This window comes from Gymnodraco acuticeps, unplaced genomic scaffold, assembly GCF_902827175.1.
Source record: "Gymnodraco acuticeps unplaced genomic scaffold, fGymAcu1.1, whole genome shotgun sequence".
Taxonomy (NCBI): domain Eukaryota; kingdom Metazoa; phylum Chordata; class Actinopteri; order Perciformes; family Bathydraconidae; genus Gymnodraco; species Gymnodraco acuticeps.
Window position 1 is genome coordinate 3,116,686 of NW_022990271.1, and position 69,398 is coordinate 3,186,083.

The 69,398-nt window shown below is 40.0% G+C and overlaps 1 protein-coding gene across 1 annotated transcript; it reads right to left on the reverse strand.

The window, feature by feature from the left end:
* Positions 1-32,170: 32,170 nt before the first annotated feature.
* On the reverse strand, positions 32,171-58,426 carry hsd17b12b (hydroxysteroid (17-beta) dehydrogenase 12b). Its single transcript, XM_034220995.1, has 11 exons — positions 58,085-58,426; positions 49,326-49,372; positions 41,446-41,521; positions 40,665-40,772; positions 40,317-40,381; positions 39,580-39,624; positions 38,786-38,820; positions 37,485-37,566; positions 36,188-36,253; positions 35,607-35,756; positions 32,171-33,381 (listed from the first exon to the last, which is right to left on the reverse strand). Exons 1-11 carry the CDS (start codon positions 58,260-58,262, stop codon positions 33,274-33,276), a joined length of 960 nt encoding a protein of 319 aa, XP_034076886.1. The 5' UTR covers positions 58,263-58,426; the 3' UTR covers positions 32,171-33,273.
* Between the last annotated feature and the right edge of the window lie 10,972 nt (positions 58,427-69,398).

Below are 69,398 nucleotides of genomic sequence, written 5' to 3' on the forward strand. Positions count from 1 at the left end.
ACATGAAACACAGCAGCAGGAACATGAACGAAGCAATAGTAAGTGAACACAGCAGTCCAGCAGCAGCATAGCGAGGCAGAGGCAGGAAGACCTGGCAGCTTAAATAGAGCGGCGTGTTTAGGAGAATGTGTTTGGTTGGTTGTAAGAGGGACGAGGTGCGCCACGTGTTAATGTATCATTGGTGCTCGAGTTGACTGCCTGAACTAGCTTGCAGGCTTCACCCCATTTGACGGAGCATTTTTACACAACACTGTTCAACACTTCATTCTGCTTCACTCTTTCGCTAAACATTTTGAAGACATCCGCGTTCTTGTGACTCGTAAACACTACGCTTCCTGTGTTTTGGTGCGGACTGCGTTCACACCAGCGATGAACCGCTGCAGAGTTCACTTGCAAGCGGTCCGAGACCACCTCTTTTAAGCGGACCAGAGTCCGGTTGTTTAGTTCACTTCAGAGGTCTCGGACTGCGTTCACACCGACCAAAACAAACCGCACCAAGCGGGTAAACGCACCAGAGTTCGATTCAACCGGACTATACAAGGCAGGGGTGAATGCGACCTAAAAGCAAACTCAAAACCCATCTCTTCGCATCTGTCTTCCTTGTAAACTAATTTCCATCACCTAGTTTCCGTTCAACATTACCATCCCTTCAGTCACATGCTTTTATCACATGGCAATACTTATGTTGATGTATAATGTATAATGTTTTTATATTTTTTATGCTAGGACGTTTGTATTTTGTTTTTGCTTTTGTTTGCTTTGTACAGCCCTTTGAGCCATTTCTTGTGATTTGGGGCTATAATACATTTGGATTTGATTTGATATTTAGTGTCTTGATTCGAGCAAATATAATGTAATCCCTCTGAGGAAAAGGCTGAACACCAGCCGTAGAGGCACTACTGCGTCCAAAACTTCATCTGTGATAATCCGCCCCGCACATGTTAGAGTGGATTTAAACTCAAACACCATTCACTGTCATTCTCTCCATCCCTGGTCTCTGTGCATCACCATTAGAGTAATGGTCTACAGCTCATATGCAAAAAAAAGAAAATAGATTTAGGATCCATTAGCTTATTAGATGCAAAATTACATTATCTCCCCTCAATGTGAACTGGGTATCAGCCATTCGGAGATAAATTATGCCGTGGCAACACCCCCTGATCTATCAATCAACCCTCTTATATGTTAGTCTCCTGCTGGGATTGCAATCGCCCATTCACTGCATGCTATAAATGAATGGAAGTGCACTGAGCCATGCTGCATGTTTGTAGAAGGACTACTCTAACTGAGAAAGATATTCTGAAGTATTGGAAATGCTTGAATAGAGATAACAGAGAGGCTGCCTGGACTAGACCATATTTTTGTCAGGTCCTTATAGTGCTCATTCCAATCTCCCATTCACCAGACATTGGACTCTTGACTCTAAACAGAAATTCAATGTGTTGCTTTTTTCAAGAGATAGTTTTGTGTTGTATGGTCTTGCGTTCACAAAAATGTTTCCACAGACACAATTACACACAGATTCACTAGGTAAACACTGCACTGGTGCGACAGGTAATCCAACACACTCTCACTCCCTAAGCGTCCAGGAGCGACGTTTGGTCAGTGTCCGTGGCGTCCAGTTGTGACGCTCCTAGGCTCCTTCAGCGTCATAAAGGGACGCAAATAGCTTTCAACTGATTGCAATGTATTCCCATCTGCGGCGGGATTTGACGCTCATGGAAGCACGGCATTCGTTTGTGTCGGCTGCCCTTAAAGGCAATGTGAGCGTCCATTCCCATTGGATAACGGAGAATTGTACACCCGGAAGTAAGTATTCCTCTTACTGTCGATTGATTTTACAGTGATATCTGCACTACTCATCGACTAAAAAACACCAGATTATCCTTGTTAATTACACAACATTGATTGGTTTAAATTGTGTGCAATGCTTTTGTATTTTTCCCCTTCGATTCGGAGAAACAATGTTTTTTCTGAGTAAAGGATGGCAGAAGACACTACACTACCCAGAATCCCCAGCTATCGTTTGGACTACACCATGTGCTCTGTTTGACAAACCCCGTTTTTTTCACTATTCATTCCAATGGCTGGCGTCTATGTCACGTTGATCTTCAAATTTCTCCCTGCAGAAAAAGAAAACATGGCCGAACTTCGTTTTATTCTCGGTGGAAAATGCCAATTTTAAAGTTAGTTTGGCCATTAAAATGCGTTTTGATGTCATTTGATGCGAGAAATATGAGTTGTTATTTCAGATTATGTGTGCAGTGGATGTCCATGATCTTTAGTTTGCTAGTTAATACGAAGATTACTTCAGGAAATCGCGACGTTTTCATTGTTACCAAGGTGGTTGCTAGGGACGCTGCTATCGATATTATTTCTGTTATGTTGTGTAACTGTTTAATGGTGTTATCTTTCAATTCAATTCAATTCAAAACCTTTATTTATACAGATAAAACCCATTGAGATCATAGACCTCTTTTACAATGGTGACCTGCTTCAATTAGTTCCAAACATTAATACAAACATGACAGAAAACAAAGGACATTATATGATACTACAGTTTGTATACTAGTAGCATTTACAGACACCAATATTTTCTAATTGTATAGCGTCTATCCTAGCTTTAAAAACATGAAATGGAATCAAACTGCTTAGCTTCCATTCCTTTTGTAGACTGTTCCATGCTAGCGGCGCTGCGCATCTAAAAGCTGCATTTCCTAATACAGTCCTAGCAGTTGGCACATGTAATACAACCACAGCTTTAGATCTCAGGCAGTAGCCATTTACAATACGCTGTGAGATCAGGGAACAGATGTAAGACGGAAGTTTCCCTAACATTGCTTTATAAATAAAAAGATACCAGTGATTTAGCCGCCGTACAGTAAGTGAAAGCAACCCTGCCCTTGTATACAGGGTACAATGATGAGTCAAAGTCTTACAGTCTGTCACAAACCTTAGTGCACTATGATAGGCGGCATCTATCTTGGTGAGGTAATTGGCCGGCGCATTCATATAAAATAGATCACCATAGTCCAGCACAGGTAAAAAGGTCACAGTGACTAGCCTTTTCCTGGCCTCAAGAGAGAAACAGGACTTGTTTCTATAAAAAAAACCTAGCCTAACCCTCAGTTTTTTAAGCAGGTTATTTACATGCAGTTTAAAAGAAAGACAGTCATCAAGCCAGATACCAAGGTATTTGTAAGAGGTTACCACTTCAAGTTTTTTTCCTTGCATGGTTACAATATCTAAAACAGGCTCTGGTGACTTTTTAGCTTTTGAAAAGAGCATTAACTTGGTTTTATCCACATTTAAAAGAAGCTTAAGCGCTGAGAGCTGAGTCTGAACAGTGTTAAAAACAGTCTGTAATTTAACAACAGCCTCCTTAACTGAGGTACCTGCACAATACATCACAGTATCATCCGCATAAAAATGTAAGGTAGCTTCCTCCACATTATCACCCAAGCTATTAATATAAATGGAGAATAAAAGTGGACCTAGAACAGAACCCTGAGGTACACCATTAGAAATGCTCAACCACTCAGAAGTGAGCCCATCAAAGTGTACACATTGGGACCTTTCAGAGAGGTAGTTCACAAACCACCCCACTGCAAGGCTGGACAAGCCAATGCTGAGTAGCCTCTGTTTTAAAATGCGATGATCAACGGTGTCAAACGCTTTAGAGAGATCAATAAACAGAGCTGCACAACTCTGCTTATTATCTAAAAAACTAGTGATGTCATTTACAACTTTCATTGTGGCAGTGATGGTGCTATGTTTTTTCCTGAAGCCCGACTGATGTTTCGACAGGATATCATTTATACATAAAAAGTCCTTTACTTGCTCACTCACTAGTCGTTCAAGCACTTTAGCCAGAACTGACAATTTTGAGATTGGCCTATAGTTATTTAAAATAGTTGCCTCCCCTCCTTTCAGTAAAGGCAAGACATAAGCAGACATCCATACTTTAGGAATTGTATTTGTGCTAAGGGAGAGGTTAAAAAGAGAAGTAAGCGGTAGAGCAATCAAATCTACAGCTATCTTTAAAAAGAAAGGTTCTAGGTTGTCCGGGCCAGCCGGTTTCCTAGGATCTAACTTGGATAAAACATCATGGACAACACCAACAATAAAAGGGGTAAAACTGAAAGGGTTTTCCAGACCACATTGTTCAAGGATTGGAGCGTTCACAGAAGCAGAAGCACAGTCAGTGACAGAATCAAACAGCGAGCCACAAGACACAAAATGCTTATTAAAACAATTGAGCATAGTAGCCCTGTCTGATATAATGCCAGATTCTGTGGTAAGGCATGGAGGTAGCTCATTTGGAATATCACCAGTGGAAATTGATTTTATGGCTTTCCAAAATTTCCTAGGATTATTCAGATTTTCTGTGGTAACTGACAAATAGAACTTTGATTTAGCACTTTTTATTTGTGATGTGAAGCTATTTCTTAGCTGCCTAAAGCGTAGCCATTCTACCTCTGAGCCTGATTTCCTAGCCTTAGCCCAGGCATTGTTTCTCTCATGAAGGAGACTGGACAGTTCAGCGGAAAACCAGGGATTGTCTCGACCCTTCACTCTGAATTTACGCAGAGGTGCATGTTTATCTATAATTTTCATAAAACCAAGATAAAAATAAGACCATGCAGTTTCTACATCCGCACACAGATTGATCTTACCCCAATCAAAATCAAACAGATCGTGTAAAAAACCCTGCTCCACAAAGTGTTTTTTATCTCTCCTTGTGATAATGCGTGGTTTCACTTTATGGATCTTAGTGTCCCTAATTGTGGCTACAACACAGTGGTCACTCACATCATTAGCAAATACTCCCACAGATGAGTATTTATGTGGCACATTTGTTAAAATGAGATTAATTAAGGAGGATTTATTTGGGGACTTAATGTTTGGGCGAGTAGGACTATCTACAATCTGAGTAATGTTCAAAGAGGTACACAGGTTCTTAAAGTCCTCTGACACAGAAGTTAACCAGTCCCAATTAAAATCACCAAGCAGCACTATTTCCTTGTAGGAAAGTTGAGATAACAGTTTTGCCAGTGAAGATAAGGAGTCCTTGACAGCTGAGGGGGGTCTGTAGCAACCCACCACCATGACCTGTTGACCCTTTGTGACTTCGACATTCACAGCTAAAAATTCCAGTTGTTTACTAACCGATTTGGAAACCATATTTGTTACACAAAACTTATTTTTCACATAAATGGCAACGCCACCACTTTTTTTAGGACGGTCAGTGCGATATACATTGTAACCATTTATGTAAATGTCAGAGGCCAGGATGGATTTATCAAGCCACGTTTCTGATAAGACAATGACATCAGCATCAGTTGAACTCGCCCAAATACGGACAAAATCTAATTTAGGTAACAGACTACGCACATTTAAATGAATTAAACCTAACCCCGATCTAGAAATAAAATCAGCAGGAGTAGCTATTTGACTAAAAGTACTAGGTGGACCCGGATTTGGCTGTACATTCCCCGATAGCAACAACAATACAAATACCAAGCACCTTTTCCTCTTAATCAACACACAAACATTGTCAACTGTTTTAGAGTCACCAGAAAACTTCGCGAAAGTGAGATTAGAGTTCAAAAAACAATTCTGAAGGACCATCGTGGCAGGGAAGTGAGAAAGACAGACATTTGACGAGATGAATGTCCGCGACAGTGCAACCAGCAAATGTTTGTGCAACCCATCCGAACCTGTACAGGGGATGTCCACTGCCGGCGACAGAACAGACCCGAATCCAGCAGATTTTTCAGGATGACTACCGATCTTCTCATTGTCCAGCACAGTCAAAAAAAGGCACAGCAGAAACACGACATTTGCCATTTTCCCAGTTCAGCACAACAGCATCCACGAAGTTCCCGAAACAAAACCACGGACAGCAGCAAGGAATAGGCAACCAGCAGTGTGGCAACACTCCGGTTTCTCCGCGATATCCCCCGATCAGGCCTCCGCACCGGCAGAAGCAGAAAACAGCTGTGCAGGTCTCCCCAGCTGATGGAGGCCTTCAGCCGCGGGACTCCTCCGTTGCGAAATCTCCTCCACACAGCAGCGACAGGTGTGTATGTCTGGCGCGCGTGTTCAGCCTGTGGCCTCAACGTGTTCAGCAACTTTATTGCTACCCCCTTCCCCGTCAATGTATAGTGTTGGTCCACAGCGCAAACATATTAGTTTAACAAAATCCGCATCTAAAGATAGCCTACGTTATTTTCCCCTGTGCAATTTCAGTCTCACATCTCACAGCACATCGTCATTAACAAATACCGGAAACAGACCGAAAACTTTTTTTAAAATAAAATAATACTTTATTCCGAGTGTGCTTGCTTTTCTCTTTGAAAGTCATCACATAACGGCATTGTAATACACGGTTCGGCTGCATTAAATATTACATATCTGCCGTAGTTCTGTATCTATAGAGCCCTGATGAGAAGACTTCTAGACAAACATGAGGAACTGAAAACGTGACGTGGATCATAAATATATCAGCCATTAAACAACATCTTACATTTCTTTTCACACAATACGTCTCCTTGCAGTATCAACACTAATTCGGCTGACTTTTATATTTGATCCAATTGGTAGATAGGCTGTATTTACACCATAAAGGTGCACAGCTGATATAAAGGGACACCTAGTGGTTAAAGCATGTTATTGAATTTCATTATTTTTATTATTAGATATTAATAGGATCCCTATAAAGTATATTCATTACTCGTTATTCTCTACTAATAGTTAATTAAAGACTGTATATAATGACTATTTTGCACATCCCTTTCAAGATTTTCTAAGGTTTATTGACATATCATATAGGCCTACACAACTATTCTGCATTGAATGAAAAACTTGGGTCGCAGGTTCCTCAATAGTGCATTACAAGACATCTATCAATATTTGTGCATACCTCCAGCAATGTTAACTATGTTGAAGCACTTATTCTAACTGATATTATACATAATGTATTATACTCTTATAAGATGTATGTAGATATTTCATCTCCGGCCTTGTCAGGTATTGAACAATCAATAAATAAAGAACACAGAATTGTTAAATATAAAACACAGAATTTGTGTGATTATACTAAATGATTTACAAATAAACACCACTGCATATTTAACTGTTACACATGCTGATGTAACGCAAATGTTCCAACTTGGGATCAATAAAGTATATCTTATTTTAAGCTGATCGATGGCTACTGCCATATTTGCAAAATTTGCCTCTGAACCTTGACAAGTGCATGTTTCAGGCTTATCAATTAATGTAATGTAATGTAATGTCATCAATTAACAACAGGGGTCACAAACATAAGACCAGCTGTTAAATAAAGCTCTTCTGACCTTAGCTGGCATGTGTGTATATATATTAATGCTGCCCATTATGGGCACAAGCAATTTTCACCCATTTATTAATTATATGTTTTAAATTTGAGTGTTTCCTATCCCCTAAACCTCCAGGGATGTACACAGTTTAATACTGGCAACTTCTTATTATGGGAAATACGAAAATGTCTTTTAAAACTACAACTCCCAGTAGAGACGTGCCATAGATAGAGAACATGTTGCGAAACCGAATAGTCAGCATGTGTAGTTCTGGGGATGGGGTGGGGGAGGGGGGGACGCGGTGGACCCGTTCAAATCCAGTTTTGGACAGTCTGCCGTGCATGGTTCCATCCCATTTCAAGTGCTGTTCGAGAATCGGCGTAACCCTCGGAGCACACTCTCCAATCACAGAGCTTGAGGACTATCACGGGGTTTGTCAAACAGAGCACATGGTGTAGTCCAAACGATAGCTGGGGATTCTGGGTAGTGTAGTCTTCTGCCATCCTTTACTCAGAAAAAACATTTGTTTCTCCGAATCGAAGGGGAAAAATACAAAAGCATTGCACACAATTTAAACCAATCAATGTTGTGTAATTATCAAGGATAATCTGGTGTTTTTTAGTCGATGAGTAGTGCAGATATCACTGTAAAATCAATCGACAGTAAGAGGAATACTTACTTCCGGGTGTACAATTCTCCGTTATCCAATGGGAATGGACGCTCACATTGCCTTTAAGGGCAGCCGACACAAACGAATGCCGTGCTTCCATGAGCGTCAAATCCCGCCGCAGATGGGAATACATTGCAATCAGTTGAAATCTATTTGCGTCCCTTTATGACGCTGAAGGAGCCTAGGAGCGTCACAACTGGACGCCACGGACACTGACCAAACGTCGCTCCTGGACGCTTAGGGAGTGAGAGTGTGTTGGGTAATCAACCAAGACAATCAAATCTTTAAATATAAAAAGCTGGAACCAGAATATCTGGATTTTTGTTCTTCTTGATTAAACACATTTTAAAAAACAATTATTTCAGCAGTATATGGAAATACAGTAAATATATTCTATTCTCTCTTGCTTCCAGAATTTGTTCCCATTAAAAACCTTGAGAAAGATGGTCTCCTATGGCTGTAGATTTTCTATTTAAATCTTTACAGTACATTTGGAGGTGGTTAAACTGAAACTTCCAGTGTGGCCTTGGGAGGATGAATTAGGAATGAAATAGTGTGTCTCTGAAGGGTTAGCTCTACTCCAAATTGGAATCTCTCTTCTCCTAGCTTCATTATCACAACTTTCTCTTTGTGTCTGCTCTGAGGCTAATTAAGGGGGGACGGAGAGAGCCAGAGAACAAGACCCCACTGATGGTAATCAAATGAGAAGGACAGGAATGTGAGAATAGAGGAATAATCGGTCGTCTGATGAACGCTCGCAGTGCCCTTGATGAATAGTGCCAATGCCTTCCTAAAATGGATGAGAGGCGAGCGAGACAAGTACCAGGGACAAACTATACTTTGTTCTTGAAAAAGGAGGAGAAACCCGAGTGTAGGAAAAACCAAGAGTAAGTAGAATCAGCTTAATTTACTGGCTTGGGTCTTAATATTTTATTTTCCTGCGATGATGGTTCTTCAGGACTGCTTCTTAAGCTCTAATCACACTCTCGCAGACTTTTCCGGTGTTTCTAAATTAGATGACAATGTATTTGTGTCGTTTAAGAAGAAAAGATGCTTGGTTTTTTTTTTGTTATTACTATCAGGTAATGTACAACCTAACCCTGGTCCGCCCAGTAGTAGTAGTCAGATCGCTACTCCTGCTGATTTTAAAGCTAGGTCTGGGTTGGGTTTCATCCACTTGAATGTGCGCAGTCTGTTAGGTAAACTAGATTTTGTCCGTATCTGGGCTAAATCGACTGACGCTGACGTCATTGTCTTATCAGAAACATGGCTAAACAAATCTATTTTGGCCTCTGACATTGCCTTAAATGGTTTTAATGTGTATCGTACCGACCGGCCTAATAAAGGTGGTGGCGTTGCCATTTTTGTTAAGAATAAGTTCAGTGTAACCACATTAGTTTCCAAATCGATCAGTAAGCAATTTGAATTTTTAACCATAAATATAGAAGTGGCAAAGGGTCAACAGGTCATGGTAGTGAGTTGTTACAGACCCCCCTCAGCTGTCAAAGACTCCTTGTCTTCACTAGCAAATCTTTTATCACAACTAGACTACAAGGAAATAGTGCTACTTGGATATTTTAACTGGGACTGGTTAACTGCAGTGTCAGAGGATTTTAAAAATCTTTGTATCTCTTTGAATGTTACTCAGATTGTTGACAGTCCTACTCGCCCAAATATTAAGTCCCCTAATAAATCCTCCCTAATTGATCTCATTTTAACTAATGTTCCCCATAAATATTCATCTGTGGGAGTATTTGCAAATGATCTGAGCGATCACTGTGTTGTGGCCACAATTAGGGACACTAAGGTCCAAAAGGTTAAACCTCGCATTATCATTAAGAGAGACAAAAAACATTTTGTTGAGCAGGGTTTTGTGCATGATCTGTTTGATTTTGATTGGGGTAAAATCGATCTGTGTGCTGATGTGGAAACCGCATGGTCTTATTTTTATCTTGGTTTTATGGAGATCATTGATAGACATGCACCCCTGCGTACATTTAGAGTAAAGGGACGAGACAATCCTTGGTTTTCTGCTGAGCTGTCTAGTCTCCTTCATGAGAGAAACACGGCCTGGGCAAAGGCTAGGCAATCAGGCTCAGAGGTAGAGTGGCTGCGTTTTAGGCAGCTAAGGAATAGCTTCACTTCAAATGTCAAAAGTGCAAAGTCGAAGTACTATTTGTCAGTTACCACAGAAAACCTAAATAATCCTAGGAAATTTTGGAAAGCAATAAAATCGATATCCACCGGTGAGATCGGTAATGAGCTACCTCCGTACCTTACCACAGCATCTGGCACTATATCGGACAGGGCCACTATGTTACATTGCTTTAATGAGCATTTTGTGTCCTGCGGTTCTATATTTGATTCTGTGACTAACTCTGCTTCTGTGAACACCCCAATCCGTGACTCTGAACAATGTGGTCTGGAAAACCCTTTCAGTTTTACTCCTTTTACTGTCAATGTTGTTCATGAAGCCTTATCTAAGCTAGATCCTAAGAAACCGGCTGGCCCGGACAACGTAGAACCTTTCTTTTTAAAGATAGCTGCAGATTTTATTGCTCTTCTTCTTACTACTCTTTTTAACCTCTCCCTCAGCACAAATGCAATTCCAAAAGTATGGAAGTCAGCTTATGTCTTGCCTTTACTAAAAGGAGGGGAGGCAACTATTTTAAATAACTATAGGCCAATCTCTAAATTGTCAGTTCTGGCGAAGGTGCTCGAACGCCTAGTGAGTGAACAGGTAAAGGAGTCTTTATGTAAAAATGATATCCTGTCTAAACATCAGTCAGGCTTCAGAAAGCAACATAGCACCATCACTGCCACAATGAAAGTGGTGAATGACATTATGAGTATTTTAGACAATAAGCAGAGTTGTGCAGCTCTATTTATTGACCTTTCCAAAGCGTTTGATACCGTCGATCATCGCATCTTAAAGCAGAGGCTACTCAGTATTGGCATATCCAGCCATGCAGTGGGTTGGTTTGTGAACTACCTCTCTGAAAGGTCCCAATGTGTTCATTTTGATGGGCTGTCTTCTGAGTGGTTAAACATTGCTAATGGTGTTCCTCAAGGTTCTGTTTTAGGTCCACTTTTATTCTCCATATATATCAACAGTTTAGGTGAAAATGTGGATGAAGCTACTTTACATTTTTATGCTGATGATACCGTGATGTATTGTGCAGGTCCCTCCATTAAGGAGGCTGGTGTTAAATTACAGGCTGTTTTTAACATTATTCAGACTCAGCTTGCTGAACTTAAGCTTATTTTAAATGTTGATAAAACCAAGGTAATGCTATTTACAAAAGCTAAAAAGACACCAGAGCCTGTTTTGGATATTGTTACTATGCAAGGACAAGTACTCGTGGTTACCAGTTATAAATACCTAGGTATCTGGCTTGATGATTGTCTTACTTTTAAACTTCATGTCAATAACCTGCTTAAAAAGCTGAGGGTTAGACTAGGTTTCTTTTTCAGAAACAAGTCCTGTTTCTCTTTTGAAGCCAGGAAAAGGCTAGTCACTGTGACCTTTTTACCTGTGCTGGACTATGGTGATTTGATCTATATGAATGCACCTGCCCATTGCCTGGAAAAGTTAGATGCCGCCTATCACAGTGCCCTGAGATTTGTTACTAACTGTAAAGCACTTACTCATCACTGTACCCTGTATGCCAAGGCAGGTCTGCCTTCACTAACTGTACGGAGGCTCAGTCATTGGTACATGTTCATTTACAAAGCCATGTTGGGTAAACTACCTTTTTATATCTGCTCTCTGATCTCTCGACGAATTGAAAATACATATTGCCTGAGATCTCATGATGTTGTTTTATTAAATGTGCCAAGTGCTAGGACTGTCTTAGGGAAGAAAGCTTTTAGTTGTGCAGCTCCACTAAATTGGAACAGTCTGCAAACATGTTTAAAACTGAGCACTTTGGTTCCCCTGCATCATTTTAAAACTCGGCTGGGTGACATGCTGTTTGATACTCATGGTACCTGTCTCTGTAAATAGAGTTTGTAAACTGTACCCTGTACATTATGTTGTATGTCATCCTTATTGTTGTTCTGTTGTTTTTATGTTACATGTGCAACCAATTTCACCTGGTTAAATAAAGGTTAAAAAAAATATATATATATATTCGTCCTCCTGCCGCCTCGGAGGCAGACCACATAGCAATAATTGGCTTGCCACAAACCATTCTTTCTCCCTTCGTTCAATTCATCCCGCTACATTGAGTAGGCCTACACTGCTGTTCTTTTACAGAGAAGGATAAACAAGCAATTAACCTTAAGTAATGAAAGGAAAGCTGCTTCTAACAATATTCCTTGTATTGCTGATTAATATTAATGAATGAATTGCGTTATCTTCTCATAGCCCAGGGTAATGTGTTACAATGTATGGTCTTGTCTTACAGTCAAAAGACAGATGAAATTGAATTCACAGCTATTGAAATTTCATCAATCATCTTCTGAATACAAAAAATTGCAACTTCTGTCAATGGGATGGCAAATAATTAAACTACAAATTGGATAAATGACAAAAAATGTGTGTCATCACAATTTCTAAAGCCCAAACTGATTACCCCTTTGCTTTCTATAATCCAACCAGCATCAAATTAGCAATATCAGCACATTTTTACAATTGAGAAGCACTAGGTAATATTCGACAGATTTGGTTGGAAAATAAATAGATAATTAAAGTATCTAATGTTTTGTTTCTGTAAATGAACAAATACCAGATCTGCGTGTTCACACTTCACCAGAAGCCGAGATCAATGTGCGCCTCTCGTTGCTTTTTTATTGACTCTGGGAGGTCAATTACTCACTTTTTCTTTTAAATCCTGTGCGACAACTGACCTTGCAAAATGGCTTTTGTCAACATCTCTGCATCATAATTTATTCTCTACAACACAGCCATGGCTGCGCCAGTGAAGCATCATTCAAATTGGTCATCTAGGCTAATCTGATACAAAAGTCAATGTATTAAATAAATCACTTCTCATGCCTCGTCTGAATGAAATAAAGTATTTTAAGAAAACAAACTGTTTTTGATCAAGGTCATGACTTTAAATGCACAGCTATCCTGTCTCCAGTCAGGCATACAGGGTGAGATTACGGAGCAAATACTTTCCCAGGAGGCTACACATTTCAGAGAATTCTGCCGTTTGATCAACATGAATGTGCCTGTCTCTATTCTTCTAAATAAGACAAAAAAACAGCCTGCTTCAATCCCAAAAGTAAATCTCAAAATCTCAATTCATAGACTACGTATTGATTATCAAAGGGAATCACTTTAGAGGGCAGAGGTTGACTTCCAGGTCTTTAGACTATGACAAGACAGAAAGGAGTGGTACAGGAATGAGTCCTGATTCCCTAAAATGCAGTATGTTAGCATGTTTGTACTTCCAGGGTTTTTGAATGGGTTATTGAGTGTGTTTTTGGTAAGATGCCTTAAATGTGGTCAGTAGTTAACACAAGGTTAAGAGTTTTTCTTGTTTTGTTCCATGGCATAGTTGCGTCATTAATTCGCCCCACATGCTTCAATGTCTAATAAATGGCAATTGCTAACAAGTGACTTAATAGGACAACTACACGTCATCGTACTAGTCTACCGTTAGCTTATCGGTTTGAAGTCATGGGACCGTGATGTAGGCTGTTTATAGGCCAAAGCTGGTTTTTCACTTCTTGCAATTGCATAAACGCTTCAAAAACGATATAGTCGTGTTAAAATTCTGAATTTATCCTGCTGAATTTTTTTTCCAAATATTAGAAACGTTTTTCTGCCACAAAGCTTATTTTATGCTATCCAAAATCCAATGGAGAAATCCCATAATTTTTCTTCGGGGGAGCCCTTATGCTGACCGTTAACATCAGGGTCAGCATAAACAAATATGTCATCCCTGCGTCACATTTACATTTCCTAGTTGAATTGATGACAGTATATTTGATAGGCATTACAGTTTTTTTAATGCGTACAATCACACTTTCGATAGACGCTCTTTGTAAAAATAAATGTACATCTGACACTATGACTTTTGTATTACTGTCCTTTTGCTGAGCTTTGACAGTTACAATTAAATAGATTGTTATTGTATATCATTCTTTAAAATGAATTGCAACATACTAAACTGTGACTTTTTATGACTATTTATGTGGCTTAACATACTGTAATTTATTTCAAATGTATTCATGACATACTCAACTATGACAAAGGCAATGTTTGTTTTTTTAAAGAGAGAAAACATACACACAGTATGTACACAGTAGTATGTGGGTACTGTGTTCGGCTGTAAAAAGAGTGAAAGAAAGCTTAATGGATAGCATAATGGAGGTCTTGTTCATGAAATTAGTCTAAGCTTAATGTGAGCAGAAACTCTTCATCTGACTGTCACAATATATTTGTTCGTATATACCCAATATGAGGAGGACAAATAAAAACAGCTGTTGTGTAATTTTATGCCAAGTATATAGCCTGTGCATGTTGTGTGATTCTTGTCAGTTTGGCAGGCAGACAACCATCTACTCTGCACCATATCTTTATGTAATTGCTACAATCACGGAGGGGATTTGACACGTCTGACAGCATCATGCACATAATAGTGCTCTTCTTCAGTGTATAAAAGAACTCTCTAAGAAGACTGATGGGACTAAACAAAAGCAAAATCTTCTACTGATAAACCACATTAGCCATTGATGCATGCTAAACAAAGGCACATTACATAAAATGGTTAGACAAAGAATACAATATCTGGTGCCACAAATATTGCGGGTGCGGAGGCAGACAAGTTATTTTTCCTACACTTTATTGAGATTCTTGTTAATGGGAAATGCTTTTGAACACTTTTTATTTTACCATATTGCTTTTACCTAATTACAGTCCTGTTTCCCCTGAAATAAAACTGATGATGTGGGGTCCAAAATGTACATTTGGCTTACCGGCCAATGTGACTCTCTCTCCTCTGCTAAGGCTTAGTTCATAAGAAATATAAAATGATGTGGCAAACTAACATTAACAATATAAGATTGCATACATATGTTTTTATTTTTCGCTTTGCTACGGCCAATTGGCTTGCTATTTCCTTACTGCGAGTTGGATCTAGGTACCCCTTAACAAAAACACACTGGTTTGCTATCTTGGCTCTTTAACGGTGGAACAAACTCGCCATTGTAGCAAGACTGCTGAAATACCTAACATCTTCAGTCACATCTTCGACTGCACTACGGCCATTAAAACCAAATGCAAACCTAAAATAGTTTGGCACATTTGAAGCGAATGTACTTCCACGTTTATTGCTTCTCTTGAGTTTGTATCTTAATGGTCTGTCGCAAATATTTGTAAGTAGATTTAGATTTTTTTTAAACGTCCGCTAAATGAAATGTTCCAGTAATGTTTTAGCTTGGTATTACAATTCACTATTGGTTCTGCCAGTACCCTTTGCCAATAGTGTACAACTAGTGATGTAATGTAACCAAGTACATTTACTCAAGTACTGTACTTAAGTACAATTTTGAGATACTTTACTTGAGTATTTCCATTTATTGCTACTTTGTATTTCTACCCCTCTACAGTTCAGAGGAAAAAGCGTGTACTTTTAATACTACATTTATTTAATATCTTTAGTTACTTTGCAGATTTGGATTAATAATGAATAATACAATGAAATATAAACCCTTAAATAAGACTTTAGTAACACCTGGAGTAAATTCAGAAGCTACCCTGCAGCATACAAAGTAAGGAAAACTGGCTGCACCCTTCCCAGCTTTGATACAGCCTGTCCTCCTACAAAAAACGACCATATAGGCCGATTGTTCATGCCCTCATTACGACCCAGAGACACGTTTTAAAGTGTATGTTGTTTCTTACACGACCACTAGAGGTGCTCTAGTGGTCGTGTAAGAAACAACATGCTCCCGGCCCGTTCATTGCAAACGCTCCGGAGGGACGTTTATTCACAAATAACCCTCTCTGGAAAATCCTAAATTGTGGAATAGTTTGGCCATTAAAATGCTTTTTGATTCGATTTCTGGCGAGAAGTGTATATTGTACTCTTAGATTCCACGTCCAGTCGATGTGTAGGATCTATAGTTTGATAGATATTACGAAGATGATTTGAGGTCTCGCCAGGATAACGTGTATGTAGCTTCCATGTAAAGTTAGCGTGGGTGAAAACAGTTTTTCCGGTCTCAAAGTTTTCATAATAAAACCGGATATATTCCCCTCACTGTCAAATGATTACACACTACAGTGATATCTGCATTACTCATCCACTAAAAAACATCAGTTTATCCTTGTTTATTACACAATATTGATTGGTTTAAATTGTGTACAATGCTTTTGTGTTTTTAACCTTCGATTCAGAGAATCTTTAGACACTACACTACCCAGAATCCCCAGCTATCGTTTGGGACTACAACATCCGCCTTGCTTTACAAACCCTGTGATTAGTCATCAAGCCCTGTGATTGGATGTTGGAGTGGCAGTGCGACAAGGTTACGCTGAGCGTCTGATATGGAATGGAACCACGGCAGAGTTTCCAAAACTGGAATTGGAACTATACATGCTGGCTATTGTGTGTTTCGCAACATGTTCTATGACACGTCTCTTTATAAGACGTTTTCGTATTTCCCACAATTAGAAGTATGTATTGCCAGTATTAAACTGTGTACACCCTGGAGGTTTAGGGGATACGAAACACAGTGGTGTTATCAAATTTAAAACATATAATTAATAAATGGGTGAATTAATATACCCACATGACACCTAAGGTCAGAAGAGCATTATTTAACAGCTGGTCTTATGTCTATGATCCCGCCTGTTGTTCATTGATAAGCCTGAAACATGCACTTGTCAAGGTTCAGAGACAAATTTTGCAAATATGGCAGAAGCCATCGATCATCTTAAGATAAGATGATAAGATATACTTTATTGATCCCAAGTTGGGAAATGTTTTTGTTACAGCAGCATACTACTTTGTTCTACTCCACTAAAATTCAGAGGTTAACCTGGTATTTTTACTCCACTACATTTATTTTAGTTACTTTGCAGATTCTGATTAATGATGTGAAATATAAACAACCCTTAAATCAGACTTTAGTTACACCTGAGTCAAATTCAGGGAAGGTGATTGTCAAGTGCCAAGATAAACTATGCAATATATTGGACGTTAAGTACTTTGTCAGACTTCATATTTATCTGTGGATAACCCCAACGTTTATTTCTTATTCAAAAGAAGACCTTAACTTAAAATATTCTTTAATGTTTAAATAAAGCCTTATTAGTTTGTCTGTTTTGCACAACCTCCTGTTAATATCTTTGGACGTCCTCCACTAGCTGTTTTATTGTAGAGATCACTACAGTATCTTCTTGATATTTTCTATTCTATATTTCTATCATGCCTTCTACTTTACCCCAATTTTGTATGTAGGCTACTCTTAATATTTAAATGTTTTCATCAAATAAAACGTATTCAACAACAACATTCAATAACGTGCTTTAACCACTAGGCGGTGCGGGTTAAAAAAAAACAGTGGTGTAGTTAATAAAACATAATAATATCAAACATAATATGAATATTAACTTTATTTTGAAATTAAAACAGAACGGTAAAGGAAAATACAGTTTCAGTCTCTCAATGTGAAGCTTATGCATTGTACCATGAACCTGTATAGACCTGTAACAGTCAACTGCATGAGGAGTTGGAAAGGTAGTAAATAATATCTTTAAAAACTACAAAAAAATCATTTTCTATCAGCTGTGCACCGTTATGGTGTAAATACAGCCTATCTACCGATTGGATCAAATATAAAAGTCAGCCGCATTAGTGTTGATACTGCAAGGAGACGTATTGTGTGAAAATAAATGGAAAATGTTGTTTAATTGCTAATATATTTATGATCCATGTCACGTATTCAGTTTTGGCTGCATTTCTTACAGTTTGTCAAAAGGTCTTCTGATCAGGGCTCTATAAATAAATATGTAATATTTAATGCAGCCGAACCGTGTATTACAATGCCGTTATGTGATGACTTCCAAAGAGAAAAGCAAGAACATTCGGAATAAAGTATTATTTTATTTAAAAAAAATGTTTTTCCCATTTCATATCCCATAAACACCATCTCCGAGCATGCATTGCGGCTAAAACAATCGATGTTTTAGCCTATCAAAACCTCTGAAAAAAGAAAGGTGTCTCTCAGAATCGAAAGAGAAAAACCTATGGGAAAAACACAAAAGCATTGTACACAATTTAAACCAATACATGTCGTATAATTAACAAGGATAAACTGATGTTTTTTAGTTGATGAGTACTGCAGATATCACTGTTAAATCATTTGATCATTGGTTTTATTATGAAAACCTCGAGACCGGAAATACTGTTTTCAACCCGTAACTTTACATGGAGGCTGCCACATACCTCAAATCATCTTCGTAATATCTATCAAACTATAGATCCTACATATCGACTGGACGTGGATTCTAAAAGTACAATATACACTTCTCACTAGAAATCTAATCAAAAAGCATTTTAATGGCCAAACTATCCTACAATTTAGGATTTTACAGAGAGGGTTATTTGTGAATAAACGACGTAACGTTTGCATTCAACGGGAGCACTAGAGGGCGAAAACTTTAAAACGTAATTATAGGACGTATTAAGCGCTTGAACAAACAACATATTTGGTCGTAATAAGGGCCTGAACAATCGGCCCATTTGTTCGTATGAGTTGGAGGACTTGTTGCAGCGATAACACTTTAATGATTCTATAATTATTATCAAAACATATAATATATATTATTCTGAAATGGACCAACCTTCATTATGAGTACTTTTACCTCTGGTACTTTAAATATAATATTAACAAACATATGGTGGAAAAGTTAATTAATTTCAGGAATTCAATTTAGAAAGGTGAAAGCCATTGATTTTATAGATTCATTAAACACAAAATGAATTATTTCTAGCGTTTATTTGTTTTAATGTTGATGATTACCCAACATTCAGTATCTCAGAAAATTTGAATATTACAGTACATAAGACCAATAAACAAAACAGATTTTTATTACAGAAAGATCGGCCTTCTGAAAAGTATGTTCATGTGTATGCACTCAGTGCAGTGCTTGGTTGGGTCTCCTTTTGCATGAATAACTGCATCACTACCGCGTGGCATGGAGGCGATCAGCCTGTGGCACTGCTGAGGTGTTATGGAAGCCCGGGTTGCTTCGATAGCGGCCTTCTGCTCTTCTGCTCTTCTGCTCTTCTGCGTTGTTGGGTCTGGTGTCTCTCCTCTTCCTCTTGACAATACTCCATAGATTCTCTACGGGGATCAGGTTCAGGCAAGTTTGCTGGCCAATCAAGCACAGGTATTGGTACTGTGGGCAGTGGGGCAGGGCAGGGGCCAAGGCCCGCTGGAAAATGAAATCATCATTTACATAAAGCTTGTCAGGAGAAGGAAGCATTAATTGCATCATCGTATCCAGGATGTGCTACAACTGATGTGCTACATTCTTCTTGTCAAGCCACTCCAGAACCACCCCAAAACTCCAGAGACAACGTCAAAAGACTTGTGCTAAGGATACAATTAGCTGGTCTATTGCTCAGTGTTTCAAAGTCCTCATTTTAGAAGAAAAGTTAATTTGGAAAATCAAGGTCGAAGGGTCCCGAGAAAGGCTGGAGAGGCTCAGAATCTAAGTTGCTTGAAGTCCAGTGTGAAGTTTGCATGTTCAGTGATGATTTTGGGAGCCTTTAAGTCTTATGTAATATTTACATTTTCTGAGATAATGATTTTTGGTTCCAAGCCGTAATCATCAGGATTAAAACAAATAAACGCTTGAAATAATTAACTATGTGTTTAATAAATCTATATGAGTTTCAACTTTTAAATTGAAATTCAGAAATTAATTAACTTTTCCACAATATTCAAATGTATTGAAATGCACCTGTATGAGCTCTGAATACTTCTCCCACCTCTTTGTCGATACCAATGAAGAGACTGCAGACATAACAGGCTGAAATATCTCTTTTGAATTATATTTTTTGTTACCCAATCATATTCTCCAGAATTCGTTAAAATGTTGATACATTTAAATGTCGACCTAGCCAAGCAAATGACAGACATATATATGTTGCCAGACTATTTGATTTGAACCAAAAGCTACTTTGAATATGAATGCATAATAACAAATATAAGGGGAGCGTCCGAAGATGTGAAGTAGCTTCACTGGGGGGGGGGGGGGGTCTTGTTGATAAATTACATCAAATGTCATCAAAAAATGCAGACAGCTAAAAAACAGACCAAGTGGTGGATACACAGTGATATATAGGCTACATTTAAATTGATAAATTGTAACAATTAGCATTTTAATATCTCCTATATCACATAATGACCATGATTTATCTGGGAGAGAAAGACAGGGTTGAACAATATCAAAGACTCAACGGTTACTTTGCTAAACGCTGTGATTTCTGGCTTTTAAAGCTATACTGAATGTAGTTAAGATACAACTACTGATCTCTGAGGGGGGGATGTAGGTTGTTAAAGTAGAAAAAACAGGAATTAGTGTAGATAAGGGAATAGAGCCATGAAGCAACTAATGGGAAGTAAAACAAAAGATAATAACGAGGGCGATAAACAAATGCAGCCCACCATTACAACATGTTTGGAAAATAAAATGGGAAAACAGTCATTAACATTTATGTTGCTCTCTTAAGGCAAACACAGTATACAAACACAGAAATAGAATTAAGCTACGGACACAAGGAATACAAAGCAACCACGTTTAAGCCACAGTATTAATAAATAGTTTGTTCTAAGGCTGTGCCATATATTTATATGATATCTTAGTCTTAGAGTTTGGTATCGTGATGTGGCAAGTGTTCTTCTTTTTGGTTTTAAAGGCTGCATTACACTGAATTCATGTCATGTTCTGAACCAACAAGAATGTTCTAGCTCTTCTGTTATTTGTCTTTGAACCACTTCACAGTCATTAGAGTCTCATCGCAAATTATTATTTATCCAACATGCAATAGTCCCTTAATTCACCATTGGCACTATAGTCAACTAATGAAAGTCATCTGCTGTCCTCTTTATGGTCAAAATAAGGAATACAGCATTAAAGAATAGAAAGTAACTCTCATGACCATGACTGTCAATGTTTCCACTTACCTGTTTCATTGGAACAAAATGTTTTTCTTGATATCAAGGCAGTTATTTTGCACTAAAGGCTATGTATAGAAAAAGCTTCAGGTAATTCTCTGGAGACAGTGATGACATTGTTGATGATGATGCAGGTACTAATTGTAGCCTGACCAGCAGCTCAGTCTGGAAAGGATTGAGCCTGATTCCTTTACTTTCATCACTAAAGCTCTGAAGTTTTTATTTATTTAATGAATGTCACCCGCTCAGCTGTATCAGACAGACTATGACTCATCTCTTCTCCTGAATTTAAGGCCCGAACACACCAATCTGACACCAAAGAACTGACACAGACGGACCCCCGACTGTTGTGTCGCCTCGCGTCTCTGCGTCTTTGCCATGTGTCGCACTGGAACACACCGCAAAGACTTCAGCCGACGGCCAAGAAGCACGTACGAACTGCGCATGCGTGAGTGGCAATAACTCTCTTTACCAGCAGGCGGCGGTAGTGTGTATTCGTCATTCAAAAAGAGGCAACAACCGGAAGACAGACTGCGATAACCGAGAGAAGAAGAACAGACTGCGTGATATAAACAAACAACAAATAGCGTGTGCGTTCCATTTTCGCTCTACAACGAGAAGCTCATGGGGCTTTCCCGAACCTGTGTCGAGAGCTGGAGTTAAATAAAATCTCAGATTTGCCTTCTTAATAGTTTGTTTGGGTCCCTCACTTCCGTTTCGCTTCTCATGCACTGATTTGCTAGCTGAACAGCCAATCAGAGTGATCTCTTTTGCCGACTGCCCACCGATTCGACATGTTGAATCGGTGGGTTTTCGGCCGAAAAGGTGTCGGCACGGTTGAAAAGACACAACGGTGCAGGACACACCAATCTGAGTAGGGCGTGTCGACGCTCATCGTCGGCCTGACGCCCATCGACGGCCAAAATCGGCTTGGTGTGTCCGGGCCTTTAGTCGACGCTCTTAATAGTCCATTTATTTACTGCTTAAATATGTTGCTTTAGGGAATGGAGATCAAGTATTTTAAAATTGCCATACACGTACACAACATTTAGATTTAGACTCTGCATTTAGCACATCCTAATTTTAGGAGCTATTATTTACACATCGCTTGGGGAGCAGTGTGGGTCCAATGCTTTGCTCAAGGACATCTCGCCAGTGCCCAGGAAGCAAAGTGTCACCTCTCTAGGTGCCAGTTCACACTCTGTACTTGGCGACCCAAGCCCAATCTCTGCCACCCCCTTGACCTAGCATCTGTGCCTAGAGCTAAATGAATATATTTTCTTATCTTAAGATCATTGGAGGTGTTTTTCATTTTAGGAGAGGTGGAACATTTATACTATAAGAAGAAAGGTTGTTTTAAATAAAGCATATCGGTGCAATAGAACAAACAACTGAAAAACATCACAAATGCTTCAAAATAATGTAACCACTGCCCTTTAAAATCCAATTAACTTTATAATCTTGACAAATGAGAAACATCTTTAGCCCAGAATTATTAGAACTTTTCGGAGCTGAATATTTTGTTTGGTTATAGGTGACTGGATTTCCGTAGTGTTTCTGGAATACAGCAATGTTCTTTGTCATATACAATGGCATATTCAAGCAACTTTGGTCCTGTAAGTATGCAAAACTCACAGCTACAAAAAACAAATACAACCAAAAACCACATGGGACAATTTGAATACAATATTTGTTAAAAGTATATTAAAAAAGGGTCCTGAAACACGGATCAAACTTCTGTTCCTTTAAAAGTCAATTCCTTTTCAGTTTTTGTTTTTCGTTCCACTTACAAGCATAGCCAGTCCTATTCGATTGCTTTCCTCTCTTCTCTCATCCAACAAAAAAGAATGGCTGATTGCTTTGGGGCGGACAAAGTCCCACAGAGTAGCTCAATTATTGACTTTGCTAAGTCAACCTTTAACGTTCAAATCCTGCTCACACTCTTGTCCTTGTGGTGGCCCAGGGCCCAATGAAGGCACGTATTCAGCTCACAGTCCAGCAGACATTAATTCTTCTCAATCTTCACACTCAATTTAGTCTTGAATGTTCCTGCCAATATGGCTGAGCCTTGGAATTAGAAGTGGTAAATTATACAAATAACCCCTTAATAGCATGCCTGGCCCGAATGAAGTGAACCCTACAATGTGGAGGCGATTTTCAGCGTGACAAGTGAAATGGAAGGGCAAGTCCAATCATGTACGAACATGTATTCAGTGAGCAAGATATGGTGGCATAATGAGCATTGGTGTCCACAATGCAAATGATCTACAATGTCTGTTTGTTTGTCATTATTTTAGGCTTTCCATCCTCACAAAGGAGTGTCTTTGGCAACAATAAAAATCAATTCAGCACTACTGTTTGTCAAGACAGAATTGATGTGGAAATATTATGGAATGAAAAGAAATATTTTCAAAAAGTCAAATAAAATGTGAGTCAGGGTTTGCCTTCAAGTTTCTGTGGATAAGTATTTTTAACACAATGGCCTCCATGAATCAGGAATTTGGCCTTCAGACTTGCTCAAAAGAGTGTAGAAGGGTTATATTTATTAATTTGTATAGATGCAAATACTTTTAAAAGGAAAGACACTCTTGGAACTGATTTTACAAGTGAATAAAGAGTACGTTCGGAGTGAGTCCAACACCGGAGTGGTGTTGGACTCTGAAATGGTTATTATCTGCAAGAAGACACCAACCTCAGCACAGCAACAACTGTGTAGTGACAATAATAAACTGCCCTCAGGGGAACTTGGAGTCACAGCCTAAATATGTTGGTGTGAAGGTGGGGTTTGTGAAATGTTACAAGAAAGCAGCAATGGCAGCAGCAAGTTTTTGTAGCAATGTAACAACAGAGTTAGTAAACTGGCCAATGGCGCCAACCATCATTTTGCCCATGCCTGGCCAGGCACCTGGGACCACGATATAAATACTTTGGAGTGAAATTAGACAGATATATCTAAACCCAGCAATCCTCCAGATACAGTATGCAGCCACAGGCCTAAAGATATCAGCTGTGCAGCATATAATTATTATTAGTTAATACATTCTAGTGCAGTATCTATTAAAACGTGCCTTTTCAGAACGGTTTTCCTTGGCTTCTGTCAGTATTGCTCCTCACATTTTTCTTGAGAACTGCTTATCCAAAAAAAGGTTTGCTCAACACTGCATTTCTCATAATAATTTGCAACACAACCACTATTCCACTCTATTCAGATTAAAGACCTCAGGTTTCGAGATGAAATTCCTCATTTCAAATCCAGCGATGGACAGCAGATGCCTGTAGGTTGACAATGCAGGAAGCAGTTTTGTAAAATGATAAGCAAGAACTCAGCAGCTTCGATATGCAAATATGGTAAAATCAAATATCATGGAAATATGTAAAGTTCTAATTGTTATATAGCCTACTTCTTACTGCATATCCAGTTAAACCAACCCAGTCTCACAAAAAAACGTGTAATAACTACGTTGGTCCACAACTTGGGACGTAGTATTTCTACAAAAACGCCTCTGAAATTGTAAGATCCCTACGTTTCTTTTCACCATTCATTCCAATGGCTGGCGTCTATGTCACGTGTTCTTCAAATTTCTCCAGGCAGAAAAAAAAAACATGGCCGACCTTCGTTTTATTCTCGGTGGAAAATGCCTATTTTAAGGTTAGTTTGGCCATTAAAATGCGTTTTGATGTCATTTGATGCAAGAAATATGAGTTGTTATTTCAGATTATGTGTGCAGTGGATGTACATGATCTTTAGTTTGCTAGCTATTATGAAGATTACTACAGGAAATTGTGTCCATACAACTTCAGCCGGAGGGAGGGGGGGGCGGTGCTGTGGAAGTGCAGGGTGGCGAGTGAGAGCTGTCATCTTCCCTTTACAAGCTTCAAAAATGTATTTATCGTGTGATTTTGGAAATAAAAGTTTCATATTCTGAAAGCCAAGACTTTGTTTATTTAAAAAAAAATGATAGGCCCCCGATCTCCGTAGGCCCCTGGGCTTCAGCCCAGGTCAGCCCGTGCATTAAGGCGGCCCTGGTTGGCAACCCTGAATAAGTGCATTCGACCAAGAAGATACAACCTTGAAGAAAACAGAATCATATAAGTACATCAGGTTTCATAGAGCTAAAACATTTAAAGTGCTACTCAACTGGCTTTAGATAAGCCAGTCCTTTATTAGTATATAAGTGCTTTGTTAGTAATTGTATTGCTCGAAGTGGAGTCGAAAGAGATGAGTTTTTAGTCTGCGCCGGAAGATGTGTATGCTTTCTGCTGTCCTGATTTCAATGGGGAGCTCATTCCACCATTTTGGAGCCAGGATAGCAAACCCACGTGTTTTTGCTGATGGGAACTTGGGTCCCCCTCGCAGTGCGGGTGCAGCGAGCCGTTTGGCTGATGCAGAGATGAGTGCACGTGCTGGGGTGTATGGTTTAACCATGTCCTGGATATAGGAAGGGCCAGATCCATTCGCAGCATGGTACGCAAGTACCAGTGTCTTGAAGTGGATTCTAGCAGTTACCGAAAGCCAGTGAAGGGAGTGGAGGAGCGGAATGGTGTGGGAACATTTTGGAAGGTTGAAGACTAGACGAGCCGCTGCATTCTGGATGAGCTGCAGAGGTCGGATGGCACATGCAAGTAAACCAGCCAGGAGGGAGTTGCAGTAGTCTAGGCGTGAGATGACGAGAGCCTGAACCAGAAGTTGAGTCGCTTTCTGGGTCAGGAGGGGACGTATCCTCCTGATGTTGTACAGCGTGGCTGCAGTAAAAAGCTCAAAACGAGATTTTCTAACTTAAACATAAAGACAGATAACAGGCTCATCACAGACAAACTGGATGTGGCCAAGTACTTGAACATTTTTTTCACAAACATAGCCACAACTCTTGTAAATAAATTACCCTCCCACTCAGGGATTTTTGGAGTAGATCACATCATGACCTACTACAAAAACCGAGGGGTACGCAAAGATGATTTCAGTCTAGCAAGGGTAACAACAGCAGAGGTACTCATTAAACTGAGCGCCCTCCAACCTAACAAGGCCACTGGCCACGACAATATCCCCTCCAAATTCCTCAGAGACACAGCAACCGCCATCTCACCAGTCATAGCTCACATAATTAACCTCTCCATAAAACAGGGAAAAGTACCCAAAGACTTCAAAATTGCAAGAGTAACCCCCCTGCACAAAAAGGGCAGCAAATTGGACCCAGGCAACTACCGCCCTGTTTCTATACTTACCTCCATCTCGAAAGTCATGGAAAAAATAGTATATGAACAGGTCGAAAAGTACCTTGCGGAAAAGAAACTAATCTATGAATTTCAATCTGGCTTTAGAACATCCCACTCCACTGACACATGCCTTCTCTATTTGAGCGACCACATCAAACAAGAGGTGGACGAGGGCAAGTACTGCGGCATGGTGATGCTGGACCTACAAAAGGCTTTCGACACTGTCAATCACCCCATTCTGATTGACAAGCTAAAAGCAATTGGTTTTGATAAACTATCGGTGAGCTGGATACAATCCTACCTGGAGGGGAGAGAACAGATGGTGGAGGTAAACGGTACTCTGTCCCCCCCCTCCCAGTGAGCTGTGGTGTTCCACAAGGAAGCATATTAGGTCCGTTACTGTTCCTAATTTATGTAAATGACATGTCATCAGCATGTGACTGCAACTTGTTCCTGTTCGCGGACGACTCAGCCCTGCTGGTCTCTGACAGGAACAGGTTGCAGGTTGAAAAAACCCTCAGCTCCGAGCTCGGCAGAATCTGCACCTGGCTCGCCGATAATAAATTATCATTACACCTGGGTAAAACAGAGTCCATTCTCTTCGGTTCGAAACATAATCTCAGCAAATCCGACGACTTCTCAGTTGCAGTGGGCGACATTATTGTCACAAGTAAGAAGGAAATTACATACCTAGGATCTATTCTTGAGGCAAACCTCTCCTGTGACAAAATGGCATCCAATGTAATAAAAAAAGTCAATCAAAGAACTATTCCTATACCGGATCTCCTCTCTGGTAAACAAAAACACCCTGAAAACTCTGGCAGGAGCACTCATTCAAGGGTACTATGACTATGCTTGCACGTCATGGTACCATAGCACCTCCAAGGCGCTAAAAATAAAACTTCAAACATCGCAAAATAAACTGGTCAGACTACTGCTTGACCTTTCATCTAGAACCCACCTCACCTCTGCCCACTTTGACAACCTAGGATGGCTTAGAGTAGACGACAGAGTACAGCTACTTGCAATGGGCCTGGTCTACAAGATCCACTACACCTCTATGGTACCCATGTACATGTCAAAATTCTTCCCAAAGGTCAAGGAATACCATGATCATAACACCAGAGGGAGCTCCACAAATCATGTGAAACCCAGATTTGGCACAAAAAAGGGGGAATACACGTTTCGCAATTATGCCACATCAAGGTGGAACGCTCTTCCCACAACTGTAAAGGAAAGTAAAACTATACTTACCTTCAAAACCTCTCTTAAAGAGCACCTTCGGGGGAGAGCATTGCAAAACTGGCCCCGGTAATGGTACAAATCTCAACCTGTCGTTCAATGGACAGCTTCCCCCCCCCCCATCTATGTATATACTCGCATTTTAGACTCTGTTACTAACTGTATATCTGTAGACTTGGTATGTCTTAAATGTCCGGTTAGGATGTATTAGAACAAAATCTAAAATGAAAATTGTAAATAAGCAATCTGTATGTAAAAAACCACCTGTATGTAAATTGTAAATAAGCAATCTGTATGTAAAAAAACCATCTGTATGTAAATTGTAAATAAGCCATCTGTATGTCAAATATGTCTTATATGTCTTAAATGACATGATGAATTGGAAATGGGGGACCCTGATGTAAACAAGACGAAAGTCTTTCTCTGGTCTGCATCCCCTTAACAATTGTATGTTTTGAGCTGTACTGTACTGTACCCAATATACAAGCTGTTAATAAACTTTTCAATCAATCAATCAATCAATCAATCAGCAGCGGGTTGTAGCAGCTATGTTTGCAGTGAAGGACAGGTTGTTATCTAGGATCACACCCAGATTCCTTGCAGTCTGAGTCGGGGAAACAATAGAGGTGCCGATGTTGATTGCTAGGTCAAGAGTGGGACAATCTTTTCCCGGAAGGAAAAGCAGTTCAGTCTTGTCGAGGTTGAGCTTGAGGTGGTGAGCAGACATCCACTGAGAGATGTCAGCTAGACAAGCAGAGATGCGTGCGACGACCTGGGTTTCAGAACGGGGAAAAGACTAAATTAATTGAGTGTCGTCAGCGTAGCAGTGGTAAGAAAAACCATGCGGGCTAATGACTGATCCGAGCGAGTTTGTGTACAGAGAGAAGAGGAGGGGACCAAGAACAGAGCCCTGAGGGACCCCCGTAGTTAATTGTCAAGGGTCGGACTCGGACCCTCTCCAAGTTACCCTGTAGGTGCGGTCACTGTTCAATGAAAGAAATACATAATTTATAGTTAAACATGATTTTATTCATAATGTAAACCTACACATTAGCTTAACACAAACATATATTCTTTATGTTTCATTCTTCACACGTAAATGCTCCTATTTAAATGTAAAAGACGTTTAAAAACAAATTTTGATACATTTGTTATGCTTTCTTCGCAATGTTGTATACAATACAACATGTAGTCCAGTCATCTCAGAAAATTATCAGTAATTATTGCAGCCGATTTGTCTAAAGAATTTCCTGTTTTGTTTGAAACAACAAAGTCATTCCAAGCTTCACTGTAAGAGGAGTGATCAACAATTAGTGTGTGTGTGTGTGTGTGTGTGTGTGTGTGTGTGTGTGTGTGTGTGTGTGTGTGTGTGTGTGTGGTGTGTGTGTGTGTGTGTGTGTGTGTGTGTGGTGTGTGTGTGTGTGTGTGTGTGTGTGTGTGTGTGTGTGTGTGTGTGTGTGTGTGTGTGTGTGTGTGTGTGTGTGTGTGTGTGTGTGTGTGTGCCTTAAGTCTCACAAGTGGAGATTTAGGGTAGCAGAATATTTCAGGACACTGTACAAAATCCTTTGGAGATCTGCTGCAATAAAAAAATCAATATTAGTTCTGTCACCTCCCAGTAAGAGTGTCCTGAATTTTGAAACCAATTTCCACTCTTTGTAGAGTTTGCTTGTCCTTCCCCGTATTTGCATGGTTTTTTCCCCTTACACAGTCCAAATGCATGCAGTTCAGCAACTTTAAATTGTCTATAGATGTGTGGCTGTCTCTCTGTGTTAGGTCCTGTAATAAACGGGCGACGAATAAACTCCAGCAACCCCTTGCTCCTGGACAGATACGAGTAGAAACAGACTTAGATGTTAAGAATTGTTGAACTCTGCTCTTTCAGGAGTACATTGGCAATCTGAGGGTAACTTGAGGAGATTGCTTCAAATAACTTCACTTCATTTTCAATAAGTACACCTTAAGTCAGCAATTTGGGCGGAAGATATCCAGGCTTAGGGTCTCACATTACCATATACCAAACTCCTTAGAAGATAGTTAGGTTTTTTTAACCCAGTGATTTTTTGTCGAGAACATGTGATTCCTCAAAAAGTAGGTTTTTATTTATTTAATTTGATTTAGATAATCATTCAACTAAACAATGGTAGACTCAAGTATTTTGGAGCCTCTAATTGCCACCCCACAATGAATTAACAGAAGTGAAAGAGTTGTTCTAATTAATGCACATAAAACTATTTAAAAAATAAATCTCCATCACAAAAAAAGCAATTCTGTATATAACAAATATTTGCATGACAACCAAACATGTAAATGGTTGCAGCTTGCATACAGTATTTGCATTCAAATACATTTTTCTATCAAACACGTGCAGAGCATATTTTCAAAGATGTGTTGCTTTTCTTCTGAAAATCATCAAGCATTGCAGTTGCAGTCTAATGTATCTATGACTCAAACTGCTCATTCATCCTGTAATATGTGCTTCATAATTGTTTGTTTGCCTTTTAACTACACTGATTTACTATGCAGAGCTTGACTGTGCAAAAACCGCCGTGTTGATAGCAAACGATGAGGAAATGAATTGGTCACAGGAGGACTAAATTCGTTTTTTTAAAAGGAGGCGGAAGAAAATATACACAGTTAAAAGGGTGAAATTGTGTGTTTATTGCAAAGTCCAAGGAGTGTACTGCATGATAGCTGAGGGATTGTGTGTTGGCCTCATGATTCATCACTGTGTCCTTTGTTTGCTCTAAAAACAATCAAAGGTAATTCAATTCATGGTTCAGTTATATCAGGAAAGCAGGGGCAATGCGCAGATTCCTGTGTATATGCAGTTAGGCTGGACTGAGAGGAGGGATTGTTGTGCAGTGCAGTTTGTGATATTTGGCTGGGAAAAAAAGTGTATCAATAGTGCCACCACATGGAAAGGCCTGAACAGTTCTAATGGCTTTCTGTAAGCAAATATTTTTTACAAAAAACACTATTGCTACATTCCAAGCAGCATTAATAGGAACAGTGTGTCATCATAATATGTAACCCTTCTTTTCGCTTTATAATACAGTGGACAAACCCTGAAATAAATTAAAACATCTGCTTTATTTTATATATTAAATTCAAAATCTTAGCAGCAGGCAATATGAAAATGAAGATAAAGAATAACAAGAATAACAGCTTGGCATTGTGCAAGTAATCATCATACAATAAAGCATATTTACTTAAAAAAATATAGATCAAATATGTAAAGCAGTGCTTTTGGGCCAGCACGTTGAACTAGCTCTTGGAAAGGCTCCATTACAATTCTTTCGGATCTTCATTGTTTCATCCACTATCACAGAGTGTCCACCACTTTCACTAACATATCACCCCCGATGGAGGTTTAATGTCAGCAAATCCGTAACACTCTAGACATCTGTTGGTCTCCAGACGGGGTGCAGGGAAGCCAAATGGGTCAAACTTGTCAGTATCAAACGTTTTTTTCTTTGGAAGAGCTCATCTGGTGCTCCTCCTCAGGCTCTCCACGGTCTGCAGGAATGACCGCAGGGCTTGGTCCTCCTCCAGGGTGGAGCAGTCCTCCTCCTCCTCCTCCTGAATGATGCCACACTGCATGCAGCGGAGGCGGGGCTCACGTTGTCCGGCCCTGCAGACACAAGCTGTGGACAGAGAGTGGGGGAACTCCTCCATCACCAGAGACAGCAGATGGGCAGGGAGCGTGTCCATGCTGGTCGCCATGGTGAACGAATGTGAGGATGATGAGCTGGAGACGATGATGCTCGAATTTAAATCCTTTCGTGTGAAGATCTCTAGTGTATTGGATGGGATGTCTCCACAAGTTTTGGTAAAGAAGATGCAACAAAAATCTTGAGAAAAGAAAACCACAATCAGGCCGAGCTGTTTAATATTCAGTCCTGAGGGCTCTGCTTCATGAGATGATTTCAGAGATCCTGTTTTGCTCTTCGCTCTGAAATCTCAGAGAGTGATTGTGACTGAGCACCACCAAGCTCCTCTTTATATACTTCTCTGCAACCCACTCCTTTCTTCCTTTTGGGCATCCCTCCACGCAGAGACTCTCTCCCTCCTACACGCTCAGCGATGACACATTTCCGCAGCTTCCATACCAGTGCACCGGAAAAATCTCCTTGAAACTGTTGGCATGGGAACCGGACGGTGATGTTTGGGAGGAGGGAAGAGAGGCAGGACGTGAAAAAGCAACTCATTTGTATGGACTGTGAAGATGACGAATATTGGCACAAGTTACACAAACTGATCGACGCTGCCATGTTTTATTAAACAGAAGTGTGTGGGCTTTTGACAGATAATGTTGGAGATGCCACTCGGTTTACAGACATGGAACTCATGTGATATCGGACTCCAAACCGCTCCAAACTCATTCATATTGTATCTAATACAAAGTTTCACACAACATATAAACTAGAACTGACCCATCAGATGTTCCCATTTTATATAAAATAAGCTAAGAGCTGTCCCATGGATATTCTAAAAATAGAGAATGTGATACAAAAAGCAATTGACCTAAAGGTGAAAGCAAGAATAACACACGGACTGTCGTTATTTGAATGAATATTTATTGATGGCTGGAAAAATGTAATTTGATTACAGTTTGTTAGAGAAAACACTTGACTGGGAGTTGGTCCCCTGCTGCTGCACCTAGAGTCGGTGTCAGTAAAAAGTGTCTTTAGGGTCAAAATTGTAGCTTTCAAAAGAGAAAATCAAATAAATGTATCAGCTCTCAATTGGTTTGCCTAATTTCTACATTTGGTTTGGTTCAACATTTTAGGAAATCAATCAATACAAGTGAAAAGATTGAGATGAATGTATGTTGTTGTACCTGGATCTAATGGATTGTGAGAGCATTTTTGTTTTACGTTAGAAAGTCCTGCAAAACAGTAACACCAGTGGTACAAATTCATTTGAAAATCAATTTAGTTAGAAAATAAAACACCCATTTTAACATTCCACCAAGACATCTCCCTCTCTGCTGGTTACCCATTTACAGCGGTTCCTCTTCATTAAATGAAACACGCACTGACTTCACCACTACATTAACACCTTTGAGAACATTTTAAGTTAGAAAAACCAAACAAGAGATAACGAAGGGTTTCAAATTGGTGCTGACGAAGAATCGTCTAAATCTGAGTGCAATACAAATCCCATAGTAGGAGTTAATGAAGCTATTAATGTCAATAGATCTCAATAAAACATGTTTAAGTGCTCTAGAAAATAAGTAAGTATCACTTGCAGTGTAAAACTAAAAAGGCTTAACGCTAGTAAACACATACTCAGATACACACAAATATACGGAGGCCTCAAACCTCACATGCATCCAAATTGTTCCCTCATCTAGGCTTTATACACCCTCATGTTTAACAGACAGACGGATGGATGGATTTGGGAATAGTTTTTAGTTTCCACGTTAGTGTTCCATTCATTAAAGCTGATGAAGAGCACCACTTTGTTCAGTATTTTTATGTTTGAATTGAATACATGTGCCGCTGCCTCACATCCTCAATGACGGGGAGTATCGGAGGGAGGGAAACTGGGATGTGGCCCAGAAACTGTCACATTCTGTCTTCCTGGTCCATGATGGTGGTCCTGGGACGAGTGTTTAACACAGCTGGTCCCCTCTTCCTGCCGCCATGCGTCTATCTAACCCTGCTTTTGCTTCTTCAGGTAACGAGCGCGCTGGGACAAACCCATCCCCATCACATGGCTGTTGAGGATCTTGGCAGGAAGCAGAGCTGTAGTCACCCAACCCTACAGAGGGAAATTACATGGTCAGCTGGTGGCCTTTACAAATAACAGATTAGCATTCATTATGTAGTTCCAACCCACAGGAGCTACAACTGCGGCGAGAAAAAGGAAAACTGGGTAGATAGCGCTGTTTTACCGTCTAGTATGTGACAAAGACATGGCTTCACATCTTGCATATAGATATTTTGATATTTTATCAAAAGTCAATCCCTCAGTTGTTGTAGTGTCTTATAGTAAGCTGTAAAATACGGTCAACTCATCTTGCTGGATCAATTCACTGTTGTAGTATAACTTTTCTTGAAGAAATGCTCATTATTAGAACATAATGGGGAATGATGAGTGTTCACAGTATAGTGCTATGATGCTTGGTATAATATAGTGTAATGTTAGGGTGTGTTCACCGTCAGAACAGTGTTTCCATCTGAATGAGTGTGTAACTTCATGTGGAGAAGAATAGCGGACTCTGCTGTTAAGGCTAGAGCGCATGTCTGTATAAGGGGCCCACTCTCGCTCTGAGCATGTATGTGTAGGTCTATGTGTGTGTCAGGTTGAACGAAGGGGCCACTTTTAGGTTAAGGTTAATTGTTATTCACAGTGCCTGAGGCTAATGAGATGCGAGGTTACAACTGGGAAAGAGACCAGTGGTAAGACTCCCCTCACTTGATAGTGAACTTTGGTGAAGGTCAAGAAGCGGTCAATGTGACGGAACGCCTCCAGGGCACGTGTATACGGAAGTGTAGGTAAATGCAAACGTCTGCAGACAAAGAAACGTCACCAGGGTCAACCAATAAGGGACAAGAAGGCTCGCTATAAAGGTGCGAGTACAACGTTTGTTCAACAGTGTGATCCCGGGGTCTGCTCGCTCTTTGATTGATGTCTTTTGACGTAATAAAAGTTCTATTGCATCGAACTCTGTCTGCCTCCAACCACTTCTTTTGAACTTGCTAGAATGTGATGGTATAGTGTTGAGAAGATCCGGATTCAACTGGCCAAGACCGAGATGTTCCTCCATCATCACCAAGCAGTTCAAATTAATGCAAAAAATGTGTTTCTGCTTTTGCTCAAATGTTAATTAAGCTTAATCTTGACAGTATGGCAGTTATAAGTCATAAGAAAGTAGCAGTTCTATAAAGCATCGTTAATGGTTATTTCATTGACTCACCAGATTTAATTAGTGAAAATGTCTATTTATTTAATTAAAAGTGTTTCTCATGCTGCTAATTTATCTTCAGCTTTGTTATTGTCTTAATTGAAATATATATTACAAAAGCCCAGTGGATATAAGAGAAAATTAATGATGTTTGAACATGGTAATACACTTATTTATACTAAGGGCACTTCACTTACACATCCATTACGTTTTATAATTTGCATTGGTATAATTAAATATTTCAAAGACTTTTTGCAACCCTAAAAAGATATAGAATCTGGTGAACTTGTAGAAGGTTCCGTCTCACAGTGGTGTGAATTACATTTTGGGTATGTGTGGATTATTACTGTGAGACGGGCAGAGCTGTGCTGCACAATTGAAGGCAGAGGGATTATCAGATAATCAGAGCAGACGCTGCTTGTCTGCAGCTTTTGGTTTAGTGTAATATCAGAGCTAGTGACAGGGAAGATCTGTGCTGAGTTCACAGTATCTGGACCATATCCAGTGAGTGTGCAGTATCCACAAAGGCTTTTATAAGCTGATAAAGAACATTAGTGTTGATATTAGGGAGACGTTGTTCAGCAGCGTCTAACACAAAGTGGAGGAACTGGAGAAATGTCACACTGAACTTTCTGCTGCTCGTGTCCCTACAGAATAATTTCAGTGTTAGAATTCAGACTAAACTGCCAGGTATTTAGATTTTAGAGGACGCTTTTGCTACATCATGCTGATTATATAAATGTACAACAATATGCGGAGGAAGATCTGGCCTGCAGTAGGATTTAAAGTTCCAACTGGCTCTTTCTTCTGATCTTGAGTCATTCTGAGTGGTGAGTGAGTTGTGAACACGCATCTAACAACACAGTGCAGTTCTTCAGTTAGAGTTAACACCAGTTTCCAAAAGATGGGAAACATCTACGGGAAGTTTGTGCCAAACATTAAATAAAGCAGAGCAGAACAGATAGAGGACCAACGAAGATTGAATTTCACTGAATCACCGCACCTTTTTCCCCCAAGAAATGGTCACAAAATGGTAGCCCTCTGTGCTTTAATCCTAACGTTACATACCAAGACTTACCATAATGGCATGTGGCAGGTAGCCATTGGTCTGGGTCTGCAGACCCACTGTGTTGAGCTCGGCTGACACGTAGCGCTCTGGACTGGGCTTGTCCAGTGTAGCACGCCGGATTTTACTCAGCTTGGTTGCAACAAAAAATGGCAGAACACTCTGGGGGGAACAAAAAAGGACAAACACACGTGAACAAACAGCATGTCGTGTTTGGTAGCATGTTAAGAGTATTGATACATTGTTGAAACCACATTTCATTTTCTATAAGCCTTGAATGGGATACAGTGCTCATTTTTAGATTCCTACTTATCTTGCACTGTCTGACTGATTACCTGTATTTACCCACTGCCTGAAAGATCTGTTTAGGCACCCGTCTCTTTAAGCTACGCTCCCAAAAAAAGCCCAGTCTGCTCCGATTGGCTTGGAAAAAAAATAGGATTTATTTTGCAAAGGCAGTTTTCTAACTGTGGCTGGAAGAAGGGGGTTCATAAAAGGTCTCCTTAAAATTGCCTTTTGCATGTACGAACTATCGTTATGAACCTTCATCATCCAAAGCATGTCTGAAGGAAAACTGAGGTTGGCTCATCTACCTGGATGATGATGCCTTTGCTCTTGTATTCAGCTTGCAGTCCTCGTGAAAAGAAGTCCACAAATGCCTGTTTAAGACAAAAGCAGGTCATTAAGTCTACAATTCCAGTCAAATAAAGATGGCAACAAACATAAAAACACATTCACGTACACATTGCTGTCACAATGTTAAAGTGTAATGAACTGAGACGATCGTTAAAGTGCACATTAAACTAAAGATTGAACCTGGATGGATTTTTGATGAACTTTTAAACCTGTGTTGCAGATTGAAGGATTATGTAGATAAACATGGCCCAGAATTAAGACACAAATTAATCAGCTGAAAGTGTGAGCAGCAGGCGGTTTTTAAGCTAACAAAGACACATGAGACCGTTATAAAATATTATGACGCCATATGCTCCTATAAACATTTTTTAATTGGTACACTACCTCGGGACCCGGAGTTAGTCAGAGACTTATTTATGTTCAACAATTAAAACGGCAAATATGAAAAAGGACACTTTATCCCTGCGTCCAAATAAAGGCTGAACAAACGTTAATCTTCATCGGTAGTGCCTCAGTGTGTGTTAGTTAGAGGACTATGAGCAGGTGTGTCAAACTCAAGGCCCGTGGGCCAAATCCGGCCCGCGACCTCATTTTATGTGGCCCGCAAGAGCTTGCAAAGAATATAATACAATTGGTGTAATTGTTGAATATTTGCTTTCAATTATTTGCCCTAGACTTCTGCTTTCAGACGTAGTTAATTATGAAGTTATTACCAGAACTGATAATAATCCAATGCAGAGCCAATAATGTAATATAATATTTTATTTTATATATATATATTTATTTAGTCTTCAGAATCACAATCAGAAACAGGTTTATTACCAGGTAGGTTGACACGTACGAGGAATTTGACTTGGTGTTGTGGTGCATATATAAAAGTAAAACAAAAATTAAAAACACAGATAGAGAACTATTTTAAGAAAACTATAATAACATGAAAAAATATAATAAAAAATATAACAAATGTATTAAAATATAGCAGTATTTACATAGAAATAGAATGGAATCAAATATGTGCAGTGAGCTTAAAGTTACAACCGGCCCTTTGAGTGCAACCATAATGCTAATGTGGCCCTTGATGAAAGTGAGTTTGACACCTCTGGACTAGAGAGACCAACTCCTAACATGAGGAAGAAGATGGATTCCTCCTCATGGAGCGCAGGATGTAAACCGCTAATGGTCCTGGGATGCGTCTATCGAAAACATGTCAGTTAACACTTGAAGAAAAGGCCATAAACCATGTCCTCCAATTACCTTAGAGGCAGAGTAGACAGTAAGGAGAGGGAAGGGGTACATCCCACTGGCAGAGGAGATGTTGAGGATGGCACCCTTCTTCCTGGAAACACAGGAATATAAGCAGAGGATCCTTTACTCTGAATAAAAACTGCCTGAAATCAATCGCAGTATGATAGGAGAACATGGCACTGTGTGTGTGTGTGTGTGTGTGTGTGTGTGTGTGTGTGTGTGTGTGTGTGTGTGAACTGAAGCAAAACTGCTCCATTTGTATTGTGAAGAAGAGATGGTAGATATTGATCAAAGATACTGTAACATCAATTCCTCAATGTATAAGTGTTGATATACTTTGCTACAGCCTGTGGTGTGTTCATACAATATTTAATATAACCAAGAGGTGGATGACATTTTGGATGTGTATATGATGGCCAGGCAAGTGACAGCCTTCAGACTTACTTTCCCTCAGCTACAAGAAATATCTGAAACCTGTATAAGTCAGCTGTAAAGCAGAGTTAAAGATTCTGTCACATGACAATACCCAATGTAACAGATGGTACAGTATGTTATTTATAAAAGAGACTATATTCCTTTTAAAGTAATAGTGTTGTCAATTAAAATAATGTTTCTATAGAGCTATTGCAAATAACAAGCAGTTTTAAGGTCAAGTTTATTAAGACATGCACAGGTTGTTGAGTGTGCAATATGTTAACAGCTTTGTTGTCCTTTGAGTTATTGTATAAACGGGTCACTAAGATGCATTATGGGATCCTGTGGTGGTTGATACAGTTCAAATCAATGTCACAATTTAAATCAAAATATGGAAGATAAATTGTTGATATCATCTTCAGTGAAATAAAAGGAAGGGTTAAACATTGTGGGAAATGTGCTTATTAAAAAGGAATTCGCTCCATAGAAGTAGTTTGGCAAAAAACCGTCATACAACCACTATGAGATTACACTTCAGTTCATGTACTGATGAAATCATTACGATAGAACACTGAAGGCAGAGTTTTTTAAACTTTGGAAAGAGTGCAAAACCTCCAGCTACACTTTTAGAACAATGCGCAGGGAAGAAAATGAATATGCATATTTCCCAAAATATTCCTAAACTATCCTTCAGCCTTTGTATTTCACACACATGTTCAGGTGTATAATGGGAAAAGAACAATTAATTTGAAAGGTAGTCATTGATTAACACGAAACCAAGCACTCAAGTCAAAGCTCTCTATAGCACCTGATTGTACCATTTGTGCCGGCGGTAATTACTACCAATCACAGTATTGTATCAGCAAAGCAATTATTGTTGAAATCACACATCTCACCTCTCCACCATTCGAGGTAAAACAAGTCGTGTCATCTGGGATAAACAGTGGGAAGAGAGATGAAGTGTGAGAAACATAGCGAAAGCATTAGACTGACAAAAAATGGTCTGTTGATGTGTGGGTCGTGGATAAGTATGCGGAGGTGTGCATAAACATTTGTAACCGTGTGTGGGTAGTTTTCGGAGAGGTGGTCGTGGAGGGAAGAGAAGAAGAGAAAGGGACTGATAATGACCGCAGAGGGAGCAGTTTGAAGAAATATTGATGACATAAATTAGGTGTAAAGAGAGGGGGTGGACTTTAGCTGCTGCTCTGGGAAAGAGCGACGGAAGTGACTTACTAAACTTTCCACGAGTGTGTGTGTGTGAGTGGGTTTATGGACTGTGGGACTATCTGACAGTGGATCTCAAACTATGTCATCCATTTGAATCTACTTGGAGAAACTTAATTATTTAAAAGGCAACCCAGATGCCACAGTGAGACATACAACACACATTAATGAGTCAATATCCACAAAGTGCATTTTGAGCAGGGCGATCCACTAATTATGATAATATAAACCAAGTGTCTTCAAAATCATTTTAGCACCGCTTAAACTTTATCATTTTCTATTACTTTGAACTTGAATAAAACGCAGACAGTTGCCTGGAATCACTGCCAAAAGTGCCTGAAGTAAATTTCAACTTGAAAGGGGAAATACTTATTGGTTTGATTTGTTTCATCTTTGACACTAAAATGTCTTTTTTTGGTGAGTCAAAAAGCTCCAATGACACATCAAGGTTTTAGATCACACTCACGTGGCACACGGACGTTATGTTGATGTTGACCATGGTGTCGATGAACTGAAACAAGAAGAACAGGAGCTTTGCTTCAACCAGGGTGTTTAACATACACATATTGTTCAGAAATGTACACAATTATATTTGTACTGCAGATTTAGATGTCGTCTTGTTATTTATTATAGCACAAGAAGATAGACAAGGGCTGTCACTATGTAAATCTTAAATATGAACCAGCATACACATTATCGTACAAATGAGAAATGTAATTCTTAAGCAATAAAACTCACTGTTGCTCAATTGGATGGTGCTCCTGCAATCTTTCTTAGCCTGGATAACCACCAGAAGCTAATGGTGGCCAATATTAGCTAAATGTAGGTGGAAATTGCAGTTGTATTTTTAGAGCTCTATTGTACTTATGATATACTGCTCTTTAGTATGTGCGATATTAGCCTTCTTTCAGCAGAAGGCATAGGATTGCTTTATGCAGACAAGATAGTTTAACTGCATTATGTTACAAACAATGAAAGCATTTTCCAGTTCATATTTAAAATCGTACTGAGATGGCCACACTATCCAGTTTCATTATGTCTGAAGCGTGGTTCTGATTGCATGAGTTGCCTATTCAATGTAAGGCTGAAAGAATCATTTGAGCCCAAAACATCCTTTTTAATCTTCACAAGACTGCGTGATATTATAAATATAATCCTTTATAAATTCATGGCTAATAGAATAATAATAACCATCAAACTTACAGTCTCCAGGTCGGGAACGTTGAGGAAGAATTCAGGGTAAGAATAGGATATTCCAACATTGTTGACTATAAACAAGAGATAACAAACAGGACTGTGACATAATACAAATAGTACATAATACTACATAAGAAGATGTTAATGAGTTCAGAGTGTTGTTCCTCTTTCTTATCTTAGGAGGGCAGCAAAGGGCTGAAGAACCAGGATAAATTAACCTCTATGATTACATGAAAAACTGACATTTAATAGAGTGGAGTTTAAAGCATTCCTTAAGTCTGCAGTTCTTGATTTAGATTGACTTTGGGATCTCAAATGGGAAAATAATTCAAAGTGAGGTGGCCTAAGTCTTACCCAATACTCCGATCTCCAGTCCTGCAAGTCCATCTTCAATCCTGGAGTAGATATCTACGGCGCTGAAGTCTGCTGCGATCGTTTTGGTCTCCACGCCACATTTACTCGCTGAGACACAACATATTTTCATTTTGCAACATTTTAAGTGTTTAAAGCTTGACTCTTTTTCTTACAAATAGTCACATGAAAAAGGAAGAGCAGAGGAGAAAAAATTAAACCCTGAGATAATCCATCTTCATCAATGAGGATATCCCTCCCTTAAGATGAAGCTTTCATTTAAATGGACAGATTCCATTTAAGCTCCAGCAGGAGGCTTTACTGCCTCCTAGCCAAAGCACAGGGGTCCTGCTCAATCTCCACTCAATAAGGGCTCACTGATGGAAAACCTGCAACTCAATGTAATATCATTTAGTCTTAGTCATTTAGCCCTGCTGCCCTATCACAGTGCAATATGGATGCACCATTTCACATGCAGGATAAATGAGGCTGTGTGGATCATTAAGACTGAGCTTCACTTTAGCAGCTGTCTTATTTCAACACATGAACTACATCAGTCCTGTGCCTTTGAGCCACAGGTACTCTTGATCCCCCCCCACTGTAACATGTGGGATTAATTAGATTGAAGGATTAAGTAGTCATATTATGATAAAGCATGTATTTCACCATGATTGATATGCTACTCATCTAAAGAGAACTTTACTATGCATTCATTTTCCAAGTTGGGCAACATTTGTCTGCAATCACTGTGTTTATCAAAATAAAAATAATTCAGGCAACTCACCGATCGCCTTTGAAACGTCATCCAGCTTCTCCTGAGAGCGGCTGATCAGCACGATGGCAAAGCCTCTGCGGGCGAGCTGTAAACACAAACAACATGTCAATAAAGCAACACAGGTGACATTGTGAAATTCAATCATGAACTATTTTAGCACTCAGTTTGCTGGAAACAGGGTGGAAGCTAAAAAGTTATTTATGGGATATTTACCGCTTCATTCAAAGTTGTGCTTTAAAATAGAGTTATGGAGTTGAAGTCTTGATTTGTTTAATCTTGTACATTAGATTTTGACCTGCCATTTTAGTTCTAAACATCTCAAAAGGCAAAAAAGCAATTCTTTTTTATTTTATCTGAACATTTTGTTTTGGCCAGCACTCCTAAAATGTTACTTTGGAATTGAATAAGATTCATCTTGAAGGCATGGATCTGAAAGCACAAAGGGACCGTTTGAAGAAGCCTTTATATTCCGGCGCAAGAAAATAAATCTTGTAAGTCTTAACCTGTTAAGCCCGAGAGACTCCGGTACCGGGGCACTGCCGCAATATTATATTAGATTATAATCTTTAATGACCACACAGCCAGGCTGGTGGAATTTGTGTTCAGTGCAGAGTATTACAGCTTGTTCCATACAATTCAACATACAATAAACAGACAATAAATAATAATAATCTTGCAGGAAACAGTGTCTGAGGGCATGTTCATTTAATAAACTATGAATGTTTTATATCCATGTAACGGGAAGAAACTCATCTAACTGATCTTTTTTTTTTAATTTTTTTTTTTTATAAACTCCACAATGCTAACGCTGAGCCTCTGAATTAGCAACGAGCGAAAAATGCTAACAGATGCCTGCACCGAAATTCACTCACAAAACCTTATTATTTATCTTTGCTGCACATCCAACCCATCTTTTCACATCGTAAGGTGACCATAGGAGGTGACACAGAATCGAAGGGTACCCTCATTATCACTCAATTATACGAACTCGCGGAGATAATAACAAGAACAGACATCAAAACATATGGCACTAGGTAGCTAAAAACGCTAACATGGCTCACCTGTGTCGTAGTCTGGTCAAAAGTGGTCTTCAATGGCATTAAAACGATAAAAAACGCTGCTGAAGTTAATCCATAGGTTAATCCAATGTGTCTGTGTCACTTTGACATGATTTCTGATAATCCATAAACAATAAACCTGCGTTTCCGTTTCTAGAAGTCAGACCTAGATACAGCTTCACTCTGGTGCAAAACTGCGTGCGCGAAGCCCACACCTTTTTGTTTTAGACTGTGCGTGAGTGGGGAGATTCCCCTTCGATTCTATTGGCTCTAACGGTCAGAAAGAGATGTCAATCACCAAAATCGACCAATGGGTTCCAGAGAAATGGTAAAATCCCCATTTCCACCCAAATCACCTCAGAGGTGGAGTTTATTTTGCTAAATCTCTCTAAAAAGGTCAAATGTCACTTGTTTTGCATCAATCTTGATACAGGGTACTTATTATATGTTGTAATTTGGAGTCCTAAAGCTTTTAGTCTACCTTATCATCAGTACTCAAGTTGTAAAAAAAAAATCAGGGGGGATGGTGGATTTGATCATATGGGGACATCATTTGTGCTGATAACCCGCCAAGGGTGGGAGACCTACCAGCATAAAGATAATTATTATACTCCTAAAACAACATGCATGTTATGGATGTTCAGATACTCCTTTCATTGCTCTTGACCAAGGCACCTCAGAATTAGAGTAGAATAACATTTAGGGTCAAATGCAGGGGACAATTAGGGCAAAATATTTTTTTCACTTTAATTTAAAAGGGGGGAAGGGAATACAAACATTTGGTTATAATGAAGTATATGGTACAAATCTTGTAGGTTAACAGTCCCTCATTTATTATTCAGATGGATCATTATACTAATAATAAAGTAAAAATAGTTTTTAGAATATTGAATTATAGTGTATTTTTTCAAAAAAGCAGTTACTGGTATACGATCAAAACTGGTATCTAAAGGGTTACATTTGTATCGTAATTAATTAAATCATTATGTAAATTCTTCATGAAATTTTTTAGGAACAGGGCATTAAGTGCAAATTGAAATTGTTTACGAAATATGAAAATATATTAAAAGATTATACAGATAATACAAAATAGGACCAATGTTGTCAATGGCTGCCTACTCCACTCTCCCCCATCTCATAGAAGTTTCCAAAGATTTTCATAATCATGCTTTTTGGTCTCAATTTTTCTGGCTCTTGCTTTCGGATTGTTAGCTAAGCAATGGCTTTGAAGCCAAGTCTTGACATTACATTACATTGCATTTAGCTGACGCTTTTATCCAAAGCGACTTACAATAAGTACATTCGACCAGGAAGACACAACCTTGAAGAAAACAGAATCATATAAGTACATCAGGTTTCATAGAGCCAAACATTTCAAGTGCTACTCAACTGGCTTTAGATAAGCCAGTCCTTTATTAGTATAAAAGTGCTTCGTTAATAGTTCTAACGCTCGAAGTGGAGTCGAAAGAGATGAGTTTTCAGTTTGCGCCAGAAGATGTGCAAGCTATCTGCCGTCCTGATGTCAATGGGGAGCTCATTCCACCATCTTGGAGCCAGGACAGCAAACCCACGTGTTTTCGCTGATGGGAACTTGGGTCCCCCTCGCAGCGAGGGCGCAACGAGTCGTTTGGCTGATGCAGAGTGTAGTGCACGCGCTGGGGTGTACGGTTTAACCATGTCCTGGATGTACGAAGGGCCAGATCCATTCGCAGCATGGTAAGCAAGTACCAGTGTCTTGAAGTGGATTCTAGCAGTTACCGGAAGCCAGTGAAGGGAGCGGAGGAGCGGAGTGGTGTGGGAGAATTTAGGAAGGTTGAAGACCAGACGAGCCGCTGCATTCTGGATGAGCTGCAGAGGTCGGATGGCACATGCAGGTAGACCAGCCAGGCGTGAGATGACGAGAGCCTGGACCAGAACCTGAGTCGCTTTCTGTGTCAGCTGGGGACGTATCTTCCTGATGTTGTAAAGCGTGTATCTGCAGCAACGGGTTGTAGCAGCGATGTTTGCAGTGAAGGACAGGTTGTTATCTAGGGTCACACCCAGATTCCTTGCAGTCTGAGTCGGGGGAAACAACTGAGGTGCCGATGTTGATTGTTAGGTCAAGAGTGGGACAATCTTTTCCCGGGAGGAAGAGCAGCTCAGTCTTGTCAAGGTTGAGCTTGAGGTGGTGAGCAGACATCCACTGAGAGATGTCAGCTAGACAAGCAGAGATGCGTGCAACGACCTGGGTCTCTGAGCGGGGAAAGGACAGAATTAATTGGGTGTCATCAGCGTAGCAGTGGTAAGAAAAACCATGCGGGCTAATGACTGATCCGAGCGAGTTTGTGTACAGGGAGAAGAGGAGGGGACCAAGAACAGAGCCCTGAGGGACCCCCGTAGTTAATTGACAAGGGTCGGACTCAGACCCTCTCCAAGTCACCCTGTAGGTACGGTCTTTCAGGTATGAGGTGAGGAGGGAAAGTGCAGAGCCTGAAACTCCAAGTTTTTGGAGAGTGCGAAGGAGGATCTGATGATTCACACCGTGTCGAATGCAGCAGACAGGTCCAATAGGATGATGACAGAGGAGAGGGATGCAGTTTTGGCAGTGTGCAGTTCCTCCGTGACAGCAATGAGAGCAGTTTCTGTGGAGTGACCTGCCTTGAAACCAGACTGGTGCGGATCCAGAAGGTTGTTCTGATTGAGATAACAGGAGAGTTGTTTAAAGACAGTGCGTTCAAGTGATTTAGAAAGGAACGGGAGGAGAGAGACAGGCCTGTAGTTTATAACATCAGACGGGTTGAGAGTGGGTTTCTTTAGGAGAGGGTTTACTCTTGCCTCCTTGAGACTGTTTGGAAAGTGACCAGAAGTTAGACAAGTGTTGATGAAATGGGTGAGAAACGGTAGAATATCAGGAGCGATAGTCTGAAGGAGGTTTGAAGGGATAGGGTCCAGAGGACAGGTGGTAGGGCGGGCAGAGGTAATGAGGGTAAGAACCTCACTTGGAGAGAGAGGGGAAAAGGAGGTTAGTGTGTTGGTGGTAGGAGGGTCTGGTGACCCAGCGGTGAGTAAAGGTGAGTCAGAAAAAGAAGAGCGAATATCATCAACCTTTTTTTCAAAGTGGGTAACAAAGTCGCTTGACAGAAGTGAGGAGGGGGGAGGAGCTTTTGGAGGGTCCAAGAGGGTGGAGAAGATGGAAAATAGTTTTTTAGGATTGGAATAGGAAGATTGGATCTTATCTTGAAAGAAAGTGCTTTTTGCCTGAGAGATTGAAGCAGAGAAAGAGGAGGTTTACAGAGAGGTTAGAAGTAGCGCAGTTCCTTGAGAATATGAGATCAAGGACATTGCCAGCTTTATGAGTCGGTGGGGACGGAGACAGTGAGAAAGCAAAGGCGGTTAACAGAGATGTTAGTCTGTCTATCTTCCCCGTCTGGAGGTTGAAGTCTCCGAGAAGTACAGCGGGAGGGCCAGTTTCAGGGATGAGTGAGAGGAGATTATCTAATTCCTCCAAGAAGTCCCCCAAGGCGCCTGGTGGACGGTAGAGAACAACAATGGTTAACTGTATAGGATGGGTTACTGTGACGGCATGGAATTCAAAGGTGGAAGGAGTGAAGTTAGGTAGCTTGAAGAGGGAAAAGCTCCATTTGGGAGAGAGCAGGAGACCAGTGCCACCTCCTCTGCCAGTGGGTCTGGGTGTATGGGAGAAGGAATATGCAGTGGAGAGAGCTGCTGGGGTGGATGTGTTGGATGGAGTAATCCAGGTCTCAGTGAGAGCAAGGAAATCCAGAGACTGCAGGGAGGCGTAGCCAGAGATGAAGTCAGCCTTAGGAACAGCTGACTGGCAATTCCACAGGCCACCAGAAACTAGATGTTGGATCTCAGTGGAGCACGTGGGATAGACGAGAGCAGGCCGGTTATATCGATTAGGAGATACACGGGGCCAGTGATAATTGCGAGAAGACACATGAACAGGAATAGAGAAAATACACATGATTATAGCATGCGGGGCTAGAAAACTAAAGAAAAGAGAAATAAGACACCAGCTCGATCAGAGTAGGATTTGCCTCCTCTTTGCCTCCCTCGTGACTCCCGCAGGACTCCAATGTCTTTGTCAGTCTTACGGTGTGTCCACACAGCAGCTTTGACCAAATCTTGAAAATCCTGGAGCTGGGCGTGTCTGACAGCTTGGGGATTTCGCGACCAACAACCAATCACATGAATATCACATGAATATCCCGCCCCCGACATACAAAGCAAAAAAACCCGGTTCTTCTAATCTACACTATTGTCAAATAGGAAGGGCTATGATGAACATTTATTTTTTTAACATTTATGAGATTAATGTTTATGGTGCTATTTTATGCTACATTTCCATGCTGGCTAATGATACTGTATATGCTTGCTAGCAACGAAGTAAACTAGCAACGAAGTAAACTGGATATAAAATCCCCAAACAAGCGAAAACCTACCAGTTTCATCCACTGCCTCTGCCACCTCCCTCCATGCCTGGTTCCTCCGGTTTGTATCCCGGTAAGTAAATAGGGACTGGTCATAAAGAACCGGGTGATTTGCTACCGCAATAACTAAGTTCTCCTCCATTTTTGTGGAATATAGAAATGAACTGCGGGTCTGGTTCTCCCAGCTTGCACGCGGTTTGATTGGCTAGCGCTTGAAATGTCAGATTTGCATAAACGGATCTGATTGGCTGTCGCTTCCAGCTCAGCCTCAAAAGTTGAACATTGTTCAACTTTGGAATCCTGAACATCCTGGAAATCCTGGAAATCTTCGCCTCGCCCCCCCACAATGCAGTTCGGCGACAAGCGAGGGAAAGTGACGTCATCCCCATTCAAAGTCAATGGGCGGAGACGCGCTGGAAGCGGTGGACAAATCGCCAACAGCTGCTGTGTGTACGGGCCGTTACTCCCGCAGGACTCCAATGTCTTTGTCAGTCTTCGGCTGTCTGACGCTGAAGCTGACACTCCAGGAAAGAGCTACCCGAAATGGACGCCTGATTGCTCAGTTCTCACAGCTGTAGGGCCACGGCCCTCTAATTAGTTAACTATATACAGCTGATGGGCGACAATAGACTGGCCGTGCCTATATTAATGCAGGCTTGAGTGCTGAGACCTGTAAAGCAGGTTCGCCTGAGCAGATCTGAGATTTAAAATCTCTCAAACGCGATTTAGCCGTTTACGCTACAATAACAATGTATACAGAGTCGAATAAATGAAACAGAGAAGTCTAATTAAACAAGAATATAACTTACAGTGGTTGCTGCGTCAATAGGTAATGTCGTCACCCGGGTCCAGATGCACACTGAGTTCATCAGATTTTAAATGCGGTATTTAAATGCTTTTTAAGATACAAAATGACTGAGTCACGCGGTTGTACTTCACGCCATCAATAGACTGGCCGTGCCTATATTAATGCAGGCTTGAGTGCTGAGACCTGTAAAGCAGGTTTCGCCTGAGCAGATCTGAGATTTAAAATCTCTCAAACGCGATTTAGCCGTTTACGCTACAATAACAATTTATACAGAGTCGAATAAATGAAACAGAGAAGTCTAATTAAACAAGAATATAACTTACAGTGGTTGCTGCGTCAATAGGTAATGTCGTTACCGGGTCCAGATGCACACTGGACATATACCTCTGGTCTGAACTTGTTCAGTGGAGGGCCAACACACTTGATGAAAAGCAAGGCTGACATGCTTTTTACCTCCAGGGAGCTTCTAGTTGTGGTTAAAATGTTCATCTGACTAAACCCACGTTCACACTCAGCTGTGGAGATGACCAGAGTGTTCACTGCTTGAAGGAAGGGTTTCAGCTCTTCTGGTGCTGGTGGTATCATTTCATCAACAGTTTTGAGTCTTACCAGCTAGCTAACACGAGAGAAAAACGTAGCTAAACTCCAAACTAAGTTGTTATTGCTGCTTATGTCCATAGATTCCACCTTTGGTGACTAAAGTAGTGAGTAATGACTAAGATTACTGATTATTGACTTACCTGAAATGTTATTTTTAGTATTTTTAAATATGAAGTCCCTCAGATCGCGTTGTCCTCCTGGTTGCTTGGCCATTGTGATGACCGTTACCTGCGCTTCTGGCATCGATCAAACAGGCGCCCTCTAGGGCACTCGCATAGTATAGCGTCAGTGACTCTGTAAAAATGTCATTGCGTGTGTGCGTGCTCCCTCGCCCACAGTATTTTACTCAAAATGCGCACAATTAATGTTGAAATAGCAGTAATACCAGTGATAAAATTACCATTGATAAAATTACATAAGGGATGGAAAGGGGGGATGGCAGTTTTAGAAGGGGGATGATTTTGACCGTTTTTATTTCAGGGGGGATGCCATCCCCCCTCATCCCCCCTCATCCCCCCTCAACTCGAGTACTGCTTATCATCATCCAAGGGTAGTTTTCACTATAAGTAAAAAAGAATTTTTGGACAGACACTATAATTTACAGTTTTTTTAACTATGTTCAATCTCAATTTTCTTTAAAATAAAAAACATCTATATTGATTCTGACTTTTCTACATCCAACTCACAGGTTTATCATTACTTTGAGAAAAAAGGTTATTAATTTAACCCTTTTAGAAGGGAAGATATGGTCATTTGTTCTGGGAATGTCATTTTCGAGCCTGAGACCTGAAAAACAGGCTCAGGGCTACACAATATGATGACAAATGAAATGTTTGCAGAACCAGGAAACCACCCCTTCAAGTACAAAACACCATGTAATAATATAAGTGTTCTAAGTAATAATACGTAGGTGTCCCCCCCCCCCCATCTAGTTTCACTGTGGCCCTGTGTTGTTAGAGTCTGAAGTTTTCCAGAGCCGGGAAATCATACCTCTTCTGCGTAAGCTTTCCCGATCCCATCTGTGGCTCCTGTCACGACTAAAAAGGAAAAAGAAGAGATAGAGACTGAAATCAGCAAGTTGTATATCACATTCTTTTAAAATATGAAAACAGAAACTTTAATGAGGCAAGATATGTTCATCCATATTAACTGAAGAAAATGCAAAATACAGAAACGACTATAGATTACTTCTATCAGCATAAATGTGGGCTCAATTGGAGCTCATCAAAACTGAAAATTGTATTCTTAGACTTATCTATATGCCATGTTTCAGGATCAAACCATCGGTATTATTCTGCTGCTACATTAGCCTTCACTCATGCAGGAAGAGTAGGCTCATAGAGATTCTAAACAAATATGAACACAGCCCAGAAAAAGAAAGCACCACATATGAACAGATGAAGTGCGCCACCTCCAGGAGAGTAAGCGCCACAGAAATCCAAGGATAAAGATGTCAGAGTTATGGACTGTTTGACAGCTAAGGGCTCCGTGTTAAGGGCAGTACAAAAAAAAGAAAAAATGATGGACAAAGGTTCGAAGAGGCATTCGAAAAATACAAATGAATTGACTTGTAAGGGTAAAGGGCTACATTGGAGTGTAGACAGATATACCGAGGTACACGGAGAACAGACGAGGGGAATAAGGAGGACGAAGAGAGAGGAAGAGCGATAGAGATAAAGAGAGTGAGGTCCTCTCTTCAGCAGCGCCAGTGAAGCGAGCGGATGCCCTGGAACTGCCTGGCACAAACAGCAGCAGCAGACTATTTTTAGCAATTCCCGTCTTCAAAAAGGAACTATTCATCACACCTCTGGCTAAATATAAAAGTGGGCGCGAGTGGGATAGAGGGTCAGGGCGTTCTGATATGTCCCTGAATTACCTGCAAAGCCCGGCTCAAGGAGCATCCTATTCCTGTGTACACTTACATCCCGTATATTTAGGTCGTACTATGTGTAATTATTATCGTGTTCTTATTTAATGGAAATGTTTTCTTCCTCGTTTGGACCTACTTGTGAGAGTGAGGGATACTTATGGTTTAGGTCAAATCAGTCTTAGTCATCGAAAGATTAGAACACTTTAGACAAAAGTAGTTTTTTTGGTTGTTCCTGTGTGCTGCCATTGGTTTTGTTTTTAACTACAATTCAGGTAATTAAAGAACATAAGCAGAACATGACAGAGCAAGCCAGAGACAGCTCTGTGGGGGAATGAAGCATCCCTAATGGAGGAGGCATCATCATAAGAGGGAGATACAGCAGTAAAATGACACATGTTACTCTAGTCATGTCAAAGGAGCATGTGCTTCATTTGAAAGACTGCAGGTTCAACTTGAATTGTTAAGGAACTGGGGTTGCCTTTTGAAAGGCAACCCCAATTGGTCAATGCAGTTGTCTCATTAAAATGAGTCCAAGATTCAGTCTCACCATTTTGTATTTAGACCAGGAATGCATTGAATCTTCTTTGTTCTCTTTCAGAATCAGTGTTGATACTAGGCGTGATATGATGTAAAGCAGTAGTGACAATAACCATGATATTAGTGTTGACATAATGTTGATAATGCATACATACAAATGTTTAGTATATTAAGTGTTTAACCGTCTATTAGTGAAACGGTTAGGTTAGAGCAGGGGTCCCCAAACTTTTTCCTGTGAGGGCCACATAACTTTTCCCTTCTCTGATGGGGGCCGGGTCAGTTTGTAACAGAAAAAGTGTGACGATCGCATGGGTGTCTAAACGTAAACATTTATTGTTTTCTAGAAAGCCACACATAACCAAATATTAATAACCCTTTCCGGGATCTTCACAGAAAAAAAGTCAGGAATAAATAATAACACTATTAATGAAATAAATAACACTATTTATGAAATAAATAATAACCAAATAACCCTCTCTGGGTTCTTCACAGAAAAAAAGTCCATTGAAAATTACTGTAACTTTCTGTTGTGCCGTGCACAATCTTAACAGGTAAAAGTTTAGCTTAGTTGTCAGAGCAGAATCTCTCAAAATAAACGTGGATTTACGTAAAAAAAACTATTTTTTCGGGGTTCGGGTGTTTTGTTTGATTTTAAACAAACAAAGTCTTGGCTTTCAGAATATGAAACTTTTATTTCCTATTTATTTCTCACTCGCAATCTGCTCTTCCGCAGCGCTGCCCCCCCCCCTCACTCCGCTGAAATTATGAATGTAAGAGTATAGTAATCATAGATAACACTGCAGGGTCCGTTACAGTTTGTTTTCATCTGATTTCAATTAAACAAAGTCTTGGCTTTCAGAATATTAAACTTGTTTCGGCAAATTCAGATGATAAATACAACTTTGAAGCTTCGGCATAATTACAAGCGGAGAACGGCAGGCATAACAACAGCCGGTGTTTCTCGTGAGTGTTTTCCCCGGGAAACAAACACATACACACAAACGCAAAATTACACAAGCACACACACTCACACACACGTATACACACACACTCGCGAGCTTCCCCTCCAAACGAAAATATCTTCCCTCGGTAGTATTTTGATCATTTGCTCCGCTAATAATCAATCAGATCGATGGATTCCAGAGAAGAGACAACTTTGAAGGCCTTTTTCTCAAAATGATGACTCGGTGACAGTCATTATATAATGTGACATATTTCGCTTAATATTTGAAGTACAAAAACAATCCTGATATCATTAGAAAGCTAGGAATATCCTCTTTCCAACAGTGTATACAACTCAAAAGGTGTCTTCGGGTCAATGCGACTGATTTCGATAGAGCAGGTCACAACATTTTGACAGGGGCTAGTCTAGGATTCGCGTGGCCAGACTGAAAGAAAACAAATAAATAAATAAAAATAAAAATCATAATGCGTCTCTGGTATTGTTCAGGGGGCCGGGCCAAATGTGGAGGCGGGCCGTACCCGGTCCGCGGGCCTTAGTTTGGGGACCACTGGGTTAGAGACTCTATCAACCTCCCCCTATTCATATTTTGAGTGTAATTAAAGGAATGCTCCACTCATTAGATAATTAATCAAAACTTCAGTATTTAGTGAAACATTATGTTTAAACCATACCCTGAAGAAATCAGCGATATTCCCCGGTAAATAATGATTTTATAGCTCTTTTTTATCAAAACCTGTATATTCCGTCAGGCCGCTGCCATTTTGCCCATTTTCAGTAGTCACGTGATGGTCATGACGTCATCCATGCGTTCACTTTGTAAACACCATATACAGTCTATGGTAAACACACGAAAACATGGCGAAGTTTTGAGCAATATGAAGAGATTGGAAGGGGGAATTCAGCCATACAGGTTCGAGCCTACTTAGTACTACTTAGCAGATACAATGATTTTGATTACTAGATATGTATGCATGTAGTACCACCCTTGCTAGCGATTCCCTCTCTAGTTTAGCATACTCAGCCTCGTTGTCCCTGGCCCTAGAACCACGATTTTATGGGGCCGGAAAAACTGGGGGAAAATACCCACTAGCCGGTACTACGCTATATGGAAAGGCCACCAAAAACTGGCCTGGCCTGGACGATAAAGGACGTTTAAACGGGGCTACCCGCTGCAATGGAAATGCGCTATAACATACCTTATTCTTACTCCGAGCACTACTTCTGGTCCTCCGTCGCTTCACACTTGCAGAGGGCGATTTCTCAACTGGCCGAACTGGTGTCCTGGTCGGTGATGACACCAGAAAGACCGATGGTACTGCATCTCCATTAAGTAATGGTTGTTCAATAAATCCCATGTTATGTTTTATCATACTCTCAGAGTAGTCGTCCGGAAACTTGAAATGTTCGCTGCATACATGCGCCTGTGGATCTTTCGGTTCGGGCCGGCCACATTTCGCTAGCCACTGCCTCCGAACTACTTCCTACGCTTACCTTTTGGCAACAGATGGAACCGAGCATTCCGTGGATTGTTCCTATCAGAATTGTGGCAATGTTTCGCGATACAATGAGGCATATTTGAAGAGAGTAAACTACAGTAAATAACATGAACATCAACGTGTCCTCCAAACCAAACGCATGGTTTACGTCACGTCCGGTAAAATGGCGCCGCCCACAGTGTTGATGTTATTTCGGTAATTAATCAGTTTAAAATCACTGATAATGTCATCGGATTAAAAAAAAAAAAAAAACACTGGCAGAGACTGGTCTGTTTTATCGGATGATAATTATTTAAAAATGAGTGTCATGAGCATACCATTCCTTTAAGATACCAAAACAAATAGCTTGATTATATCAACCTGCCATATTAGTTAAGTAATTCCTAATTAAATATGTATTTTTAAAAAGGAGATGAGTTTCTGTGGTTCTACTGTTTATAGGCATGTGGTTATGTAAAATACTCTCTCTCTCTAAGTGTACAAATAGTGCAGCGAAACCATACATTTCATATTTTTAATTACGCAATACTAATGTTTTAACTTGGGAAGAGTTTCTAAATCAATATCTGGTGGAATCACACCAAACTATGTCATATTTCTCTCACTGCTCCATCCATCTACCCTTTGCAGTACACATGTGCCCCTTTTGTGATCTTGCTAAGCACAGATGATGCTGAGGTGCCGAGCATCGTCTAGGGCTGCAGCGGAGACAAACAGGAGGGAGCGGGGGAGGGGGAGGGGAGGGGAGAAAATGACAAACACGAACATGGGGGATCCTGGGGCCACCTAAAAATAGCACGGAGCAGAGGAGGGGAAGAGTGATGGGGCGTCTGCAGGCACGATGATTAGGGAAACATAGGCTGGGTTATTCTGAGCGGTTTTAAGAATTAACTATTTGAAGTTGGAACAGAGAAAAAGGAAAGAAGCTTCTACAGCGGAGTGCATGTTCCCTCTCGTCAAATCAACCAAAGTCTATTTTAGGAACTGCTGTCTTCTCCGAATGTAGGTTAGACAGGCTGGGTGCTCTGATGATGGAGCTGCTCTGTGTCCGCATGGGGTTATTGGGTTTGATAGCCAGCTTCATTCGATTGTGGAACATAATTGAAGGACTGGAAGTAAATCACAATTATATGCACCTAAAATATATATAATAAGTCCAGCCCTGCTTCCGGAGATGCTTTATCTCCACTAGTGGCCTATGTCATGCAGAGATTTTTGCTAGAAGACATGTTTTGTTTATTATACCAATATCCGCAATCTTTGTGTGGCCATGTGTGCACGTTGTGGTCTGTAAGCAAAGTGTACAGGCAGGATTAGACCATATGGGCTAGCTAATGACATGTCAACAGTGACATAATTAGAAGAAGTACAGACGTCACAGCAGAGACAGAGGCTATTATTGCCACCGTTCTTCGGGGGGGGGGGATTTTTTCTGCCTTGGTTAGGAAGAGATCTAAAGCAAACAGCAAACAGAGAGTGATCAACCAACTGTGATGTAGAGGGGAAACCTTGATTCCTTTAAAGATTGGTTGATTGGTGTAAAATAATACGGAACGATTTGTAATAATCCATTGTTTGTTTTGATGAAATGCTGATTTATCTAACAGCAAACTGAACATCTTTGGGATTTGAACATTTGAAGATGTCACTTGAAGTTCACGGATATAAGACGGGACATCATCATATGGAATTTTCTGTCATTTCATTTCAAATAGTCATTTGTTGCAGCTTTAATTGAATGTAACATTGCATGCCCTATTGTAACATTTCAAACAATACAATTGTTAACTTCTGTGTCTGAAACACCAGGGTGATGAGTAATTATATAACAAATGAAACCATTTGTATGAGTACATATGTCAGCGTTAGCATCAGTGACTGAGCCCTGATAAACTAAATATAGCTTTTATTTCGTCCCATCATCCGGTTGATAATACAAAGCTATTTAAATGTATGAACGTGGTACCAAAGCCCTCACAAGTTTGTAATTGAATGTTTGTGTATAGTTTATAGTTCGAATACATAACTAAGAAGATCACAATTGACACCATATTTCCATATACAAGCAGTGACATGATTGTGAGGAAGTAGCTGAAACCTTCTACATTTTGTTTCTTAACTTAAATAATAGAAGCATTGTCTCAGAAAAGCATTAGGATATAGTGGCTCTCTGTTATACTGCCACAGACTCACACACAAGAAAGTGAGATGTGGGTACCAGTGAACCTGCATCCCGAGGATCCTGCGTCTCATTTATGAATGGCTCGGGTTACATAATCAGGCCGCCCTTTTCAATCGAGTCCACCTCGCTAAGACAAACGTTGTGAATGAAGGCAGTGGCAGCAGCCGAGGCCAACGGGCTCGTTTGCCTCATCGGATATTCTGAATCATTTTGCATGTGTGATCCAAAAATAAATAAACCCGTCTGACGCGTTCCCATTTTTAGCTACAGAAAAAAAGATCAAAGCGCGCATCCTCTCAACATTTGGGTTTCTCTGGCAGCCTGATGCCACTATGACTGCACAGGCTGAAAAAAGACTGCTCAGATATTTTAAGAGGGAGTGTCTCAGTGAAACGATCAATATTCACACATACAATGATTCAAGATTGGGATTTAAACTCTGAAAATGGATGAAAGATTGATCCGAAAGCTGACTAGTAACAAGGGTTTTTCTTCCAAACTACTATATGATTATATCAATACTTATACAGATGTATGTAATACCAGTGGTCCGACTGTTTTTTATGCTATCATGTGAACCTTGGACACCAACATTACAACATCAAATCCATCCCAGCAGTCTGTTCAAACTGCAAGGGTCAGTCAGTGAGCCGTCTAGACAGATGGACAGCATTCAGTGTGATTTGATAATCCCCTTCGAGCCATAATCCCATGACAAGATTTACTCGAGTTTACACCAGATGACAAAAGGCTGATCATTCCCTGCCCTTTCTTTATTCCTTGTTAAAATGACCACAGACTGACCGCAGTCTGCTGCTGGGACAAAGGAGCTATAGTGTGTAACACATGTGTGTGCTGGAGAAACACCAGGGAGAGACTTCACAATCACCAGTGTGAGACAGGCAGGGTGGACTTATCATGCAGCTGGGACACAGTGCACCAGCACAGTGCTGTACATGGTGTTGTGCCCAGAACAACACTCCAACATTACTTCATCTATTTGTGCACATAACTGACAGTTTTAAATTGAGAATGTTCAAAATCAGTTACACCATTTGACTGAAAATATTTTTTCTTATTCAAGTTAGTGTTTTCACGTTAGGACTAATGTATGTTTATTATATTTTAGACTAACAAAATGGTCTCTCTCGACTATTAAATATATTGCTCTGCTATTGCTCTCACTTTGTCCCGACAAGGTTGTAAAATGTATTTATGGGGTAAATATTAAAAGCAGAAAGTGTTCCCTAAATGCAGCTCCTGTTCCAAGGCTTCATTGCTCAACTGCTAAAGCTGATAAGACCATAGGATTTAAAGACTAAAGTTAAAAGTTACATTTACAAATGTTAGCTGTTGCTCCATGATTAAACACAAAATAGTACTATTGGCAAATGCAACTGGACGCGTGAAATTGTTAAAAGCGGAGCTGCAGCAGATCAGAGATTCTGGAAGAGGTCAGAGTTGCAACAGAATATCATTTCCAGCCAGAAGGGGTCAGTGAGCAGTGGTTGTAAATGTCTGGTTAATACAACCACAAGGATGGTTCAAGTTGATTCAAAAGTAAGTCATCAAGTACTGTACTTAAAGGCGGGGTAGGTAAGTTTGAGAAACTGGCTCGAGATACACTTTTTGTTATATTCCATGGAATGCTCTTAACATCCCGATAGCTGTGCTTTGAGTGCTTTGACAAAAAATCCATAAAAAAATGTCACCTGTGGAAGCCGTAGTACTGTAAAAAGCACGACCAATCATTTTAGCCGGCCCGGCTAAAATAACTGGTTGGCCTACCTGCCTGTCAGCCTTCCATCGGGGCACAAACTTATCTCGTGCCCTCATTGGTCATGTGCACGTTCGTGTGTGTTGGAGGAGGGGCTCTGTAAGGAAGTGGCAGATTTTTTCCGGTTGTGTATTTTCAAATTCTAGCGCACTCGAGCCGGTTTCTCCAAAATGACCTACCCCACCTTTAAGTACTTTGTAGGTTATTGTATTTTACTTGAGAATTTTCATTTTCTGCTACTTTCTATTTCTCCACTACAATTCTAAGGCTAATTATGTACTTCTTACTCCACTACATTTATTATAAATACTTTAAGTAAATTAAATTAAGATAAATAAATCAAAATAAAATCAACAAATAAAAGATAGATTAGCAATATAGATTAGCATTATATAATAAGATAAAGCTGTATTGATCTTACAAGGTGGAAATACACAAGCTAATTAAGGAGTAAATTAGATAAAGTAAATAAGACGGATAAACGTTGTCTTTACAAGTTGCAGCATTGGAGTAATGTGCACAATATTGTGAATACAATATAATGATATGCATGACCCTGAAATGGGCCATTGTGTATGATGAGTACATTTACTCTTGCTACTTCATGTAGATGACAAAACGTACATGTTATCATTTGATTGCAGGACTTGTTCTGTACTTCACCACTGTGGTACTGATCATTTTACTTAAATACTATATCTGAGTAGCATTATCGTGCACCTCTGCTCCCCTTGGGAACAACCAGGAAACTACATTACTATACCAACATTTAACATGCAATGAACTTAATAATAGAAATTAATGTGACGAATTATAAATTAACTGACTCCAATTATAACTTTGGTTATTTATGTCTGTATGATATTTTATCTTGAATTGTTTCACTCTTCTCTGTGGTCATACAGTTCAGATAAAGAACCTACCTGCCCATTTCCCCAGTCTGGTGGGGGACACGAGCTTCCCGTTGCCCAGCACCCACACCCTGAGCCCGGCCAGCAGCCGATACACGGAGCTCACGGAGAGCCAGGCCGCGGTCAGAGCTCCGAGGACCAGCAGCGGCGTCTCCACCGCCCGGAACACTGCTTCTCCGCTGGACGACATACCTGCACAGCACACTCCTAAGTCTGCTTTAACTGTTTATAGTAACGCCTGGATTTATAAAGTATGTATTCATGTAATAAAAGTGTGCTCAAAGTGCAAATGCATGCGTCCTAAAAAAGGATTTTTGCTTGCTTCCGCGTTTGACACTTCCGCATTAGAGCTTGGCTGGCTGTGATTGGTTCCTCTTCTTCTTCTTCAGCTGATCGTATTAGTAAATAGCAAGGTATCTTAGCTTTACTACCATCTGGTGTTATACCGCAGTCCTCCGTGTCTTCCGTCCCGTATTTTGTACATTTAAATAAAATAAAGAATATAATGTCGTACATGATATGGCATTTCCTTAGCTGTCATGTTGTTTTATAGTGTATGTCTTTGTCACCAATTCTCTCTTCATGCTGCTCATTATGTTGCTCATCGGCCAAGTTGGGTTTTGTTTATATAAAAAATGCAATTCGAGGTGCAATGTTTTACATTGAAATGTAAAGGTTTATTATTTTGAGAAGGTTGAAATACCTTAAAAGGATATTCTCTTACCATAATGTTTGAAGTAAAACAAGAAGTATGTGTCCTGTTAAAATTGTTCATCCATTGTATTAGTTTTATGGGAATATAGCCGGCTTTTGGTATAGCAATCATTAGAAGTATTCATGAAATACACTCACAATATCGTGAGAAATACATCATGACATGTACATCTAATGAAACCTGAGAATTCGGTGAGAATTATTTTGAGTCTATTTTACCAAAGGGGTCTAAATGTGGGTAAAAAGTAAAACTACAAAACAGCCCACGATATGTCTTGAATTTGTTATTTTGTGTTCATTGTAAAAAATAAACTTTGTTTTTGCCATCAACACGTATGCTTAGCTTTGAAGGCATTTGGGATTTTTCCTTTTGAATTTGATATCTCTCTTCAAAGAAGTAACAACACATAATTAAATCTAACTTAGAATACACACACACACACAGACACCACAGAGCACACAATTCAGCCAAGTGGAGCAGACAGCAGCCGTCCATGATGTGAGAGTGAGCGTTACATAAGAGCATTGCATCTAAAAATAGAAATGCAGCAATGGTAAACAGGAGTCTAAACTGTTGGCTGTAGGCTTTCAAAGTAACCTGAATGAAATGTAGATTAAAGAGCCATCTCGGACATAAATGGACCAGCTGCTCATCATAGCCAGGAGAGCGTGACAGGCGAGTAGCAGGCCTGATGTCTGTGTGAGACGGAGTGTGAAAGAGGTGGATGAAGCTGGTTAAGTTGTACATTGATGAATGAAGAGAGAAGCTAATTTGTGACATTAACAAACCATATTAAACCAGTGGGAAAGTCACAGAGGTGTATACAGATCTTTTGATCAGATGGTGCTCCACAGTCAGACATTCAGCATATTGACGGATAGCTCTTTACAATTATCTCATTGTTTTTATTTGTCATTTCTGAGAATAAACCTCATTGATATAAGAGATATCGTTATCTAACACTGTGTACATTCAGGATAATATGAATGTAATTGGACTAAACGCACACACATAGAGGCAGAACACCATATGCACAGAGCAATTATTACACATATTATACTTTATAAACTCAAGTGGATTTTACAAGACATAACACATTTTATTCTGTGTCTTCTTAACATATGTTAGGTTCACAAGCTTTTATTTATGTTTATTTCATGTGTTTATTTCAGGAAAACATCACACTTATAAATACTGTGGTTATTTTCACGAACACTAAACGAAAAGCAATTAGGACACATTATAGAAGATTTCAATTTGCTTTTATTATACAGCTGTTACATGAAAGGTGTGAAAAGCCTTATTAATATTGAAACATATAGTATCATCCGAAACTAAACATGCACACACAGTTAACTGTAAATATAGAGTTAACACATTACAAGGTCACAAAGTATTTTTTGGGATATGTTAAGGGTTTGGTTTCCTTCCTTCAATTTTGTTTTACATAATCCACAGACATTATGATATATTTGAAAAAATAGAAAGGATATTACACAATAAGACTTATATAAAATGTTAGGTTTAAATACATCAGTTTAAACAAATAAATGGAGACAAGACACACATGGAGGGAGGACAATCGTGAGGTAAAAGTTAACACACACACATTATTGTCTCTGCCTTTTGTTAAATAAGAACCGCCACAAATGAATTATTCAGGGAAATATTCATTTTCTTTAGGAGCCTTAATAGTTATTGTGTACCTCGTTGTTTCAAGATAGTTGAACACTTATTTAGAGTGTTAGAAGAATGACAAGCTGATTTCAGTTGAAGTTTGTTCCTGGTTGCTTGGTGTGAGTGTAGTAGTCCTGCATTCAAAATGTTGTTTATATAAAAGTAGAAAAGTATCAGCATCAACCCATCAATTTAAAAGAAAAGCACTAATTCTGCCTAACAGCCCATTTCAAATTAATATTATACAATTTAAATATGTGTTCACTGTTCGTGTTTGAGCTGGAACAGAAGGAACATTTTTCAACTACAAATGCTGACCTTACTTTGTGAATCTCACAAATAAAACTGTTTATCCAAAACGTTCATAGTACACTATGAAGTATTTGTTGATTATATTTTGTATTATTGATTTGAATCTTCAACGTATCAAATTGTGGTTCATCATAGATTACAAAAAAAGTCTGTGGGCTTCAGTGAATATTTATACATGCAGAACACAGTATTGCATCTCATTTTATTTCAGAATGCATTCGACCAAGAATTGTAAAAACGTATTTTCTATGGATTTATTTCTCTTTCACACACATACACACACACACCTGCAGAAGTACCATTATAACATGGATGTACATTGACTCCTATAGACATTAACCTGTGTCTTGCCTTTCAGAAAACATAAATGTTTAAATGCTCATTATCAGACAGTTATATAAACATAAATGTATTTAGAAATTCCTCTTTAATGTCTATGTGTTGTTGACTATACATTGTTTGTCCACTAACAGAACATTACAGCACATTAGGTTTGGTTCTCACTAAATCCTAAACACTTTCTAAAAAACCCAAATCCCCCAATGATTTACAGAAAAGGACATTACATGTAAACCCCTTAAAAGAAAATCACACACAGTATCCATATATTTCTCTAAAATAGAAATTGTATTTAAGACTTTTGAAATGATCTGGTTTTGTTTCACTGTATTAAATAATAGTTTACCATTTATGACTTTTTACAAAGTTATTGTCTCCATCATCACGTCACATAAGACAGAGAACTACCGAAGCAGACCAGTGTGTGTATTTTGTGTAATTGTTATGAATTTTCTTTTTTTTCTTTTTACCTGTGCTGGACTATGGTGATTTGATCTATATGAATGCACCTGCCCATTGCCTGGAAAAGTTAGATGCCGCCTATCACAGTGCTCTGAGATTTGTTACTAACTGTAAAGCACTTACTCATCACTGTACCCTGTATGCCAAGGCAGGTTTGCCTTCACTAACTGTACGGAGGCTCAGTCATTGGTACATGTTTATCTATAAAGCCATGTTGGGTAAACTACCAACTTATATATGCTCTTTGATCTCACAGAGAGTGGCAAGTAGCTATTGCCTGAGATCCCAGGATGTGTTTTTATTACATGTGCCAAGTGCTAGGACTGTTTTAGGTACTAAAGCTTTTATGTGTGCTGCTCCTCTAGCTTGGAACACTATGCAATTTTTTTTTAAACTGAGCATTTTGGTTCCCTTGCATCATTTTAAAGCTTGGATAGATGAAATGTTATTAGATATCTGTCATTGTGAATAGGTTGCTAATGTATACCCCCGTAATTATGTTGTATTGATGTCCTTTTTGTTTTCTGTTGTTTGAATGTGTAACCAATGTGCTGCAGGTCTCCCTTGAAAAAGAGATCGTTGATCTCAATGGGATTTTCACCTGGTTAAATAAAGGCTACAAACAAACAAACAAAATTCTCCTCTGAGCAGGTGAGCTGATTAGAAAGATGGCCTGGAGGTGAGATTGCAGGGAGAGGGAGGCTTAAGCACATTCTCAATCCCCTGGAACAGGAGCTCCCTGCTCACAAGAGCCATGGGGGTTTTCTTATTGCTCATTGGTGAGACCCGAGGACCCAGGGTCTCCTCTATGAAGTGACTCTTATTAAAATATCTCACAAAGCAAATTGAAAAGGATCAGTATTTCATGACGGATTAACAAAAAGCAACATAACATGAGTAAAACTGAGGGTAAGCTAGGGTTAGGGTAGCAATAATCACCTGAGGTTTTCAGTGTGTGTGACTAATCATTTCATTTTAACACAGAAGGTTTATTTACAAGTTCCTGCCCGTTGAAGTGTTTGCACACTAAAACATGATGAATCTTTGAAGATCAATACACTGGCATGTTGTGACACATACAGTAGTTTAGTGCTGAGCCTGAACAGGTTCAAATGAAATCCTTTGGAAGGCTAAATAATTAGGGCTCATTCCTTACTTGCAATAATAAGTAGACATATATATTTTTGTTGTTGTTGTAGATAACACTGATCAACGAGTATACTATACCCAAATATTGTTGTTGTAAAGGAAAAGTTGCGTAGACAATTTGTATTTCCATGCTTGTAATATTTGGTGATCAAGAAGAAGAAGAAGAACAACAACAAAACAAGAACAAGTTGTACATTTCAGGGTGGTATAAAATACGTAAATTGAATGCACGGCTATGGTGCATGAACATGTTTACAGACGTTTTTGCTTACAATGAGGAAAATCTAAGGTTTACTTCTCTCACAGTTTTCCTCACTCACTCTGTGGATTCCACCTGCTGACCTCACAGTGGTCAGGTCACTGCTGCCGTCTCCCAGCATAGTGTGTGTGATGTACACAACCTGTCAGTTCAAAAGGCACAGACAAACACAAATAGGATAATATGAAAAAGTAGTATAGAAAATGATGTCATCCTTGTTTAAAGAACCGCTCCTGAGTAACCTGTGACATTAGCTACATTGGTCCATAGTGAATGTTTCCCTCAAAATCCAGAAGAAAACGCATAAAACATCTACATATGTTAGTGTGATTCCCTATAGGAAAACTTGCAATGTGCATTTTTTAACTATAGGATTGCAAAAGCTTAACAAAGAAAGAGAGGTGTATTTGCATAAACATTTAAAAAATGACGTATAGGTGCACCTCAAGTTTCTGCAACGGTAAAAGTATTCACAGTACATCATTTTCAATTCAACATCTACGCAGATGACTTAAACCCCTAAAATCCTGAAGAAGTACACTGTAAAATATTACCATGATTTCACAATATTTAGCTGTAATATTTTACAATAAATTACTGTTTTACTGTTTTACCACTTTACAGTCTTTACCTGTAATGTTCACAATATAATACTGTAATTTTGAATTTCACAGTGAAATCAATACAGGCACAGTTAATTACTGTGAATGTACAGAATAAATGATTACCAGGATTTCACAACATGTTACTGTATTATTTCACAGTACAATACTGTATTCAGACCATCCTCTGTGATAACACAACAAATTAAGTGATTTTCTTGCTTTCATCGCTCTTGCTTGGCTTTAAATACTAATTTATTTATTTGGTGCAGGTTTTACTTAAATTGAAAGTGGCACCGCTGCATGTGCCTTAAAATAAACTATGCAACATATACATCTATGTAAAATTGAAATTGGTGTCTTGGCTTATTGTTTTCAGGTGCTTCCAAAAAGAGGCATGGCAATTTAAACCCCCATGTCAGCACATTCTTCAGAAAAATTGTTGACTTCGAGTGGATATCTGTGTAGACATGTGCTCCCCTCCTTGTTTTATTTTCTGTCTCCCTGCTGGCTCCGCCTCTGCCCAGGTGCACCTGGTCTGCCCCTGGCTCCGCCTCTGCCCAGGTGCACCTGGTCTGCCCCTGGCTCCGCCTCTGCCCAGGTGCACATGGTCTGCCCCTGGCTCTGCCTCTGCCCAGGTGCACCTGGTCGGCCCCTGGCCCGCCTCTGCCCAGGTGTTCCAAATTCCACTCAGCCGTGTATATATAAAGAGAAGCTGGAGGAGAAGGATGTCTCGCCTATCCTAACGCTGGGAGACACGCTCCTTAGAATACCTCTTTGCCATTTTGAGCTGTAGGCCATATTTTTGCAGATGTGTTTATGTTTAGCCTGGAGGACCTGGTAGTCCAGTTTTCGCGGCTTTATTTTGTTTCTCATAGGGTTTATAATTGATTTCTGGTTAGGGGGGGGGGCTCTGGGTCCTACGGCCCGTGGTGTGGCTGGCTCGGGTTCCCTCCTTCTGTTTGTTCCTCAGACCTCTTTTTGTTTCCCGTTTCGCTTGTGTGAGCAAACTGCTGATTATCAATAAATGCTCGTTACCAAGTACCGGTTATTGCGTGTATTCTTTCATGTTGTGGGTCTCAGCACGAGCCACTACCGCGGAGTAGAGGTTGGGGCCGTAACAACATGTCCAAGACACTGTGAAATGTACTTTGCACTTCAATGGAGTAATACAAAGTTAAAATGGGCATTTTCTTTGTTTTTCTTTGTTGGTTGAGCTGATTGAATTGTGTAGTTATGGTAAAATTCCAGTTAACTAGTCAGATTTACAACATCGTATTATTTACATTTTTATATTTACAGTAAATTACTGGCTAATGTGTTGCATTACTTCTACAGTAAAAGTGTGAAAATACAAGTAATTAGTGTAATTTATGTACAGCAAGGTACCATAATACCACAGCTCTGTACTGCTATATCACAGTAATTCCATGGGCATGGCAACTGTAAAGTCACAGTATTTAGTTGTACTGTTATTCTAATTTACTGTAAAATATCTACAGTAAATTACTGTTACATATTTACAGTCAATTACTGTGAAATCCATGCAACTAGTAGCCAGTAATTTACTGTAATTTTACAGCCAAACATTTTACAGTGTATATGTCAGTTATTTAAAAATAGTTTCATCAGGAACTGTTGAGGAACTGCTTTGACTAAAATGCCTGATTCATCTTCCTCCCTCTGAAAGAGCTGAAATATAAGAGTCAAAACAACATGCTACTAGAAACAAAAGCTTCTATTCAAGACAATGTTTGCAATTGTATTTGCTGAAAAACAACAAAATTGTACATGTTTAGGGAACAAATTAATGTTATTCTGATGCAGCATCATTCCTTTATTCATCATTAAAAACTATTTGTTTATATAATAATTATATTTTAACAGTGTTGTGCCAAATCCTTAATATGTACTCACTCTTGTAAAATGTTTATTTTATAACAGAATAGTGTGCCTAATTAGACACATCACGAGCTGCCACAAAACACTCACTGCTGAATGAGTGTAGGACTGTTTCGACTGGAGGTGGTGTGGTGTGTACAGAGGTGCAAGGAAACACTCCTTATTTCTGTATAACCCTTTTTGACCTGTGGCTTCTTTGACTTCCCCATGCATCACAGCTGGAGAGAATACATCATTTCGAATACATTTGAATGCAACATGCACATAGTGTTTTGGGTCACTTCGTGAGTCCAGACCTCAGCCTGCATGTCTTCACTGCACGACAACAAGAGCGACGTACATTATCCTCCACAAATGCTTTTTGGGGTAAGGGCTTCCCAGATTCATGTATGCACAGCAAGCCCAGACCGCAAAAAGATTCGTGACGGACAACTGCTCCCAAAAAAATCCACATCCACTCCATTCCTCGGGTCTTCATCCTCAATATGTTTCCAGATATAAACACCTTTTGCAACGGGGCGTTTGTATAGCTACAATCGGTTATTTTGGGTTACCATCCGATACCAAAAGTGAAAGCCACTGGGCTGGCATTGCTTTGCAGCAGCACGCAGCCTTGTTATTAAAAAGAGCGGCGATGAGAAGAGGCGGCATTTCATTGCTGCTATAGACTTTAACGCGCAGCAGAGGTGACCGCCGTTTCATTGGACAGGGAGACTCGTCATCTACCAATAGCGATGCGAAAGGAAAAGAGCACATAAGCAGGAGGTCAAAGCACCTGACAGCTTCATTACTGCCCCCCGACATCCACTATGGACACCAGTGAGACGTTAAACAAAACCATAAGCCACAAAAATACAGAATCTTGGTCTGATGTGTGCGGATCACTTTACACTGAGGAAAAACACATTATGACAACGATCGGTGACTCCAGTTTCATTAATAGTAAAGTTCCCTTTATTTACAAAGGGTTCATTTGGCTCCTAAGCTCCAGCTGCCGAAGCAGGGGCCCCACCCTCTCTCCGTTTTCATTGGGCCGTTCAGCCTTTCATTGGCGGACGCGTCTCCCAGCCGGTCACGATTCCCCCCATCTGTCTCAGACGCACCGGAGCCAGACGCCACTGACGCAGCACGCGCCTTACTCACTTTTAGCAGTCACGACTCGAGACTCATCGTGCACAAAAGGGAGAAAAAAACGGCAAACAACGATTGGATAGTAAAGGTAGCGATGTGCTCTTGGGATTGTTGCCCTTCAGCCTATGCATGACAAAAAAAACGAAATCTGAGCTTTTGCACGTTAAAACAGCAGAAAAATGAAAGAGCAAGCATGATAAATGAGAAATCGTAAAAGCCTCAAGCCTTTCGTTTGAAACATGGTGCATGGAACTTGAAAAAAATGCCCACTGTGGTGTTGTAAGATCGCTCTGTGCTAAAAGGCAAAGCCATTCTTAAAGCTGTTCAGCACCACAGCCGGAGAACAGCTCCCCACTCACTCCGAAATCATCCAGATATTTCAGAAATCTTGTTTGGGTCTAACACAATTACAACAGCAATAGGAAAATAATTACGAGATCAACTGCATTCAACTGAGAGAAGATAAATCCACCCTTTTTATTCAGAACTAAGGGTGATTCCCGTGTAGCTGCAAACAGACTGGTTAGAGATCCCTTCACGCACAGTGCAAACAACTGCAAAAATCCACACAAAACACTCATGACATGGCGTTTCTCCCCGCACACATCCCGCGTAAATCGAAAATGAGCTACACATCTACGTTTTGCATTGGTTTAAATAAAAAGCATACATAGAGACTGAAAGAAAAAGGAAACAGGTGCATCTGGAGAAAGGTTCACACAACTCACCATCGTAGCCTCGGAGCCTCCAGTAAAACCACGAAAAGTGTCAGGAAAAAAGCAATTTTCTCCACAAAATTTGCTCTGTCTTTTCGCTTCTTCAAACTGTGCACACACTGTACTCTTGAATGGTGAGCCTTTTATAGGAGTGATGCCCCCTATCTATTTCTGGATCACGATCCAACCCCGTTTCTATTTTTAGCTCGCGCGTGATGAAAAAAGAAAAGCTCGCAGAGGTTCCTTGGAGGAATTTCGAGCGTGCAGCGTTTGAGTGCTGCCGCGCGCTCCCGCCTTTCTCCCTCCCTGCCTGCACGATGCATGCGCGTGCACGGCAGCATCTTCTTAACAGTGATGCTGTGGAAAAAAAACGCACGCCGGGACTTCAACAGAATCAAGGAAATGTGCAAAATTGGGCGTTTATTATTTTGTGATTTTCTACTAGAAACACCTGGTAGACCTTCATGCACACGCAAGAGCAAAGCTTCCCTCACCCTAACGCAAATAAAACACATTGTGACCAAAATGCTCACACTAACCATCATTAGTCCTAATGGCAAATGATGATTTCATACCATTACAATGTATAAAAACTATTATTTTGGCACCCTTCTTTATATGTAACCCCAACAGAAATTGAGGAATACTTCCTTCTGGCTGCGTCAGTCATAGACGTCAGGTGGAGAATCTCCCACTTTGAAGGTGGATGCAGGAGCTTCCGCTGTGTGTACGGTGGCTAAAAACCAGCGACCATCCAATGAAACACCTGCTGAAAATGTCGAAAACAGATGATAGGCCAAAGAGGGAGCAACCTTCTCCCAATTTAAAACTGGAAAGATAATTTTTGTCTAAACCTCCCATGTCATTGAAAGCACATTTGTAAATTGTCCATCATGATCCAACACAACATCATGTCATATAAAGGCGTCATCATACATCCTCTTATTTCTATAAAGGTGGATACAAAGGACGTCCGGTTGGGTTAACCCTCCAGCAGAGCCAGAAGAGGCCCTCAGTGTGATGATGCAGAGACAGACACACACACACACACACACACACACACACACACACACACACACACACACACACACACACACACACACACACACACACACACACACACACACACACACACACACACACACACACACACACACACACACACACACACACACACACACACACACACACACACACACACACACACACACACACAGGCTGCTGCTGCTGCTGCTCCGTCCTGCAGACTCCCCCTGCACAGGGCAGAATGCTGAAGCGCGTAGTAACGGAGCGGCGCTTGGTCGACCGATGATGCTATTTTTAACTCTCATACTCAACATGCCTGGCGCTGCGGGTTTCTGCTCAGGGTAGCCTACTACTGTACGGAGAGGCAAACATCAACACAGAGACAGCTTCCAGGCTCCATCTGCGCTCCCACAATTAGAAAAAAAAACAATCCTCTTTGTTCTTTATCAATGTATCTCTTTAAGAATGAAACACTGTCTCATTCATTAAAGCTGCAACCTGTAGGATTTTCATGGCATTACATTTTCAGGATATGATTTATATTTTGATGATCGCAACACATGATTCCTTATTACTCTATTTAACATTTCAATCTTATACATCTTAAAAAATAATAATAGAGCCTATTTATAATACATTATAGACACACATCTGGCACACCAGTGAACTACAAGCATCACTATGACTACAGAGGATCTGTAGTCATAGTGATACTCAAAGCTCTTTCATATGAATACATAAAGTTAGTTACTTTGCAGCTTCAGCACATCACACCATTGATAACTGATGGTGTGCAGACAAGGAATTAAGATGGACGTTGCAAACAAGATTAGCTGAAATTAAAGCTATACTTATTTCAATCTTAAAAACAGATCAAAATCTATACTCTGTGTAACATACTACATTACTGCACTCAAGTCAAAATGTGATCTCGAGGCTCAAGGGCTATACTCAAGGTGTGGACTCAATACACATGAGGCATTCAGAGTCATGCTGATGAAACAAATGTAACATTAATGTTGTACTACAAACGATA

Coding starts and splice junctions, on each gene's coding strand:
- hsd17b12b (XM_034220995.1), bottom strand. CDS start 58,262: ATGTCGTCCAGCGGAGAAGCAGTGTTCCGGGCGGTGGAGACGCCGCTG. Junction 40,382..40,664: donor ACTGGAGATCGGAGTATTGG/GTAAGACTTAGG, acceptor TCTTGTTTATAG/TCAACAATGTTGGAATATCC. Junction 38,821..39,579: donor ACATAACGTCCGTGTGCCAC/GTGAGTGTGATC, acceptor TGTTTATCCCAG/ATGACACGACTTGTTTTACC.